At 36.7% G+C, this 71,327-nt stretch overlaps 5 protein-coding genes across 6 annotated transcripts; 4 read left to right on the top strand and 1 right to left on the bottom strand.

Moving 5' to 3' along the window:
• The first annotated feature begins 12,469 nt into the window (after window positions 1-12,469).
• Window positions 12,470-14,539, top strand: LOC134851448 (uncharacterized). Its single transcript, XM_063867546.1, has 2 exons — window positions 12,470-13,035; window positions 13,470-14,539. Exons 1-2 carry the CDS (start codon window positions 12,490-12,492, stop codon window positions 13,962-13,964), a joined length of 1,041 nt encoding a protein of 346 aa, XP_063723616.1. The 5' UTR covers window positions 12,470-12,489; the 3' UTR covers window positions 13,965-14,539.
• Window positions 14,540-18,657: 4,118 nt separating this feature from the next.
• LOC134851261 (DNA excision repair protein ERCC-8-like) lies at window positions 18,658-28,982 on the top strand. Its single transcript, XM_063867262.1, has 5 exons — window positions 18,658-18,914; window positions 21,032-21,290; window positions 21,673-21,936; window positions 22,426-22,697; window positions 28,415-28,982. Exons 1-5 carry the CDS (start codon window positions 18,707-18,709, stop codon window positions 28,741-28,743), a joined length of 1,332 nt encoding a protein of 443 aa, XP_063723332.1. The 5' UTR covers window positions 18,658-18,706; the 3' UTR covers window positions 28,744-28,982.
• Window positions 28,983-34,348: 5,366 nt separating this feature from the next.
• On the top strand, window positions 34,349-37,820 carry LOC134851612 (M-phase inducer phosphatase 3-like). Its single transcript, XM_063867768.1, has 2 exons — window positions 34,349-35,103; window positions 36,674-37,820. Exons 1-2 carry the CDS (start codon window positions 34,566-34,568, stop codon window positions 37,678-37,680), a joined length of 1,545 nt encoding a protein of 514 aa, XP_063723838.1. The 5' UTR covers window positions 34,349-34,565; the 3' UTR covers window positions 37,681-37,820.
• Window positions 37,821-43,287: 5,467 nt separating this feature from the next.
• On the top strand, window positions 43,288-43,515 carry LOC134852065 (uncharacterized). Its single transcript, XM_063868344.1, has one exon. It carries the CDS (start codon window positions 43,288-43,290, stop codon window positions 43,513-43,515), a length of 228 nt encoding a protein of 75 aa, XP_063724414.1.
• A 14,837-nt stretch (window positions 43,516-58,352) lies between these two features.
• Window positions 58,353-59,575, bottom strand: LOC134851853 (uncharacterized). Of its 2 annotated transcripts, XM_063868124.1 has the most exons (3): window positions 59,500-59,575; window positions 59,079-59,206; window positions 58,353-58,595 (listed from the first exon to the last, which is right to left on the bottom strand). In XM_063868124.1, exons 1-3 carry the CDS (start codon window positions 59,538-59,540, stop codon window positions 58,438-58,440), a joined length of 327 nt encoding a protein of 108 aa, XP_063724194.1. In that variant the 5' UTR covers window positions 59,541-59,575; the 3' UTR covers window positions 58,353-58,437. The 2 variants fall into 2 exon arrangements, 1 of the variants encoding a protein (XP_063724194.1); XR_010164263.1 differs by lacking the exons at window positions 59,079-59,206; window positions 59,500-59,575 and adding an exon at window positions 58,931-59,065.
• Window positions 59,576-71,327: the final 11,752 nt, after the last annotated feature.

Genomic DNA, 71,327 nt, shown 5'->3' with positions numbered 1-71,327 from the left:
ATGTCAAAAAGCAAATGTCGAAACACAGCAGAGTGTTCAGATTGTTCCAGATGGACATAGGATCGGAAGCTTTCAAGCGAGCAATCGTAACGCATCGACATGCAGTAACTACCGCGGTAAAAAGAAGGTCGAAAATGATCAATTGTAATGGAAGGGAAAGAGAAGAAACATTGAAGGAAGGTCCGGAAAAAGTGTGATGTTGTGTCTCCACAACAGCTTCTGCAGAAATAGGGAAACTAATGTAGGCCCTCTACTTTGTTGCAAACAAAGGGTAGAAGAGTAGAGGTGTGGGAGGACTGCCTCTAACAGCGTCAGAATGGCCACCGATGTGTTGCAAGACACGGAAACCGAGAGTGCAGATTTGATGTCACAGGAGGAGGAGATAGAGCAGTAACAATAGCCGAATGACAAGATGCAAAAAAAATTAGAAGAATTTAGAAGTTTTAGGACTTCTAAACGAAACAAATTTAAAGAAAAACATGAACAAAAGAGTAGCCAAGAAGAAGAAATTGAAACTCAGAAAAGTTATGAGTGAGAGAAACTCAAATAAGAAACCCAGTCACCGAGGCTTGAAATTGAAACTTGATGAAAAGAAAAGTTTTCACTTACTATTGTTGTTGTTGTTGTTGTTGTTTTTGTGAATTTTCAGTAGGATACTGTTGGGATGATATACCCAAAGTTCTCAAAAATTTGTCTAGTTATTTCGGCACATGTTTCAAACACAGAAGAGGAACCATGTGCACTTGTTTTGTTCTGAGAATTAATCGTCGAAAAACTTCCACATCATCTGTATCAATCTTCGCTTTTAGGCTCGCATTTCTCGAAATTCAATTTTCTGATTTAGTCGGTTTATTAGACGGCACGTCCTGAATGTATATTCTCCTCTAGTTTTTTCAGTTCTGGTCTTGTTTAGGTTGAAAAATGTTTTCGTTCTTCCTGGATTTTCAATTTTTGCCGAGAGCTTAATGTGATTGTATTCTTCATGCATGGATTTCGCCAACATCAGTAAATCGTTCAGCTGGCAAAACAACGCCAGAGGCAGGATGTTTAACAACCTCAGCTGCTCTGTATAGTCAGTATCGTTTCTCGTGATCCGTTTTAAGACTTTATTTTGAAACCTTTTTAATCTCCCTTAGTCGTTTCTTGAGATATTGCAAATAATTAGACCATACGTTAGAACAGGAAGTTATAAGGATTTGTACAGACCACGTTTTATGCGCAGTTTGACTTTGAAATCTAAGTTTCTGCGGATGCAATAGAACGTTTTATTCGCTTTCGACATTCTTGAGTGAATATGGGCTGTCCATGCTAAATGTTTGGACACATGTATTCCTAGATCCTTTATCACATTCGGGCTTTCCACTGCTGTTTCACAAATAGAGAATTCGTGTTGATTTCCTCTAAATTTGACTTTAAAACCTTTGTCCAGTGTCCATTCGACTATAAAACATTTTTCAGTGCTCATTATTTACTTTGGAAGGCTTGAGTGGAGACTATTCTTAAAATTTCCCAGCCTGCATGATTGTTTTTAATCAACTAGGATGATGTCATGAAGGACTTGATCAATCTCTTGAAGAGTGATATTAATTCATTGTTTCTTCTAATAACCGATTTTTATCATTTTAGTACTCAGGAGCAATTATAACTAAATTTCCAAAGGGAAGAAGCAGAGAAGGATTGCTTTAGTTTGTTAGTTGGCAGGAATGTCCTGCATCCCAACACTTTTTAAACCCTAGGAGAAGAAATTTTAATTTGAAACTATGACACTAAAAGTCAGAAAAGATATTTTTTATCTTTGGTCATATCCTCAAAGTGCAGAATAATGAAAACGTTAGAAGGCTATAGCAATGTAAAATAATGCCATTTGTAGCACGTAGTGAGTCGACGTGATGCGGAAGAAAGTCACATATAGATCAAAGGGGGTTGAATGCGAGAGTTGCTGAAACTGGTATCATCTAAAATGCGGAAAAATATCCGATGACGTATACCCACCAACAATCGAGATAGTCTGGTACTGTGAAAGCTGCTGCCGAGCTAAGAACAAGGAGAAGGATACCCCCCAGGTGAAATTGTTCCTCAGGTATGTGGATGACATTGTTAGAACAGTCAGAGGGGAGCCGAGTTGTCTACTCGATGCCGCCAATTCTCTTCATCCAAATTTGCAGTTCACTCAAGAGAAAACTAATTCGGAGGGGAATTTGCCGTTCCAGGATTTGAACATAAATGTATCGCAGGGTAGGCGTGTAACTTGCAGTTGGTATCAAAACCAACAGATACAGGGACTATACTGAACTATAGAAGCTGCGCCCCAATTCAGTATAAGCGTAGTGTTATCCAAGGCACTGTACACAGGGTTTTTAGGAGTACATATAGCTGGGATCAATTTGATAAGGCTATGGAAACTAATAGGGCGCAATGGCTGACAATTCAGTACCCAGAAAATTAGTCCGCAAAGGTGGCTTCAGACGCCTTGTGCAAGATCATCGAGGGTAAGGGCAAGCCCCTGGATAGTGAGAGGTGTTTGTCAGTTCAATCACCAAAAGATGTGAAGCCCCCAATGCTGATGGTGCAGTATAGAGGTAACCAGAGCCAATATTTTGCTAACAGGTCACAAAAATTAACTAACGTTCAAGTGGTTCAAGAAAACTAGAATTACGTTTACCACCACTAAAATCAGCATTTTCTAATGACCTCAAGTAAAGAGGGGTTTATAAACTGTCAAGTAGTGGATGCACTTCCACCTATGTCGAACAAACTAATCGACATTTAACCACTAGAATTGAGGAACATAAGAAAGCAGACTCACCGGTAGGCCTCCACCTTCAGCAATGCGAACTTGAGGGAAATAGCTCAGATCTTAGATGGGAAATTATAGATAGGTCAAACAACCAAACAAATTTGCTAACACTAGAGGCAATACATGTCAGGAAAGAGAAACCGGGCTTGAACACGCGCGATGAGTTTAGGAGCAGGGAGTTAACATTGAAAATTTAGTCCCAAACTTTTTTGGTTTTTTATTTAAAACGTACATGTCTAAATTGAAATTATGACTCAGAAACTTGCAGACTAATTAATTTTTTTTTAATGTTTAATTAATTTTAGAGGTTAAAAAATCTTTAATCTTATTAGTAATTTAGAGGTCAACTGTGATTGGCTAATTTTTTTATCATGATGGGTTGGAACCCAATTGTATGTGATTTATTGTAAAAAGCATTTGTAAATTGATGTTTATTTTGTTATTTAGATTAGTTTATTGTAAAAATCCTGACGATGCACATAGTTGCGAAAACGTTTGAAATTTATTTTTTAGCAAAAATTTCTTCGAAATTCTTTCCGTGCATTTTGTAAATTCTGTTCGATGACACTGCACTATTCTGATGGACATAGCGCAGGATTGCTTAATCAAAGGGTAGACAAGATTCTTTTTGCCTTGAGCAATGACAAAGCCCCCGAAGGGCGCAATCTTAATATGAAAGCAATGAAAAGGAAAAAAACTGAAAGTGCTACAGACAACAGAACCCAAAATGCATTTTGGCCTTCTTGCTACTCCATTTTTGTTGCTATTAAGCTCTGAATTTAATTATGCTCCGTTTTCTATCGATTTTCCCAATTTTTCAATTTTTTAGGCTGAATACAGGCTAAACACTGTTCAATAAACACTTAAACTCCCAAATTGAATCTGGGATGAGAGCTTTGTTTTCATGGTTTTTAAGTTTTTTTAATTTCCCCAGCAAAATTTGGTACCAATATGCATCAGAATGGATTGTGTTGATGCGGATGAAAGTCACATATAGATCAAAGGGGGTTAAATGCGAGAGTTGCCGAAACTGGTATCATCTAAAATGCGGAAAAATATCCGATGACGTATACGCATCAATAACCGAGATAGTCTGGTACTGTGAAAGCTGCTGCCGAGCTAAGAACAAGGAGAAGGATACTCCCCAGGTGAAATTGTTCCTCAGAAATGTGGATGACATTGTTAGAACAGTCAGAGGGGAGCCGAGTTGTCTTCTCGATGCCGCCAATTCTCTTCATCCAAATTTGCAGTTCACTCTAGAGAAAACTAATTCGGAGGGGAACTTGCCGTTCCAGGATTTGACTATAAATGTATCGCAGGGTAGGCGTGTAACTTGCAGTTGGTATCAAATCCAACAGATACAGGGACTATACTGAACTAAAGAAGCTGTGCCCCAATTCAATATAAGCGTAGTGTTATCCAAGGCACTGTACACAGGGTTTTTAGGAGTACATCTAGCTGGGAGCAATTTGATAAGGCTATGGAAACTAATAGGGCGCAATGGTTGACAAATCAGTACCCTGAAAATTGGTCCGCAAAGGTGGCTTCAGACGCCTTGTGCAAGATCATCGAGGGTAAGGGCAAGCCCCTGGATAGTGAGAGGTGTTTGTCAGTTCAATCACCAAAAGATGTGAAGCCCCCAATGCTGATGGTGCAATATAAAGGTAACCAGAGCCAATATTTTGCTAACAGCTTACGAAAATTAACTAACGTTCAAGTGGTTTTCACCACAAGAAAACTAGAATCATGCTTACCATCATTGAAATCAGTATTTAGTTCATCTTCAGGTTTTAAAAATTCTAAACTATCTGTACAAAGAGATCAAAGATCATAAAAAGTGTCACACACATCATTACTTCAAAATTTTAAAAATTCAACCAATCAAAACTTTACAAATATCACTGAAATTATGTAACAACTATTATGTAACATTTTAAAACATTTTGTCACAAATTTCTGAGAGTTTTCTTCATTTTTGTTTTCACATTTTCGTTTTGTGGCTAATTTTTATGCTAACATGTAAGTTGTTTCAAAATTTACATGTTAACCACTAGAATTGAGGAACATAAGAAAGCAGACTCACCGGTTGGCCTCCACCTTCAGCAATGCCAACTTGAGGGAAATAGCTCAGATCTTAGTTGGGAAATTATAGATAGGTCAAACAACCAAACAAATTTGCTAACACTAGAGGCAATACATGTCAGGAAAGAGAAAACGGGCTTGAACACGCGCGATGAGTTTAGGAGCAGGGAGTTAACATTGAAAATTTAGTCCCAAAATATTTTTGGTTTTTTATTCAAAACGTACATGTCTAAATCAAAAATATGACACAGAAACTTCCAGACAAATTAATTTTAAAATGTTTAAATAATTTTAGAGGTTAAAATAACTTTAATCTTAATAGTAATTTAGAGGTCAACTGTGATTGGCTAATTTTTTTATCATGATGGTTAAGAACCAAATTGTATGTGATTTATTGTATATAACAATTGTAAATTGATGTTTTATCGTCATTTAGATTAGTTTTTTGTAAAAATCCTGACAATGCCCATAGTTGCAAAAACGTTTGAAATTTACTTTTTAGCAAAATTTTCTTCGAAATTCTTTCCGTGCATTTTGTAAATTCTGTTCGATGACACTGTACCATTCTGATGGACATAGCGCAGGATTGCTTAATCAAAGGGTAGACAAGATTCTTTTTGCCTTGAGCATTGACAAAGCCCCCGAAGGGCACAATCTTAATATGAAAGCAATGAAAAGGAAAAAAACTGAAAGTGCTACAGACAACAGAACCCAAAATGCATTTTGGCCTTCTTGCTACTCCACTTTTGTTGCTATTAAGCTCTGAATTTAATTATGCTCCGTTTTCTATCGATTTTCCCAATTTTTCAATTTTTTAGGCTGAATACAGGCTAAACACTGTTCAATAAACACTTAAACTCCCACATTGAATCTGGGATGAGAGCTTTGTTTTCATGGTTTTTAAGTTTTTTTATTTCCCCAGCAAAATTTGGTACCAATATGCATCAGAATGGATTGTGTTGATGCGGATGAAAGTCACATATAGATCAAAGGGGGTTAAATGCGAGAGTTGCCAAAACTGGTATCATCTAAAGTGCGGAAAAATATCCGATGAGGTATACGCATCAATAACCGAGATAGTCTGGTACTGTGAAAGCTGCTGCCGAGCTAAGAACAAGGAGAAGGATACTCCCCAGGTGAAATTGTTCCTCAGAAATGTGGATGACATTGTTAGAACAGTCAGAGGGGAGCCGAGTTGTCTTCTCGATGCCGCCAATTCTTTTCATCCAAATTTGCTGTTCACTCTAGAGAAAACTAATTCGGAGGGGAACTTGCCGTTCCAGGATTTGACTATAAATGTATCGCAGGGTAGGCGTGTAACTTGCAGTTGGTATCAAATCCAACAGATACAGGGACTATACTGAACTAAAGAGGCTGCGCCCCAATTCAGTATAAGCGTAGTGTTATCCAAGGCACTATACATAGGGTTTTTAGGAGTACATCTAGCTGGGAGCAATTTGATAAGGCTATGGAAACTAATAGGCCGCAACGGCTGACAAATCAGTACCCTGAAAATTGGTCCGCAAAGGTGGCTTCAGACGCCTTGTGCAAGATCATCGAGGGTAAGGGCAAGCCCCTGGATAGTGAGAGTTGTTTGTCACTTCAATCACCAAAAGATGTGAAGCCCCCAATGCTGATGGTGCAATATAGAGGTAACCAGAGCCAATATTTTGCTAACAGCTTACGAAAATTAACTAACGTTCAAGTGGTTTTCACCACAAGAAAACTAGAATCATGTTTACCATCATTGAAATCAGTATTTTCTTATGACCTCAAGTAAAGAGGGGTTTATAAACTATCATGTAGTGCATGCACTTCTACCTATGTCGGGCAAACTGTTCGACATTTAACCACTAGAATGCGTTAAAATTGTAAATTCAAACAAACGTTTTCGCACATTTTGTGCATCTTCAGGTTTTAAAAAATCTAAACTATCTGTACAAAGAGATCAAAGATCATAAAAAGTGTCACACACATCATTACTTCAAAATTTTAAAAATTCAACCAATCAAAACTTTACAAATATCACTGAAATTATGTAACAACTATTATGTAACATTTTAAAACATTTTGTCACAAATTTCTGAGAGTTTTCTTAATTTTTATTTTCACACATCGTTTTGTGGCTAATTTTTATGCTAACATGTAAGTTGTTTCAAAATTTACATGTTAACCACTAGAATTGAGGAACATAAGAAATCAGACTCACCGGTTGGCCTCCACCTTCAGCAATGCCAACTTGAGGGAAATAGCTCAGATCTTAGTTGGGAAATTATAGATAGGTCAAACAACCAAACAAATTTCCTAACACTAGAGGCAATACATGTCAGGAAAGAGAAACCGGGCTTGAACACGCGCGATGAGTGTAGGAGCAGGTAGTTAATATTGAAAATTTAGTCCCAAAATATTTTTGGTTTTTTATTCAAAACGTACATGTCTAAATTGAAAATATGACTCAGAAACTTCCGGACAAATAAATTTAAAATGTTTAATTAATTTTAGAGGTTAAAAGTACTTGAATCTTAATAGTAATTTAGAGGTCAACTGTGATTGGCTAATTTTTTATCATGATGGTTTAGAACCAAATTGTATGTGATTTATTGTAAATAACATTTGTAAATTGATGTTTTATAGTCATTTAGATTAGTTTATTGTAAAAATCCTGAAGATGCACATTGTTGCGAAAACGTTTGAAATTTAATTTTTAGCAAAAATTTCTTCGAAATTCTTTCCGTGCATTTTGTAAATTCTGTTCGATGACACTGCACCATTCTGATGGAGATAGCGCAGGACTGCTTAATCAAAGGGTAGACAAAGTTCTTTTTGCCTTGAGCATTGACAGTGCTCCCGAAGGGCGCAATCTTAATATGAAAGCAATAAAAAGGAACAAAACTGAAAGTGCTACAGACAACAGAACCCAAAATGCATTTTGGTCTTCTTGCTACTCCATATTTGTTGCTATTAAGCTCTGAATTTAATTATGCTCGGTTTTATATCGATTTTCCCGATTTTTCAAATTTTTAGGCTGGATACAGGCTAAACACTGTTCAATGAACACTTAAACTCCCACATTGAAACTGGGATGAGAGCTTAACTTAATTTTAAACATGATTTGAACGACTTTGACATTCGTTCTCGAAAATGTCTCATTGATGAGAAAAACCGTTTCAGTCTTAGCCAAAAAATGAGAGTGAAGTGATCTTGTAAAATAACGTTCGTTATGTTGAAATTCATCATTCAGGCTATAAAAATTTGATTTAAAATAGTGCTAAGCTGCATTTGGAAGCCTCACTTAGCGTAATGACTTCATTTAGCCTAAAGTTTTTACAAAAATTCGAAAAAAAGTATGCAGAATTAGAACAAAGTTTGATTTTTTTGAAGTTTTTTTTTCTTTTTGGTTATCAATTTTTTGAAGACGAATTAAGCTTAGTTTAATTGAATATTTCATACTCGTATTCATAGTTTTTTTTCATCATACCGCCAACAAAAGCAAGATTGATTTAAAAAAAGAGAGAACTAAACTTCAAAAAAAACACGAACAAAACAAGATTGATTTAAAAAAGAGAGAACTTAACTTCAAAAAAAAATTCTTCGAACAAGTTTTACATATTTCTGTGTTTCTTTTTCCTATTCGACAAAAATTTTTGCCAAATTTTTCTGTGACTGTCGGTTATGCCCTAGCTTTTGGCTTTCGTGAGATCATTTTATCTCGCCATCCACAGAACAAAACGACACTGAATTGAAAATAAGAGGAAAAGTATTTTTTATTGCGATTAGCAATGGAATCGCATTCGTCCAAGAGAATTTCTTTCCCGCAAACATTGTGTTCACAGGATGCATCTAGACACGTCTTCTGGCGAAACCTTGGTTCATAACGAGTTCAAGTTTGTTAGTGTCTCTTGCACACTAAACCTTGAGGCAGTGCTGGAGCAACCGGCTATCCTTGTTTTTCCACAAAATTAGAAAATTCAAGTTTGTCATCCATGGCTGTCTATCCGGCCCAATAGGTTTTGTTCACAGGACTCATCTAGACACGTCTTCAGGTGGAACGCATTGGAGATTTTTTTTTCAAACGTGAATTTTTGTGTTTCAAATTAAATTGTCGGTCTAACTTATGTCTGCTTATGTGTTTTGGGTCTTGATAGTCACATCTAAGAATCGTTTATTTTCGCGGTGAACATTTTTTTGTAGTTGGTCGTAGGGCTTAAGGAATTTGTTTATCCGGCCTTATATCCAACCTAATAGATTTTGTTCACTGGACTCATCTAGACACGTCTTTAAGCACGTCTTTAGCTGGAACGCATTAGAAGATTATCAAAAAGTTTCCCTCGTCGAGAAAAACCCGTCTGAAGTTTTTGAGAGGTTAGTCTAAATTCGAGCGAGGGGATCGAACGAGTAACGTGTTCGTTATTTGCACATAAGGCCGAAAAAGCTTGATTTCAATATAAAGAGAACCGGTTTTGGAAGCTTCTTATAGCGCTTCCTCGGCAAATATAAAATAGCATGCAAAAGTAAGCTTGTTTTAATGTTCGTTTTCGATTTGATAGTTGTCATTCATTTTAAAGTAAAAAAACTAACTTGAAAAAAAAAAGAAAAACTATTTTTTCCTTTAAAAAACTATTAGCAATGGTATCGCATTCTTGTAAGAAAAATTTTTTCCCGTTAACAATTTTGTTCACAGGACTAATCTAGACACGTCCTTAGGTGGAACGTTGCTTCATAGCGAGTTCAAGTTTTGCTGGTAACTCTTGCACACTTAGCGTGGAGGCAACCAACACGCCTGGAAGCAAGGGATGGTAAAAATCCTGGTTTCGAGTCTGACCGGAGATTTTTTTCAAACATGTATTTTGTGTTTCAAATTAAATTGTCGGTCTTATTTTGGTCTGCTTATGTATTTTGTGTCTTGGTAGTCACATATAAGAATCGTTTATTTTCGCTGTGAACATTTTTTGTAGTTGGACGTATTGTTTTAGGAAATTGTATATCCGGCCTAATAGGTTTTGGCTTAATAGGTTTTGATCTGTTGTATTTCGACTTATTGGCCAATGATTTGTAGTTGCTTTAAGTAATTTAGAATTTTGTATATCCGGCGTTATTTTTTTCAGCTTAATAGGTTTGATTCTAATTTATTATGAGTTATTGGCCTCTTATTGCGTCATTTGATGACTGAAAAAGGTTTTTTTCTTGTGTTTGTGTTCAGAGGGGAAGGGGACTTAAAACTCCTTTACTTAGATTTTTTTGTCGGCAATTAAAGTTACATCTAAGGTACTTTCAGCTTTATTCCCGCTTGATAATTTTTGTTCCGATGCTAATTTTCTATTCGAATGTCTGGGCATAGTTTTTCTAAGTTACCTTTACTCTTTTCGATAGATCATGTTTTTGTTTAGTTTATAAATATCAGTATTAAATATGCGTTATTAGATATTGGTTGTCATTTAAGCTTTCGATTTAATTTCCGAATTAATTCATTAAATATTTAAGTTATTTTCGTCGTATTAAGCAACGGTTTTTTGGAGTAAAAATCTGAAAAAAAAATTCAAAAACAATTTCTTCCGAATTTAAACAGGTTTTCGTTTTCCTATCATTTTTGGCAAAAATTTGCCCAATTTTACTGTGACTGTCGGTCATGCCGAAGTTCTATGTTTTCGTCAGATCATTTTATCTCTCCACGCACAAAACAAAACGACACTAATTTGAAAAAAAAGAGAAACTTTTAATGTATTTTTTAAATGAAATTGATTGGAGCATCTGTACTGCTTGCATAGCAAGCGGCTATTTTTTAGTTTTCCTGCACAATCAGATAACACGAAAAATTATCCGAATGCTACGGGTGATGTAATATATCAAAGCCCTTTCCGCCGTGATTCGAATGACATATAAAAATTTTCAAAAAAAGTTTCCGTTAAAAATATAAACGTCTCGGTTTGAAGCTGGATTGAATGACATTCACTTTATAAAAATTGGTCATTTAGCTGAGTAAAGTTCATTTTACTACCAGGAAAACTAGTATTCAAAGCTTCATTTAGAGCCTCCTTGGCAAAAAATATTTCTATGTAGATGAAAAACTATTGTGCAAATAGTTTTTTTAGTGTCTTGGAGCTGTCTGTTAAAGGAAGGGTACACTGTGATAATCTATGGTAAGGTGTCGTGGAAAAACTTTAAATTTATTTGAGTTTTTCTCTGATATCCTTGATAATAATTTAGATTTGCTATCCATAATGTCGATTTATTGTTCTGACCATTTGAAAAATGAGGAGGAACTTTGTGTTCGATGTGTTTAAATTTTTTATTTTGGTTTTCCACGCATCGGGTGCCACAAAGAATCATCTGAAAAGTTTTAGTGATATATCATATTAAAGCATTTTCAGTTGTGAATTGAACGACATTTTCCAGTGTTGATAAAAACTGGTTTGAAAGTTTTGATTCTCGGTCTAATTTTGAGCAAAGAAAGGCGATCAAGCAGGCTTAGAATAGCTTAATTATGCTTCATTTAAGCCACAAAAAGTCAATTCAATTTGAGTCAAGTTAGTTTTTGCAGTTTATTTTAAGCTATTTTTCGGTGGGAATCAAAACTAAACTTCAAAAATATTGGTAGTTTTGAAAAAAAATTTTCTACGATTGTTTTTTCTGTTTTCTAGTAATTTTTCTAAAAAATATTTTTTTCTAATGGGCCTATTTTACTATGATTGTTTCGAATATGCTTAAGTTCTAATTTTTCGTTCAGATCTTTTCTTCAAACGACGCAGAAAACAAAACAACGAATTTGGATTTTTTCTTTCGTATTTTTAAGACTATGGTCAGAACATTCTGTGCTATTTGCACAGCAACCGGCTATCGTTGCTCCTGATTGTAAAATGTGAAAATGACCTACACTTGCTTCTTTGAATTAATTTTAAATTGCTGATATAGTGTTCCGTTTTTGTTTGTATTGGTCGGAAAACGTTCTGTGCTACTTTTCCGCAACCGGCTATGGTTTTTGTTTCTCATGATGGTTTGTGTTTCTCTGTTCTGCAAGCAATTGAAGAAAACCCAGTGGGTCGAAAAGTATAGGAAATTCTTCTTTATAGGTTGTCTATGAGCTCTCTCATTTTGTTGGGAGCTGGCCTGACAGCTGTTGGTGTGGCCGGGCGATTTCTTATACGGAAAGGAGCTGGAGGAGCTTTTGGAAGTGGCATGTCCATGGTTTACTCTTATCTTTGTGCCTTTTATGATGTCTTTCTCGCCAGCTTTTTTAATCGAAAAGTGTTTCAGGCATACAAAGGAGGTTTTGAGAAGCAAATGTCAAAATCAGAAGCATGCAAAATTTTAAGCGTTCCAATGACGAGTACTCCGAAGCAAATTAGAGAACATCATCGCCGACTAATGATTGCAAATCACCCTGATAAAGGTGGCTCGCCGTACATTGCATCCAAAATAAATGAAGCGAAAGATTTATTGGACGCGAAAAAGAGATAACACAACGTTTTTTGAAACTTGTTTTGATTTTGTATACTACATTAATTTAGAAAAAAATAATGCTGCAATCGCTCTTTTAAGTTTTCCAATCTTTGGGCAACTCGAATAAACATTTGATTGAATTGATTAAATTAATTGTTTTTCAGACAGTTTTCATGAGTGTAATGAGAATAGAGCAATGGCTGAGTTCTCTCGGGTTTAAACAGTATACGCAGCTATTCATTGATAACGGCTATGATGATTTCGAGCTGTGCAAGCAGCTAAGAGAAAATGATCTTGACTTGATGGGAATCACAATTCCCATCGTCAAAGCCGAAATTTTATCAAGTGTCAACAGTTTAAAACATGCCGAAAATGCTGCCCATGTTTATTTTTCTATGGATCCGAACTACTGGCAAACAGACGGAACCATCAACAGTGCCTCGACTTTCAAGACTTGTCTCCAGGAACAAAAAGTATCAGTTGCGATTCAAGAATCAGATGACTCAGCCGACGTTTATAACATCGTCCTAAGCGAACTGGCAAACGACGGAGTCACGCCAGCAATGTTATTCACTTTTCCAGTTACCCTGAAAGCGAAAAGTGGAGAAAGAACTCCGGATAAAACCTCAGACAGTGGAAATGACTCGGATCTGGAGGAGATCTATTGTGCTCAAGATCTGGCCAGCATCTATGAAGAGAGGTTAAAATTACCACAAGACGTAAGTTTCGTTCAATTGTGTCTTGTAGTACCAATCGTAGTGTCCATCGTAAAACCGAATAATTTTTCCAAGGTGTAGGTTTTTGTCGGTGAAAAATGTGCTGAATTTTTGAAGCCTTCAAAACTAATTTTTTTGAACTCTGGGGTCGCTGAGAAAGCCTTGCTGACCGAAATTTCTGCGTCCCAGGTACCAAAATGCGGTTTTTGGACTTAGGTTTTAACCTGAAAATATAGAAAATGTTAATGTTTGTTCAACGGGAAGCGGATGCCGCATATCATTGACACGTGTAATTAAAGCTGCCACCCTGCCTTAATATTTTTTTATAATCGCATCAAAAAAGGTCCCTGAAATGATACTAACATTGACAGGAACCTTTATTTTAAAACCAAGTTTACGTCAGTTAAGCATTTTTTGATATTATTAATTTGTTTCAGAAAATCCTCAATGTTCTTCACTGCATACAACGTGTTCACTGCAAAAGAATCGAAAGTAGAAACGTTGACTTAAAAATTGCCAATTCTGCCAGTAACCAATTTAACAGTAGACGAAGGACGCCCAAATTACAGCAAAGAATGTCCAGTTTTGATTGCAGTACAGGTGGTAGTGAGCATAATCAGTTGGAAGCCGATCCTAGGTACAGTAATGTACCATTTGCGTCAAAGACTCTAGGCCGAATGCTCTCTTATCAAAAGCCGAAAAACATAGTGAGCGGTGTAACTTCTACCCTAAGTGGAAGTCAAAACAACATCAACAGTAGAACTCAGGAAAAGAAAAAGACGAAAGGCCCTACAAGCAGTAGCAGCAGTATTGGAACTTGCGAAAGTAGAGATTGCGATTTGTCTTACAATACGAATGCTTCGTCCAATAATACGGCAGACTATTCATCGTCAAATAGTTTAGATAGCGCCGCGTACTTGTTGCCGAAGTGAAATTAACTTTTTCAAAGTGCTACTATGTTAAAAAGCTAAAAGCATGTTGTTTACAAATTGAATGGTGTCATCATGTTGCTTCCAATTTATGTTGTTAAATAATGCTTTCAATGCGCAAGCCAAAAAGACGTTTTTCTCTTGCATAGATTTCAGTGTCCTTTCAATGATTTATATATAAAAATGGGTGTTTTGATGACATAATATGGATTTTTTGCGTCTTTTCTGCCATGTTCAAACTTAAATGTTTGCTTTGCTGTTGGTTTTGTTGCAAAAAGGCCCTTTTGTTTATTTTTGTTGAATGATTTGATTCCTTCCTTGATATTGATCTCGATAACTCTCAGGTTAAATTATAAGCTTTGACCGTTGATACAACCATAAAATATGTCTATCTTCTTAAAGATATCCGAGCTATTCTATATGCTGTTTTGTTGTTTTCAAAAGGTTCTTAAACTTAGTTAGTTTAATCATTGGGACGCCCTTTATTCATTTTGCCTTAACTGTTCCGATCAATTTTTTCTCTCATAATTGATTGGTAATCTTCATTTTATGTAGTTAGATTGATATTTATTCGAATTCAGAATGCTTCAAATTTCTTTTTGATTAAGATTGATTGAGCATGCGCTTGAAAATGGCCCTGATATGAGTCAAAAATGGTTCAATTGCTAGAGCAAGTCTCTTGTAATCGGGAAATCGAATTTGTCCCCGTAAACAACTCTTACAATCTATATCTGTACTATATTTACACTAGTGAACTTTAGTGGGCGTTAGTGTTATACTACGACTATTTTTTTTCTAACCTAAGTCGCAAATATTGGTGAAACTTTTGGGGAATCTCTATAACTTTTTGATAGCATGTGCTTTGACATGGAACAGTAATAAGTTAACACAGTTGATACATTTAACTTTCACCAGGTGAACCGAATAAAGCTGTTTGTTTTTCACAACATAACAATCATAAAAACTCGATTTCAGAACTTTTCTAACTCATTATATCTCGCAATTTTTTGAAATGCATTTTTGATACATAATGTGGCTTTATGCTTTCCATTTTATTACATGCATAAATAGTGTGGATGCCTTCATTTTGTTGTATTCCAAACTATTACTAGCAAAATTGTGTCTATTTGTATTTAGTGCAACTTCTACATCGCATTGGCAATTTGTTACCATATGTAGCTGCTTTATTTGAGACTAGAGTTTGCCGATTGTTAAGCGTCCGTGTTCAAGAGGGCAGGGCGTGATACTTCATTTCTCGATGTCGCAGGTTGGAAGACCATAGGTTGCAAAGTTTTTGTCCGTAGCTAATTCTAGGGTTGGTTCTATCTTGTTTCACTTTGAAAAGTTGCTTTTTTGCCGTGTTCTAGCTGGTGTTTGCGAAGCACAGCTTCGCCTCTTGTTAAATGTGTGTGAATTGTATTTCGGCATGTTTCAGCTATATTTACCAATGATTATGGGTCATTTATGCTATATTTACATGCATGTTACTTTTATCTCGCCACGTTTAAGCTATCTTTACATGATTGATATTTCTACGTAATTCGTTATCTTTATTCGTTAAGAGTCATAGCATATGTTTGCACGTTTAAACTGTATCGTAAATTGCCATGTTTAGGAAATTTAATCAAATTTCCAATTTAATAATAGTCAAGTCAAGATTTTTATGACCATTAATAACGCCTTTTAATGATGCCTTTTATTAATAGTCCTTTTGATAATGCTAAAAACCAATTAAAAGGACCGAATGTAAGGCTGAACCTATGATTGCAGCATGGTACTGGAGCAAGGTAATGCAGTGTAGGGTAATGTAGAGGGGAGATTATTGCATCTATTATTATATAACGGGCGTTTTCCGTCTCAGGGTTTATTCCACCAAATTTGAGTTCAGCAACCTTTTGGTGGGGTGCTGTCAGGGACCTCTCAGTGGTTGTAAATATTGCCTCCAAATATGACTGCTCAAATCCTTTCAATTTTCGAGATACGACGTGTTTGTAATTTTTTCAAAAAGTTTCACAAAACTTTGGTTTGAAAAACTTCACAAAATTTAAAATTCCAAGCTCTAAAGTGTGGTGCTGTCAGGTGCTCTCAGAAGTTGCAGTTTTTTTCTCGAAATGTGGTTGCCCTACTCCTTAAAGTTTCCGAAAAATTACTTTTTAATGATTTGAATAACTCGAAATTGTAAATCCTACAATTGGATGCTGCCTGAGTATTTTCAGATATTGCAAGTCTTTCTTCCAATTGTGACTGCACAAGATCGTTGTTTCCGAGATAGACCGTTTTTTATAATTTTTATTATTATTCAAAACATATTCGTGCTGTCCTTATACTGTCAAGAATTTCAATGTCGCCTGCGAATCTGACTGTTCAGCGCCTTTTAGTATCGAAATTGCCTTCCATTTTGATCTTTCAAAACTGTCAAAAAAATTTTCAGTCTTCTCAGATCTAACCAAGCAATCATTTCATCGAGCCGTCCATTCATCTAGCTATGAACCCATCTAGCAATCCATCCAATGATACATCCAGCCATCCATCCATCCATCATTACACCAAACAATCATTCAACCAGCCATCAAGTATACATGCCTTCATCTGTCGAAACATCTAGCCATTCACCCATTTAGGATCCATCCAGCCATTCATCCACCAAGCGATCCATCCTTCTGGGCATCCATCCATCCATTCATCACTTTCACCCTCTATACATCAATACAACCATCAAGCCATTCACCGATCTAGTCATCCTTTATAGGATACTTTAAGCCATCCATCCATCCATGAAGCCGTGCATTCATCAAGCGATCCATTCAAACAGCCATCAATTCAATATTTTCTTTACTAATTGGCTTATCCATTCAGCAATCCATCTATCAAGCCATCCATCGATCTTGCCATACCTCATCTAGCCATTCATCAAACCAGCCATCTATCCATAGAGCTGTTCATATATCAAGGTATCCATCTAGCCATGTATCCATTTTGCCTTCTAGTCATCAATACACCAAGCAAGGATCCGGCCATCCAAGCAGACATCTAGGCATCTATTCAGTCACTAAGCGATCCATCCTTTTAGCAATCATTCTTCAAGTTATCAATCTATCCATTCAACCAGCCATCCATCTATCTATTCAATCATCAGTCAATGGAATCAGCCAGCAATCCTTTCTCACATCCAACCGCCCTTTCACACATCCGCCTGCTCTTTCGTATTGCAGTCCATTCAAATAGCCATCCATCTATCTGGCCATCCAACCAACATTCATTTCTCAACCAAGCATCCATCTCACCAGCCATCTATCAATTCAGGATCACATGAACGATCTATTACTCCAACGATCTATTCATCACACGAGCTGTCTAGCCATCCATTCCTTCATCTGTCCTACTATCCATGTATCCGTCGATCCATCTCCTGTGTAGACTCTCTCCGTACTCATGCACCCACTCAACCTTCAATCATCCCTCCATCAAACCACCATCTATCTAGCCGTCGATTGATCCATCCATCCAGCCATCCATAGATCGAGCCTTTCAACCATCAATCAATCCATCCTGCCTTTCATCCCTTCTGTCAACCAGTCATCCATCTTTCAATTTAGCCGTATCCTGCCATCTATCCAACGATCTAACCATCTTAGCCGGTCATCTTTCATCCGGTGGTTTATCCGGCAGTATCCACACATTCAGCCAGCGATTCATCAGCGATCTAGCCATCCAGCTATCTAGATGTCCAGTAGTACGGCTATCCATCCCTCCGTATAGATATTTTTCCAGTCAGCTGTCTGTCCATCGCACCATCCATCTATCCTGACATCAATGCATCCATCTATCCCTCCGGCCTTCAATTCATCCAGCCATCTTCTCAACCAGCTAATTAGCCATCCATTCATGCAACCTACCTATTTTTCTGTTAATGATGAAACTTTTAGTCTGTTTGAAATTGAAATTGCGTTTTTCCTTTAGTTTGTAAACTTTCCAGGCTCTTTTCGGGAAAAATTGAATTTCTTTAGTTTTCAGCTCATTCGTCGGCTTGGTTACCCATCACAGATTTTTCATGTGCTGTAAGCAATTTTCATTGCATTTTTTTTACTAGCTCTGACTTGTTATGCTTTCTTTTTTCCTGTAGAAGTTTTTTTCTGCCTGCATGATATCGGCATGTTATTTTTATCCCCGGTCCGACTCAATGCAAGGCCATCGGCGGGGGAGGGAGGATGTCATCCATTTCGCCGTAGCCGTCTAACTTTGAGGGGGCGGATGACTCTCTGACCCCGCCAACCGTGACCGAAGCCGGCTTCCAACCCACGACCTTTGAGTTAAAAGCCGAGCGTCTCACGGATGCTTATATTTTTTTGTCTTATTCAACTCTTTTTGTCATTTGAAGAGCAAAAATTGTTAATAATTATGATAGATAGTCACCTTAAACGTATGTCACCGTAAACATGTATGAAATCTTTTATGGAAAGTCTTAGAACTAGAACGGACAACCCGTCCACCCGTAATGGCCTTAGTTTGTCTTTTTTTTTCACTTGACTACATTGTACTTGAGAATTATAAAGCAATTGATAAAACATTTCTCCTCGGAGTCAGAAAATTCTGCCAAAATAGCGGTAGAATTAGTTATTTGAAATGTCTCAATGGAAAATGTTTGAAACAAAATGACCTGTTCCTAGCATGCTTTCAAAGTCTGCTTTTCAGGTTAATTTTGAACAAAATAATCGTCTGATGTTAAGAGTAGATCATGATGTACTATGATTACAACATATTTGTTCCGTCGTCAACTTGGATCACCTCGTCTTAAGTTTGGCAGCAAATCTAGTCGAGGACTACGACCGGAGTTGACTGATGACGTCACAGCGAAGAGATGTCTGGTGGATAGGCAGTTCGAGTGGCTGAGGCCGACAGTAGAAAATGAGCTGAGCCCATTGAGTAGCTCTGCGATCACCTGGATTCAAATTGGTAAATCATTTTTAAACCTTGCGCTTTTTTTTGCTCCGACTGGTACCTGGATTCAAATTGGTAAATCATTTTTAAACCTTGCGCTTTTTTTGCTCCGACTGGTGTGTTTCCTTTTCTCCCGGTTTTGACTACCTCAAAGAAAACTCGTCGGGAGGCAAGTGAGGTAAAATTTTAGTCGCCCTATTGGTCTCCATTTGGATTCAAAAAAAATCACGAAAGACACGCGATGAGATTTATTATTCTATTAACGTAACTACAATATGAACGATATTGTAACTATTATTACCATTCATTCTTGTTTTTTTTACCTGAATTCAGTTGTCATTTCTAGTAAAAAAGCAAAAGGTAGTTTAGACAGAAAAGAAAAAATACAACTCTAAAAAATGAAAAAAAAAATACTAGTTTGTTTACTTCAATCAGTGTGTCGGACCGAGCCTTGATACGTTGAATTTAAAGCATTGTCTGTTTTATAACTATAGATTCTAAAGAATGACCTCGTTTTTTCAATTGATCTTTACATTCAAGTTTCTTAGAGTCACTGAACGTAGTGAAGACTCTTTAATAGGTCGTGGTTACTTATTTCGTTTTTTTGGAGAATTTCTTGAAAAGCTCTAATAACCACAGATATGCATTCATACATATTAGTGCATTTATGAATGCACTAAGGTATATATGCGTTTTTTGAGTTCATTTGAAATGCATCTGCTGAGAGTGACGTAAACAGCACTCTCCGAATACGAACGTGGAAATGATGCGAAAAACGTGAACGACCTCGAAAGTGGATGTTAATTATCAGATTTTCCAACGGATTCAAAGCTTAACTTATTGATCCAGTTTTCTCTAACTGAGTTGATTTTTTTTATAAAAGTGTCAATCATACGTTCGTTTTGAAATTTAAAGAGCGTTAAGGCCATGCATTTTTTTATTTTGAAGCAACTGGTAACTCTTGGTAACTCTTTCCAATAAATAATTTTGTTTACATCTTATTTGTTACAGTTTCAGTTCTTTCATAAAAAGTGTTGATCAAATGACAGTGAGTTTTGAGCTTGTATAGAGTTTGAGTTTTCCCCTCAATCGAAAAATAGGTTCGGTCCCGGCCGGAGTCACTTTTTGTTCCGATTATTGAAAATAGGGAGGAAATTTGTATTCAGGTGTGTTGTAGTTTTTTTCTGTTTTGTTTTCGTCGCAAAACAAGTACCACAAATAATCATCGGAATTTCAATCGTGATTCTTACAACAGCCTGTTTATGCTTAATTTGTATCGTGAAATTCTAGTTTACATCGATTGGAATTAGTTTTTACAGTTTGTTAAGCTTCGTTTTTTTTTAACTTTTTTTTCAGTTATATTTTTACAAAAACTGTTTTCCAATTTGCCTATTTTACTGTGACAGTCGAATATTCCCAAGTTTTAGTTTTTTTGCTCAGATCCTCTTATCACATCACGAAGAAAGAAAAACGAAACTAATCACAAAAGCTAGTTTTTGTATTTTTGACTGTTCGGAACACTCTGTGCTATATGCACTATTACCCGCTCTTCTTGTTTAAAAATTCACAATTGTTTCATGAAAACAATTAATCAGTGGTTCATTTTCTGTATGCTTATTTTTGTTGACTAGTGTTTCAAAGTGTGAACTTTTCTCTGTTTTTTAGCAATTATTACTATAAATGAAATTCATTCAGATTTATTTCAATTTGTAAATTTAGATAGTGTTTCTTCTGTTTTTTTTTGGTTGGAAATCTCTCAGGTTTATGTTATATCGGTTCAGTTGCCTCATTTATATGTCTTTTGGAGGAAGTAAATTCGTTTAGATTGGTTTAAGACATCTCTTCATCGGCTCAGCCGTCGTCTGTCCAATTAATGAATGCTTAGATAGCGCTTGATAAAAATTTGTTCAATATTGTTCTAACACTGGCAATGTTATTCCTTGATATGATTTCCTTAAAATGAACTAATCGAAACTAACGAGTTTTTGGCGACATTTTTTCATATTTTTCAACTCAGTGACTATCATCTTATTTTCTTTCCGATAGCTGCCGTGCTATTTTTGCTATATTATGTAGCGAAGCTTCGCATCCATCTTTGTTTTGATTATGCATACAAACATCATTCGTTTTAGATCAGAGTGAGCATCGCTATCTGTTAGAAGGAAACGCAGACAGTTCTATCTCTCTGTACGACTTGGAAAAAGTGAACCAACAAAAAGAACATATCAACCCTTTAGTTGTACTTTGCAATGAAGTGCAGTACAGAAAAAGTATTGTTACTCGTTCTAGTAGAGAGGAAAAAGGACTGTTTAAGTTGACTCATGGGGCCCAAACGAGGAGTGTTTCTAGAGTTCAATGGTGGCCCCTGGATAATGGAATATTCACATCGAGGTAAAATCTTCTGAAGTTGTTTGTTTGAAGTGTTAGAGCTTGATAGCCATCTGCTGTTTTGGTACCTTACAACGAATATCCCATCCTATAACTAACGGATCAAACGTTAAGGGGCTACTCAGCTTATTAACGATTTTAACTATGCGTAATTTTTGTAAAATCACTCGGTACACCGCAAAATTGATGCTCATTTGAAATGGGGAGTTCATCCTCTTTAAATCAATGGGAAGAGAAAAACATTTATGAAATCTTTGTTTTGAAGTTAAATCGGAAATTGTATTGCTATTTTTGAAAAAAATTTGCTTTTTTATAATCTACCTTTCAACGTACTTAAGAGGTTTGAATTTTACAGCTCAAAAGCTCGAACAATTTTTTTGTGTAGTTCGCACGATGGATCACTTAACATATGGGACACGAATGAACTCAGTGTTGTATGCGACCATACATCGCCCAGTAGTGGCCTAATGTATGGCCATGAAACGAACCCATCGGGCACTGGGTTGATCGCGCTGGCGACTGAAAAAGCGGGAATAGTGTTGTTCGATATGCGAAGTGGCTCCTCGTTTCACAAGATTGTGAGTAGAAATTCGACCGGGGATAGGAATTGTCCCATCATGGATGTGCATTGGAGTCCAGGCAACGAAAGGTTTGTTAACTTTTCACTGCAAAAAGGGAGAATGGAGAAATAGTTCCAATAATGGGCTGTTTTCGTGTTTCTCTCGCAGTTCAATTTTTTTTTCTCCCACATTTCAAAATTGTCTTAGTGGTCTTTTACTTTATTTTACGAGAATAACACAAATGCGAGACGCTACGATAAAAACATTGGAGTTCCAATATAGCGCCACATCTTTGTGATTTGACTTGTGGAATGGGCACCTATAGTTTGCATGTTTTTTGGTCGAAATCTGAAAAAGAGCTCTGAAAGCACACGAAGACTCGGCTGTGATTGATAATTCTGCTGGTGATCGCGAAGTTAGCCTGTGTTAAATGTGCTATCGGAGCCAGTATATGACTATATCTTTTTTAACTAGCTTAGTCCGTCAAGGCGGTAAAATCGATTCAAAAGTCAGTTCAGATACTACATTGATGTTGATTGATGTAACTTAAATCGAGCTTGAACTCGTTTTGTGTTTAGACATCTGCTGAGCTGTAGTCATGAAGACGGCCTCAAACTGTACGACATTCGTAAAGGCAAAGTTATTGTTAACTACATCAAACCACCGCACCAAAATAAAGATTCAGCCAAAGATAAACTTGCGCAGAGAAAGAAAGGCAAGAAGCAATGGGAAGACAGAATTGGAACAAACAATTGTGAACCTGTTTCATCTTTGTTTACCTCGGACGGAGGCGCTTCTGTTATTTGTTTGTGTTCAGACAGCCGATTGTTCCAGTTTGATACGCCGACAGGTAACATCTGTTTGTAAATCTTTGATAAGAGTTGGTGTTAGGGTTTTAATAGAGAGCGACAAGCCGGAAACGAATTGTTACCATGCTTTAAACTCATATGAGGATGATTTAGAATGGGTACTGTTCATTGGCTGTTACCAAATTGATGCTAGACAAATAACATCATTTCATGCTAACTAAATAAAATCGCTGTGGTTACGGAAAATGAGTATGTGCGTTTGCAAATAAGGGAGTTGGGAGCGTTTTTACACTAACGAGGATAGTATCATAGTAGTATCGATCATTTGAGTTTTAGAAGAAGAAGAAGAAGAATTTATTTATCCAAAATCATGTAGATACAAACAACAATCATCAATTTATTTCCAACTAGTGACAAACAATTGATATCGAACCATTCAAATCAGTACATGAAATCGGAAAGGATAGACGAAAGGATACGAAAGAATATGGTCGTAATGTTCTGTGCTGCTTGCACAGCAATCGGCTATCAATGTTCGCATTTTTTGAGAGTTCAGTGTTTTATTCAAACTTTGTATTATTCGGGATGAGTGGGCAAATAGTTGATAACTTAAGCTTTATTACCTAGTTTTTATCATTAAAGGTAAAAGCAATACATTAGAAGATTAGAAGTTGCAATGGTTTTTGGCCGGGATATTTTTATAGAACATTCTTAGCTACTTAAGAAGTAGTAGTAGTAGTAGAATAGGCTTCAGAGCATTAGCTCTAGGGAATTTCACCCCTTTTACAGTCCATGTTTTATCTCAGTTTGTTGTAAACATTGCAGTTTCCACATCTGCATAAGAGTTTCCATGTACATTTGTTGACTTCACTGTACATTTTTTTGAAGTATTTCTGGTATATGTAGGTCAGAGTCAATTTGCTTGGTCTAAGGCTAAAAGTTAGGCAGGCTCGGATAAGACAGTTGTATAGATGTTTCACTCGTCTGAAAAAATAGTCGTCCGTTCTTTGCAAGCGGCTTTTTGGGATTTGAAATTCGCCTCTTGATGACTGTCGGGTGATTTCGCATGATTCAGATGGTTTTCGTTCTATTTCTACATCGTAACGATTTTCAAGCAGGGCTATTAGTATTAAAATGTCGTGCATTTCCATGTATAGGTTCAAAGGAAGAAGGTGCAGGTCCTTCAGTCTTTCAGTATAAGTTTTGCTTGTTCCCAAAATCCATTTTGTTGCTAACTTTTGAACTCGTTCGAGTTGTTCCATGTTCGATCTGCTAGGAGTCCATGCTTGGGATGCGTATGTTACAATGGGTACTACATACCCAGTATATGCGTTAAGCCTCGTGGTCACACTGCTTTTCATAGTCAGACTTCGTTTAATCTGGAAGAGAGCACTAATTGCTTTGGATGTCCGACGAGAGCAGTTTTCGTTCCATGTGAGCTTGTTGGACACAATCAGTCCTAGGTCACGCTGTGAGTTTACTAAGGAAAGATTTTTGTTCAGGAGACTAGCTTTTAAATCACCTTTGATGCCGAGGAGCGTTGATTTTTTGATGTTGGGTTGCATTTTGTTTTCATGTAGCCATTTCTCTATTTTCAGAGTTGCAGTGTCAAGGGAAGTTTGATTTAGTAGAATGGCCTTAAAGTCATCTGCGTACCCAAAACTGTCTGTGTCATTCATGGTTTCAGGTAGATCGTTTATGAAAAGTAAGAACAGCAGCGGTCCCAGAATTGAACCTTGCGGAACTCCACTGGTGACTTCTTTTAGGGTTGAGCTACAGTCTTCAATCTTAACGCATTGCTTTCTGTTGTTGAGGTATGAATATATCAGTGACAGCAATTTCCAGCCAATTCCAAAAATTTTGATCTTCGTAAGCAGAATATCATGAGGTACAGTGTCGAATGCCTTGGCAAAATCCAAGTATAGAACTGCAAGTTCTTGTACACCCTGTTGATCATTCAATTCGTATATTCGGTCAAGAAATAGAAGAAGTTGAATTGTGGCGGATCTACGCTTTCGAAATCCATGTTGACTTTCATGTAATCTGAATTTCACTTTAGTATAGAGTTTGTCAAATATTTTTTTTTCAAGCAATTTTGAGCAGCAGCAGAGTAGCCTGATTGGTCTATAGCAACTGACATCGGTTTTACTTCCTTCCTTGAAAACAGGGGTTACTTCAATAATTTTCCATATTTCAGGAAAAATTCCTTTGTTAAGGCATGTTTGAAATATAAGGGTAACTGATTTGCTTAGAGTTTTGTGACATGATTTCAAAACGAGATTGCCAATGTTGTCGTGTCCCATTGATTTATTGACATTAAGTTGCCTCATTATTTCGCTAACTTGACTTTGGTCAACAATAAATCTATTCAGCTCACTTTTTGGAAAGAGGATACCGGTTTGATGTTCTTTTGTGCCAAACACGCTGACGAAATAGTCATTGAATAATTCACATTTTTCTCTTTCATTTGATGATTCAGTGTTTCCGTCTTTGACCGTCGAAGGAATTGTTGGGGTCTTGCGTATGCGTTTAAGGTATTTTTGAATTTTGCTGAAAGTTCTTCCTTCTAGGACGGTTTTTTCATATTCCGCTAGGTCATCTTCGGAAAACCTTTGAATATCTTTTTCAAGTTTTTTGATTCTTTTCATTGTTTGAAGTTTTTTGATGAGGTGGGAGGTGGCTGGCGTGATCCAGGGTTGTAACCTTGATCGATGCTCAGTTATTCTAGGTACAAACTTTTCGATTTTTTTTCCCACAGCCATTCGTACCATTGTCGGATAATTTCGTTCACGTTACTGTAGCAGTATGGGATAAACGGTTCAGTTTCTATTGAAGAATTTAAGCTGTCCCAGTCTGCTCGTTTGAAAGCATATCGATGATTTGTTATTTTTGGAAGGTTAATGCAGCTAAAGGCGGCAATTGTGGTGTAGAGTGGTTTGTGGTCAGAGAACTGACTAGTTAGTTTATCTCGAATATTCCTGTCGATTTGACATTGTGAAAATAATTCTGGATTGTCGCAAAGCAGCACGTCTAGTTGATTTGGTGCATGTTGTGAAAGATTTAGTTCAACTATTTTGTCCAGTAGTTGACTCTCGTATATGTCAGATGAGGAGAGTGCTTCCCAGTATGTTTGTGGGAAGTTGCTGTCACCGGTGAGTATTAAGTCACAGAGGTCATTTTTGTTGTCTAGTTTGAGATTTGCCATTTCATTCATCAAAGTTAAGAAACTTTCAGTGGACCATTGGTAGGTGCTAGGAGTGGGTGCATTATAAACACAGCTTAAGATAATTGATCTTTTATTGGAATGTATTTCTATGATGAGATAATCAGACTTGAGACTCTCAATGGAATGTAAGTCATGTGAGATTTCATTTTTGATGGCAATGAGTACACCAGGGTGCTTTGTTTTTCTGTTATCTGATGTTTCTTGGTCATTGCGATATACTTGATAGTTCTCTAGGAAGAGCGAGGCAGTTGTTACGTCTTTTGTGAGCCAGGTTTCACAGAGACAGATAATATCGTATTCTTGAGTTTGCTATTGCGTTTGTATTTCATTCTCCTGTTTATATCCAGGATACTTCTGGTGTTGAATGTCAACATTTTCATCGGTCTTAGTCATCCGGTAATGGCAACATCACCAGCTTGGTCTGCATTATTATCGGTTTCCTGGGAAGTTTTACTTTCTTCATAAACAATCCATTTTTCGTTTTCTTTCAATTCTAGTTTAAGATTTCTGATTTTTATCTTGCTCGGGTCGTGATTTTTGCTATCAGTTTCCTCCTTTTCTTGAGACAATTGTTTTCCTTTTCGGCATCCGCCTTGGATAACTCGGGACTGATGAAGACCCGAAGTTCCGAGAAGTCTTTTAGTTTGGAAGTCGATTTTAGGATCAAATTTTTACTTATGCTACTCTCGGCGTTGAACAGCAGGGTACGAGGCCCCTTATCGGGATTGAATTTTCCAATCCGAGTTGCCTTGGATAATTTTCTGTCGTCAATTTGGAGGAATGCAAGTATTCTGTCGATTGTCCCCAGATCTTCTTGCATTCGTTCAATGTCGCTTTTTTCTTTGCTTTCGGGAACACCTCGTATTCGGATACCAAGTTGAGCTTTTGGTACAGTTGGCGAATTAACCACTCTTCCTGGGTTTACGTTTCCCACGGCTGCTCGGAAATTGTTGCGTTTTTCTTTAAGTGTTTTCATATCGGCTTGTACTTGAGTGATGACAGTGCTGGATTGCTCCATTTTTTCGGTGAGAACCTTCATTTGTAGTTGCAGGTTATCAAGTTGTTCGTCAAGTTTGTTACTTGTTGTAGTTTTGTTTTTGACAAGATCGTCACGTTTGGGTTTGCAGTCATTGCAGATGTGGAGGAGGTTATCATTCAGTTTGATGAGGACTTTGACTTCATCGTAAGTGAGCATAGTGCATTCAGGGGATAGATGTAGGACCTTGTCACATGTATAACATGAGAACTTAGGTCCCATTTTGAGTTTTCTGTTACAGCTGTTGCAGTTTTCTCGCATTTTGATTAATGTTCGCTTGTAGTTTTTAAGGGTGTTTTCTTGAGATGATATGATATACTTATAGAACAAATACTAGATCGAAGTAGTAATAGAGATAGAGCTAGAGTCTAAGACCTGGACAACAAAGTCCAGTTCTTAGTCAGGGGATATAAGACCGGGACAACAAAGTCCAGTTCTTAAATTGGGGAGAAAAGACCGGGACAATGAAGTCCAGTTCTTAAGAGGATATATTAAAGTACCAACGTAAAGACCGGGACAACGTAAACACCACGGTCGCTGATTACGTATTTTCGCAATTGGTCAGCTAGTTGGATGAGTTCCTGATCGTCACTGTTCTTCGGGTGAAGGGCGTGATATAGAGAACTTGCACCAATAATGTGGATCATTGAAATATGAGGCAACCCCGGCTACCTCGTAGAAACATATGACCTGAAACTATTTGAATAACGATTGAGTTTTTGTTCTGAGGGGAAAGGAATTTAGTATTAGGTAGTTTTTTTCACACAAAGTCATTAACACAATCAGTGAATTGTATCGTTCCGAAATCACTCCTATCGATGTAGGACTGCATAAAAAAATGAAAAGTTTTTGCTGTGTTATGAAATAATAGCCTGGGTTTTGTAATTTTCAAACCAATTAAAAAGCGTTGAGTTCATGAATTTACTCTGCACGGACGCCCGTGAAGAGATTACATATTTTAAAATGTCAATGAACATAGTTATAAAGGTCGTTGTGATTTTTTCGCTTTGATAATGCTCGAAAAATGTGAATGGTTTTTAGTTTCAAAAATGGACGCTTGTTTTTACAATTTCCCCGGAGATCCAGTTTTCTCTTACTTATTGATCCATTTTTCTCTATTTGGTTTATTTTTTGAATAATTTTTCAGTCTTAAAATAATTTTGAAATTCGAAGAGCTGTGATGTGATATGTTTTTATTGACGAAATTTAAATCACAATAAAAAAAGTCCGTCCTTTTTCGGTTTCCCTGTGTTCATTGACATTTTCTCTAGTAAGTATTACCTATGTTGTTTCTTTAACTATGTGATTCCGGAACAAGAAGTTTTGTGGTTTTTTGCCTTTTCTTTCTTTCACTTGTTTGCGATGTGCAGCGTCGATTCTGTGTCAATTTTTTGTAAGCTTTAGCTGCTTATATCAACATTAACACATTCAAACTCTTTCAAGCTGTCTGTTTTTTCTATCAATAGTAACCTTTAGGCTGTTTGTTTTTGTTTCAGGAAAATTGCGTGACGTCGCCGTTCTTCCGGCACCAACGGTACCTAGTCACTTTGCTTACAAATTGTCAACCTCTCGGATCTTTCCATCGAGTTCTGTTTTCATCCCGAATGGATCCAGTTCTCTATTCAAATACAACATCCGGACAAGTTCTGTGGAAAAACTGGTGAATGCCCATTTCAAAGGGGTTTTGTGCTCTGAAGTTGACGATTCGTCAATGAGGTTGTTTAGCGGGTCGGCGAAAGGTGCCCAGCTTATTACTTGGAAGAGTGTTCAAAAGGAGAGTCTAATTTTGAACGAAAATGAAGATCTTAGTGATTGGGATACTTAGTGCTTAGAACACTTGTCTGGTTATTCTTCGTCGATTATGTTAGAATATGTCAAAACCTATTTAAAGATTGAAGTTTTTTTCATAGTCATCGACAGAGTGAGCAAATTTGGCGAATGCGTAAAATATAATAATTATTTGCCATATAAAGCTTTGAAAAATAGAAGAGCTTGGTATAATCTTGAATTGTGTAGGGATAAATTTTTTGAAAGTAATGAACGCAGTGAATACTCTTAATATAGGTCTTGGTGATTTTTACTTAGTGATACTTATTGAAAAATTTACTTATTGATCCAGTTTCTCAAATCGGGTTAATTTTATCAAACAAGCAAATTGTTCGTATAATACAAATGGCTTCAAGGGCATATATTTTTTCTTTAAAATTCAAAAGTTGAAGTTTTTTTTCAAAAAAACAAGTCATTTTGTCTATTTCCTTGGGTTCATTACTTTTCCGACTGTCAGTTGGCTAAATTTTCTCGGTACACCAGCTTAAAAAATCACTAAAATTGCATGTACTGAATTTTCATATTGAACACTTATTTCATAAAGCGCTAATGATTACTTAATTTTTGAGCCTTTAGCTAGAATGTGTGGGTTAGCAGAAGTTTTTTTCCTTTGTATGGGATGTGGAATTGGTTACTAAAACACCGGTAAACGCTAAATCGTTTTTTGCTAATCTGAACTTCGCTTCGCGACCGCTACATACTGTCGCTAACCGATATAGCTAGTGCTAATGACATCTATCTTGAAAAAATCATGAACTAGACCCGCTGAAAAATTTAATTTGTGATCTAACTTTTGAATTAACTGGAGTGCTATTTTTTTCAACCAACTCATCAAATTTTACTAAAAAGTGAACGGAACGGGCTCAATTTTCAAAAAATTTTCCTTGCATTTGTTACACTGATTAGTTTTCATTAGAGTGTAACTTTTCTTTCTTTATCTTATTTAGAATACTGAACGTAGTGAAGACTATATAGGTCTCGCTGATTTTTTTTCAGATAAAGTCTTAAAAGTCTCTAATAACTAAAGATGTGCTTTCATACATATTGATGATTTATGAATGCATTTAGGTTTATATACCCTTTTTGAGTTCAATTGAAATTAATCTGCTGATAGTGACGTAAACAGCACTCTCCGAATACGAACGTGGAAATGACTCGAAAAAAAAACGTGGACGTTTTCTAGTTTCGAAAGTGGAATTTAATTTTTAAATATCCAGCGGAATAATAGTTTTAACTATTGATCCAGTTTTCTCTAGTTGAGTTCTTGTTATCGAAAAAGCGCCAATCATAAATTGTTCTAGAAATTCGAAGAGCTTAAAAGGCGTCTAATTTTTTCTTTGAAATTCGAAAGTTGAGATTTTTTCAAGAAAGTCAGTTTTTTTTTGCGTTCATTACTCTTTTCCAAGCTTCGATTGGCTATGGTTCAGATCATGTTCAATTACATCAAATGAAAAATTTAATTAGCATATTCAGAGAAGTAAATTTGAAAAGCAAATGGTAACAAGGAAACCAGTGTGCTGTGCAAAGAGATTCGCTTCGCACAGAACATGGGTTACCTTGTTACCATTTGCGCTTCAAATTTATTTATTCTTAATATAAAAGTTGAATTTGTTTTTTGATGTAATTAAATATCATCGGAATAAGATGAAGAAAGAAAAGTTACATGCTACAGGCAAAGATGCTAAAACGATAGCAAAAATTTTTTGGAAACTAAATAGTTCAACTAATGCACGGGAACTGTTTATAAATTTTCGCCCGTTTCGTGTATGCTGTAAGTGAAATTTGACCACCACAGTTTCCGAAGAAGCTTTGTATTCGTCAAGAAAGCAATTTAAGAACATCATAAAGTTTTTTTGTTAGTTTTCACGTTCGACATTATTTTTTAAGTAAATTGCGACTGATTTAGATGACAAACTGCAAAAAAAAAGAAGCATTGTAGCTAAATTACCATTAAGACTGTTGTAGTAAAATTTAAATGGTAGTGGGGATGTAAGACGCTCAATTTTTAGCCACTTAGTTTCAATCTGAAAATCGGAAATATGCAGACAAGTTTCGGAGCTTTCTTTGAGCTAGTCAATCGGGCATTTTGTGCTGCCGTTGTCGCATCTCTGAGTGTATTTTTTCTAATTTGTAACTTGATCAGAGCATATTTAATCTAATTGCAAAAAAAATGCAGTTGTCATATTTAGAACAAATAAATTTGGAAAACAAATGGTTATAGGGAGCGCCAGTAGCTGTGCAAGTAGTACAGAATGTTCTGATCTCCATGGTTTGAGGAAAAAATTCAAACATCAAGAATACGATATAAGTTTTTTCTTTTCCGGAATTTTTTGATCAATAAAATTTTCTTGGAAATTTTCTCAGGTAAATGTTTATGAGTTTGAAAGATTCATAATCTAAAAAAATATCTTGTGAAGATGTACAACTGTCAATGAACGTAGGGAAGGCACTTATACAGGTAGTGATGTTTTTTTTTTTTTCGTTTTTAGAAATTGTTCACGCTCAGTTGATTTTTTTCGCTGTTTGGTTGTTTTTCTCAGTTCAATTGAAGTTTATTTGCTATAAGGAAGTCAAATTACGCTTTCCAATTATTTATGTGTAAAGGGCGCAAAACGTCAATGACCTAAGTTTCGAAAGTAGATTTTAAACCTTGTCATGAATAACCTAATCATCCAGTTTTCTCCAATTGGGTTAATATTAAAGGTCTATCAATCATAAAAGGTTCTTGAAATTCAGAGAGCTTTCACGTGATCTAATTTTTTTGCCGAAAGTTTCCTAGATTTTCCTCAGTTTATTCCCACTTTTCAAATGGCTGTTTCTAGAACCAATTGAGAGATTTTTCAGGCACGTGAAAGAATTGCTTCCTCTAGCTCGAGGTTCAAATTTCAATGCTTGTTGAAAGCTCAATTTATGAGGAACATTCCAAAAACAGCAATTTGCAACCCTATAAGTATAGTTTTTCAGAATATACAGTTTTTTCATAAATATCTTGAGTAAAAGGATAGGTTACTTTGGTTATTTAAGGTTTCGGTAACCCAAAGCTAATCTGAAAATTGATAGAAATTTATACGGAGCTAACTTTGCTTTAAAAATTAGACAGACAAAGAAAGAATTAGGGAGGGATCAAACAAGAAGCGGGATCAAAAGAAGCTCAGTTTAGTTTTCAAAATAATGATTTGTTGAAAATATGATTAGTTGGACAAAGGAAATTTTTTTTTTGAAAAATTAACAGATATTTGTGCAAAGAGTTTGTAAAGTATTTGCTAATAGAGCAGCGGATGAAATCAAAAAAAGAAATAGAAACATCAGAATTAGGATTTTCATGAGGGGTCTGCGGATTTTCAAAAAAACGTTCCGAATTTTTGTCGCCTTTTTAGATCGAGCAAATTGATTTTCCGAGCTCTCACATCACTAAAACTACCCCCTTTTGTCCAAGAAATTGCCTTTTTTGGCGCGTGCTCCCTATTTTACGGTCAGTCAGTCAAAAGTGGGAATCTTAAAATAGTCTCCCTGCTAAAAGGCCTCCGCCCCAAGGCATCAGTTAATGTACTTTACTGAAATTTCTAAAATTTGTTTTACCTAGTTACACTTTCAATTAGCTAGCACAGTAGCGGATTTAGGGGGAAGGCGAATCCAACCCAATTTTTACCCCTAAGTTTGGGGGGGGGTATTAACGCGTTTTAAAGTTCGAATTCAGTTCGTTTTGTCTGGCTGATTTATACAGTGCTGATTTAAATTATCCGGACAAAACGAACAAAACTTGAATTTTCAAACGCGTTTTTCTCAAATTGGGTTAAGATTAGACAAAAAAATGAGTAGAACAAAAGTTGCTTAGAATTTCATTAGAATTAATATGGTATATTTTTTTCTCCAAAATTCTCAACCAAAATTTTACCCCAAAAGTGGTTAATTTTGGCTTTTTTCAATTGATCAAAAATTACGCTGAAACTACTTTGTTAATTGATAAGAAAACTATATTTCCAAGAAACCCCTTAAGCAGCCCAAAAAATTTTAAGAAAAATTTAATCTCCAAAAACCAGTATAAGAGAAAAATTTTTTACTTGATAGTCAATAAATGTGATTTTTACTTTATAACCCAGAATTTCTGTTTAAAAACAAATTTTAAACACTTTGCGCAAATTTTTGGAGATTTAACCCTGCTTAAATTTTGTTAGACTGTGTAAGGGGCTTCTTGGAATATAGTTTTCTTATCAATTAACAAAGTAGTTTCAGCGTAATTTTTGATCAATTGAAAGAAGCCAAAAGACCCATTTTTGGGTTAAAATTTTGGTTGAGAATTTTGGAGAAAAAAATATACCATATTAATTCTAATGAAATTCTAAGCAATTTTTGTTCTCCTCATTTTTTTGTCTAATCTTAACCCAATTTGAGAAAAACGCGTTTGAAAATTCATGTTTTGTTCGTTTTGTCGGGATAATTTAAATCAGCACTGTAGTATTGGAAATTGTTGGTAATAATTTTTAGCGAACGATCTGAAACTGCTCATTTTGACGTGAGATTTTGCTGTTCACTGATATTCCGCTTTCAAGTTAAACCCGCTTTAAAAAAACCTACCGGAAATGCTGTAGTGTTTGACCTATTAAAATTGCTAAAGTTCACTGATATTGCCAAAAATTTGGCGTTGACTATATAATTAGCAGCAAAAAGTTCGGACAGACAGAATTAATTAAAATGAGCAATCAGTGCTTTTTGACGCTTCTTTGCATGCCAAATCTGACGCCGGACAATCTTGGACTTTTTGTCAGACCAAATTCGAAGAGCAAGCTCGTCGATTATCCGATGATTATGCTAGCCTAATTTTTACATGCTGCGATCAACATCCAGATTTACTATAAAATAGTTAGCAAAAGTAGTTAAAAAAACTAAAAACTAGAGTTATTTTCAACAAAAAAAAACAGATTAGGCCGTTCAAAAAAAACAAACGGAAATAAGAAGATGCTCAAATCATTCAAAATTTAGAAATTAATCGTAGAAACATTTTAGCCACCCTGTTTCTGTTTCAAGTTTTACTATTCGCCGCTTCGGATGCAATTGCCCGCCGTGGTTATAAATTTTGAGCGATAATCTGCGTTATGAACTTTCGACGTTATGTTTATTTCAGTTTTAATTGCCTTTGATGTCTAGACAGTTGCTCTTTTTAATTATTTCTGTCTGTCCGAACTTTTTGCAACTCTCTGTATAACGAGAGTAACAAAAAGTTGGAACAGACAAAATTAATTAAAAAGAGCAATCTCTGCATTTTGACTGATTTACGTGCAATTGGTTCAAAATTGGTCTTAAAGATTTACTTTTTCAAAAAAGTCATTCAATTAATTTAGTCTGTCCGAACTTTTAACAAGTAAGTATAAGTTCGGCAGTTACAAAATTTTGAAGGTCACCTAATTTAATCAGGGAGGTGACTGGTATTTGATTGAAATTGGACTTCGAATAAGAAATTGCATTGCGAGTTGAGAATTGGCATAACCTAAATCTGCGAGAGCTGTCTTGGTTAATAAATATGTCAAATTGATGCTTGAGTTCCGGTGATTGGTTTGTTTCATCAACTCATTTCCTTGGCTAAACAATTGTTTGTTTTCAGATCCGAATGAGAGTTTGACTGCCGATTTTAACGTTACACGAAACCAAGTTCAAAGTAAAACCAAGTTCCAAGTAAACTTAAGTTCCAGTCTAACGGCCAACAAAGTGCATTTTGTTTCACAACAGTTAATTTCATAATTGAATTTTAATAGCAAGTGTTGCGTTTCTTTTGTTACGGAATTTGTAACTAATTCAAGAAAGTTTATAGCACTACAACTAATAATGTCGGATAACGGATCTAGCTTGACCAGAAAGATGAACAACGACTTCGCTTATCAAGAATCGCCTGAAGGTACTGTCTATCGACCTTTTTCCATTTCGACAATGAACAGAATTCTGAACGCTTATGAAGGCTATCAAGAGTCGCCAGACTTCGATTTTCAATCATATTCATCCAGTTCTTCTGGCGGGACTCCTGGTGCTGGACTCTCTTCTGAACTCCAGGGAACCTTGAAGGTATCTGGAGTCTCAGAGAGCCCTGGATCACCTCCCATTAGTATGACTAGGAAGAGATCACTGTTCAATGACAACTTTAAGGATGATTCAGAGAACAAGGTTTCGAGTTTGTTCGGACCAGAAGATGACTCGGAAAACCAGATTCCGAGCTCGCTCGGTCAGACGCCGGTAAAGGCGGAGAGTAATGTCACAAAAGAAGGTGGCGACGTTGGTGGGACTCGAAAGCGAAGTATTCAACGGAATCCGAGAAGCGTTTTGGCGGAAATAACAAATAATTGTTTCGAGCCAGTTCTCAATGTGTCTGGTGAGCTGAAACCAAATTTTAATCCTAGCTTCATTTTTGTTAATCACCTGTGGTTTTTCTGTAACGTAAAAAGTTCTGAAACGAAAAATTTGGATTTCTTAACCAGGACCTCTGGTTTTCTCGTGGGGTGGCGGGGCGTTTTTTGGTCGACCAAATTGATTTTCCGAATCACTATAAATACCCCATTTCGTCCAAGAAATCGCCTTTTTCGGCGCGTGCTCCCATTTCAAGGTCAGTCTTCCAAAATGAATCTCAAAATAGTCAGCAGGGTATCGAATTCCTGTTAAAAGACCTCCGCCCCCCTAAATCCGCTTATGTCAACTAAATAACACATTAAGTTATCAGTTAATTGTGAGGTATCAGTTAATTGTGAGGTATCAGTTAATTGTGAGGTATCAGTTAATTGTGAGGTATCAGTTAATTGTGAGGTATCAGTTAATTGTAAGGTATTGTAGTTGTAAGGAATGATAGTGAACTGAATTTTCTTAAGTTTTGTCTAAATTAGTTACGATTGCGATCGATAGACTTTGCATGGTGGTATCGGAAATGGTGCTAAGACCAGGCTGAATTGCTTGTGTTTTGTCATTTCGAAACTTCACATTTAAGCTCAGTGAAACTCGAATAATTTTTGTGACCCTAAATAGATTGTTTATTCAGTTTCCATATCAATAGCGACTGTGCGATTAAGATTTTAGAATTACTGATAAGATAGCAATTACAAACGTTGTACACTATTTAAGTAACTACCAAGAGCAACAATTTGAGTCGCGTCATTTTTGACTCCTGAACGCTTAGTAATATTGCATGACTGGCTGTAGAGCCAAGATTGCCGTTACCAAGCGATGCCAAAGTGCTGCAGTGCGGAAAAAGAAGACAAAGCGTCTAAGAAGTTGACGATTAAAGGCGGACTCACTGGTGGAAAGTCCAGAACGACTCAGCTAGCCAAAAAGCGGAAAAAACCTACAGTAGAACAGTATAAAAGCGAAAGTTTAGTAACACATGCATTTATAAACCACTCGACTATGGACAATTCGAAAATGAGTATCAAAGTAAGAAGGAAAAAACCAGGAGACATCTCGGATCCGGAGTCCATGAACGACATCTTGACGAACTCGGAGTCTTCGATAACGAGTGTTCCGGAAGACATTCCAGTTGCGAAAGTCGTTCGGCCTCGAAGCAAGCAACCACCGGATGAGAAAAAGGGGAAGAAATTGAAAAAGAAGAGAGGAAGGATTAGTCAAGTTAACACAGCGTCGGCAGAAATTCTAGATGACTCATCCGGGAGGTCTTCGGTGGTGTCCCAACTAACGTATGTCGAAGGAATGGACTATGCGACCGGACTAGGACTGGGTTACAGGATATCAACCACAGTTACCGATAAAACTAGCAAACACTCGAAACGTGACAAGCATGAAAAATCAACTTTAGTGATATAAATAGTTGGAACATAGTATATAACATGAACAAAAAACTAATTGCTGAATTTAATAATAGTCAGTTTTAATATGAAATATTTCGGCTGCAAAAAGTGCCGGCTATGATTGTTTGTCTAACTTGATATTTGTTTAAGGCGGCCAACCCAGAGAAAATCTGAATGGATCGAAGAAGCCAGTATCGAAGTTTCGGCGCTTCGATACGACACGGGCAACTGTCTCGATCCAAATTGAAGTGGATAATATCTGCGAAGATGGCAGAGGGAACACATCACCTGAAGGCGGTCGAGATCTAGTTGTATCACCTCTTGGGAGTGACGACGTTAACTCTTCATTCGATACCAGCTTACAATCACTGGAAGAATCACCACTCGAAGTTTCGACCAAAAAAAGTGGATCTATCTTCGATACCCTGATCAGTGGAAAGATCCCGGATGTTGCGGAAGAAAACAAAGCAGACGAAACTGACCCTAGCCACAAGCGCAGAGCCTCGCCTAACATCGGAGTTGTTCAACGTCCTAATTTAGACTTATATAGTCCGATAGTTGCAATGCCTTACAAGATAGCTGATGTGCAGAGCTTCATAGGGGACAATAGTAGAGTGCATATACTGCCTGAGGTATCGGGACGCCCAGAGGTTGCGACTCCTGCGAGTGGCGTTGCCGATCTTCTCAATGGGATGTACACTCACAAGATTGAAAAGTTTGTTATCATAGACTGTCGATACCCATTCGAGTACAAAGGTGGTCACATTAAAGGGGCGGTCAATTTTTATCTTCAAGATCAAGTTAAGAATTACTTATTTCATGGCCAAGATAATAAGCAAACTGTTTTGATTTTCCACTGCGAGTTTTCCCAAGAGCGTGGTCCAAGAATGTTCAAATTTGTTCGCAACCATGATAGATCTGTGTTCCAGAACTCTTACCCTAAACTACGTTATCCAGAGATGTATGTTCTTTTTGGAGGTTATAAACAGTTTTTTCACCAGTTTCGACATCTATGCGAACCACAAGAATATTGCCCAATGTTACACCCTGCGTACTCTCTGGAAATGGTGCGAAATAGAAATGAAGAGAAAAAGAGTCGCGAAGCTCAAGCTGCTGCCAGAAATAAATTGGCAAGATTCCGAACAACTCGGCTGTAAACCAAAACTGCTTTTTTCTGTTTTTAATTAGCTTAAGTAAGGTCTATTCAATAGATACTGTTGATTTTAATGTTAACTTAAGACCTAATGATTACACTAATTCCCGATTATTCCTTAGATAATAAAAATTATCGCTTAAAGGTTAGTTTTCCAAGCATTCAGGCGATATTGCAAGCGTTAGATGTAAAAAACGGGGCAGTATAAATTCTCAATGAAAATGTTGGTTTTTACAGAAATAAGATAAAATTGAAATCATACTGAAGCGCAAGAGGTTTCCAGGGCAAACAATTTATCGTTGAACTTTGCATGCAATATTTCCTGTTTTTGGTGAGGTAGTATCAGTGTTCATAAGTCTCTTGTTTTTGGACATTGAAAACATCAAATGTTGAATATCGTTACTCTTCCATAGTTACCTTCATTTTTTCGAGGGAGACCCTTATTTAGGAAAAAGTGCATTTAAAATGCGTGTTATTTTGAACTAAACGCTGCAAATTTTTTAACAATAGGAGGAATTCATTTAATTTAAGAAAGATTCATTCTGAAAAAATTATATCAACAAATGTAAAAAATATTCAGCTTTCGCAATTAAAGAGGTTATTAAGGTTGTAAGAGATGTCAATTGATATTTTACCAGGTACATAACCCTTCCTTGTTTTAAGACGTATCTGGTAAAATGTATCTGGTAAAATATCAGTTGGTATCTCTTTCAACCTCAAAAACCTCATTAATTGCGAAACTATTCAGGCCAGTATGTATGGTCACTACTTACACTTGGTTTTTATTGACGGGCCCTAAAATTTTTCAAAGGCGCCATTGGCGCCAATATATACTAATATTGAGGGGGGAGCGCGCGCCGAAAAAACGCAATTTTAAAAAATTTTCAAAAAGTGCCTAAAGCTGATTTTTTTTCAGCCTGTTAATTCGAAATTATTGGCCAAAACGGACTTTTTAGTGCTTTGGCAGAACTTGAAAAATTAATTTGGCCGACCTAAAAAAAATGGCTACAAAAAATTCGAAAATTGTCATAGTCACTATTTTTCTCTCAAAAAAGTAGTCACCTGATTCAGGTTACTTGTAACTGTTCAGGTGGTGTAAAGGTTGCGGTGAAAGCGTTAACTGGATCTCAACTAAACAATCGAACCACAAATGAAACTCAACTAAACAATCGAACCACATCTCTTCAGACTAGAAGTGTTAATGCTAGAGCAATTTAATATAAATTTTTTTGGCCATTCATTTGCAAGTTCCTTATGCATTCCTAAATCGATCATTGGGTTATAATAAACAAATGTTACGATATAGAAATACCCTTCGTAGTTAAAGTACTAGCCCTAATTCTTCTCAAAAAATGTGCTAAGAAATCGGCAATTACACGTTCTGTATGATGCATGTGCTGTAGAACTATAGCATCAAAAAAGAAACATTGCGCAGACAATAAAGTTTCATGTTTCACTTGTGGGCAATGCAAACAACTCATGTCGATAATCGGTAAATAATCCCAAAAACTCACCTAAATCATGTTCATGAAGTCACCAATTCTCAGCTTCGATTATGAAAATATCTCGGCACAAGATAGCCACAAGAACTGCCAATGTCCTTGAGACAAATTGCTTTTTTGTCGGTCAGTCATAATTATTGCCGAACCGATAGTCTATAGCCGCTAGGGCTTACATATGCTAAGGGCTGAGTATGGATGACAGGAACTGGGTTCACCGGCGTGAGAGACAAGTCTCTCGGCCGAACGGACATCAGTTCTTCAGCGTACAAATTCATTGCCTGAAAAGTTACTGCATATGAGAACCAATGGCCGTGCGGCCGAGAGACTTGTCTCTCACGCCGGTCAACCCAGCTCCTGTCCCCCAATACTCAGACCTGAACACAAGTAAACACGAGCGGCTATAGCCCCATTTGACTGTTTGTATGAATGAAATAGTACGCTTGTACGAATAAAATTGTACGCTTTGCCTTTTTTACATTTGCGTTGAAGCAGTGTTTTTTTTTTCGTTTTTTTTGCAACGGGTTTTTTCCTCACAGCATCATGTTTTTGGTGCAACGAGTGGTTTTATAATGATTACTAACATGTTTTGAACTAAATATCCTGTATTCAAATTTCAGATTTTTTGAGCCATAGTGCAACCAGTGAAAAAATTCTAGGTGGAAAGTTTCCTCTGCGAATTTACAACTGTAAAATTTTGGATAGTAGGCCAACGTGCGATATGTCAAGCACCCACAAAGTGTAAAGTTGGGGCAAAATTTATAAACAGCCTTATTAATGCAAGTATCCGAGAGTTTACTGAAAGTAGGTTACATACCAATTTTTACCGTTCCGAAAAATTTTAGTGGTCCGAAAACCCGTGTAACAGATTCTTCTGAAGGTTGTATGGAGTGGGGAAATGTGAAAAGGCTTGAGGCATACAAAAGACAGAGAAGAAAAGGCGATTTTTTCTTTGGTATCATTTTCGTGAAAATCGGCACGATAATGTTCAAACAGTAATTTTTTTCAAAGTCGTAAAATAAATTAAAAATCTAGTCCCATGCTTCTGTTTCTTAAAAAAATCAACTTATTTGTCAGCATGCATAAGCATATTTAGGTAGTTTCTCTTCACCTTGCCGCTTTCTTTAGGGCGTTTTCCATTTAACCTTCACAATTTTTCTTATTTTTAACTCCCCCCTTTTAAACCCTATCCCTTTCTCCAAAACAGCTTCGCCATTTCTGAGATAAATAGAAACAAGTGATCTCCATAAACTGTTCTTTTGATTGAGCTCGTCTAATCAGATTTGACCGGAAGTTTTGAGAAACTGGAGGTAAGTCCGACTGAAAGTCGAGATGTCAAAAGTAGCTCTTCATATGTCCATAGTGGCTCTCCCTACCACTTGAAAGTACTCTTGATGCAGGAAGGTCCATATGCTTATTTTCTCTATGTATCTTACGTCACTCCCTATAGCCTTGGGAGCGTTCAATTCCAGGTAATTTTGACCCTCTTTTAGATTTTGTCCGTTTTCTCCAAAGATCCTCCCATTTCTGAGTCTAAAGACACACAGGGTCGCTTTTGAGAAAACGGAAAAAAAAATCTAGAGCAGGGCCAAAGCAACTTTCTCAAGGCCGCAGGATGCGGTGTTAGATGCAAAGAGAAAACCCAATGGAGAAATCAGTGTCTATGTTTGCCGAAAAATTGAAAAAATCAAGAGAAAAGAACATTTTTCAAAAGCGTCTCAAAAAGCCAATTCTCGTACGTTTTCATAATACGTGTTTTTTCAAACAAGAAAAAGATTCAATTTCTTCAAAAACTTCAATTTTTTCAAATTTGAAAAAGTTTGTTAGCACTATCTTGTTGATTTTCTAGCGTTTTTTTTTCCAACCACCCTTTAAACATGTGAAGAAACTATCGATTAGCCTGAGTTTCTTTCCGCCCAATTTTGATTCACTAAAAAATATTTTGGAGGCAAGACTGGAATGGTATTAAACCTCATTCTGTCGGAACTTGATTGACAAAAAATTTCAATAAGAATATCGCAGTGTTGATAAAAATTGGCGGAGTTGAGAGAAATCGAGGAAAATTGGTTAAGAACTACATGCGTTGTTACTTGCATCGCAACCAGCTATCATTTTTTGTAATTCGACAACTATTTATTGAAGATTTTGGACCGATTTTGTACTAGAGTCAGAATTTTTGTTTAAATTGATCGATTGCTATTAGAGTTATAAGCTCTTTTTCACTTCCCGAACACTTCAAAAAATTTCTGAATTCATAACAGTCTATGAGAACTGTCTGTTTTTTTTTGCGTTTTTTTTCCAACCACCCTAAAAACGTGAGAAGGAACTATGGATTAACCTGAAATTTTTCTTCCCAATTTCGAATGCCTAAATTTTTTCTTGCGTTGTTACTTGTATTGCCCAACAACTTTTTGTTTTGGATGTTAGACCGACTTTGCACTAGTCCCAGAACTTTTCAAATTGATCGGTTGCTATAAAAGTTTGAGGCTCTCTTTAACTTCCCGCTTATTTCATTTTTTTCAGTTTTTTTTGTATAATACTATGGCTAAATACGGATTTTTTTTCCTGTTTTGCAAGATGAAAAGGCTCTTTTCCACTCCCCTATTTGAATTTCAGTTTTGGAAAACTAATTTTACGTTGTTGTAATGAAATGAAATTTTGCATGATGATGAAATTAACTATTGTGAACATATTTGTTCTTCATACTTTTCATCGTAAAACCACGCATTCAGCAATAATAACAAGCCAGACAACTGAAAAAATGGCTATTTCTCCTTTCTCAACCTCACATAAGCATCAATTTTATGATGTGACGAGGGGTTTTACTAGGTTAAACATGAAGCCCAAATATATGGACAAGGTGAACAAAATTTCACTAGTCAAAATTTGCAGGTGGGGAAGGAAAAAGCCGAAACAGTTAAGGAAAGTGGAAAAGAGCCGATGAAAAATGTGTTCGAAATGTGATTTTTTTACCATGCAAATTTTCATTGCATTTTTTACAAAGATTAGTGGCTCTTTTCCAGTTCTCTCCTTTCAAAGTACCGAGTTTAATGTTTGTTTTACGAGTTATTACGGCTAAAAGCGCTATGTTACGCTGGCAAGTATGAAGAACAAATCTGTTCACAGTTGTCGTTTCGTTTCACTGTTCACCACGCCAAATTTCATTGCATTATGACAAGGTTAAATAAGCTTTTCAAATTTGAGTTTGAAAGGGGGAACTGTAAAAGAGCCAGATTAGTCGTTTTATCGTTCCTTCTTTAGATTTCTTCCAAATTTCGATTACCGAAAGCCTATTTTAAACGATTTTCAATATTTTAGTAAGTAATAAAATCATTGCAGCTTGAAACAGTGATCGAAGTATTACAAAATTTTTCATGTGTTTAGTAGCTTATGAATAATTGGCTCTTTTCCTTTTTCCTCGCCTGCAAATTTTTACAAGTAAATTTGTTGATCAAAATGTGTGCGTTTTTTTTAAAAACAAAAATTGGCATGTGGTTGATTAGCGGCATTGACAAACATATTTGGTCTCAATAACCAATCTTAACTAACCAACCATTTTTATGATTTAACGAGTGGAACACTTTTCAAGGAAATGTATGAAGATCAAAAAAAAGTTTGGGCTCTCTTTCCTTCCCTCCCCCCACCTAAAAAAAATACAAATAAAAAATTTGTTCACATTATTCGATTGTTATGAAAAATTCGCATACGGACTAATAAGGCCATGGGGGGGGGGGGGGGGGTTTCAGGAAAAGAGCCAAAGTTTGGAATAGCATATTTACTCCACATGCTGTATTCTATATCAATGTAAAAAACAGCATAACAAAAGTTTTACAAGACAAGGTCCAGGTGGGGAGAGGAAAAAGCTTCGAGCTTTGGAAAAAAATGAACTAAAATCTGATCACTTGTTCGTGAGAATTCACGTCAAGTTCCGGCGGGAATTTGTCTGGACTGATCAAAGAAAACCATCCAGAGTAACATCATTGACTTTTGACTTCTTGGCAACGACTACTTCAACTCAACTTGACAATTTGATACTTTTTTATTCATTAAAAACCCGCAAAAGTAAAGAAAATCCTTTAAAAAATTATTAAAAAATTTAAAAAAGTGAAAAAATGGTGTACTATCATGGACATGGGGGTTGGGGCCATCACGGAGGATACCATGGAGGGTGGGGACATGGTGGACACCATGGTTACCACGGAGAGAGGCACCATCTGCCTACGGGGGGATACTACTCCAGTTATCCCAATCTAGCCCACGCTGGCCATTACGGAGGGGGACATTTGGGACATTATGGGGGAAGTACGCATCACTTGCATGGAGGATGGGGACACCACTAGACTTCAGAGGTGACTTCAAGTAGACAACACAGACAATTTTGGACTGGCTCGTTTTGTTTTACTGACTGATGACTTTTTTGCCATTTGATGATTGAGACCAAGCTGTATATACTTAACCAAGAAATAAATATTGGTGTTATGACGAAAAATGGCTTTCTGCTATTTTAAGCATACTGTACTCATAAAGATCCTTTCACGTGACAGCTTCCATCAAACTATATGACGATCGAAATAGCAAAATCATTGATCCTAGCGATGCTTTCTGTTGTTCTTGTGTATAAAGAGCTATAAGGGGGCATCGCTCCATTAATTAAGATTTTTTTTAATTTGGAGGTCTGTAGCTTTCCGTTGGGTCAAGGGAGAGGATGTGTAGGCATGTGAATGACGAAGGGAGGGTTTTGTCATTAACGAAGAATCAAACACCTAAAAAAACGCTAATTTCTGGTCGAAAGCGAAATGGCTGGCCTAAACACCTCAAAAAAGTGTAAGAATGTTTCAAAAACTAGCCTTTTGTCCAAAAAAAAATCGCGAGCATGCCAGTGTTGGGGGAGGGGGGTCAAATTGAGACCCAGTACAAAGGCCACCATTCAAAAAAGCATGGTCATTAGTAAAGGTATAGGAATGTCGATAATGCCTAAAACTTAATTTTGATGTTTGCGCCTGTTTTGATGTTTGTGACTGTTTGTCGAGCGCCCTTGGAGGAATTTTAGAGATAGTTCTGTCAAGTGGCTTTCTGGGGGGAAGGGGGACTAACTGGAACTGGCTTTAAAAGTCTGGTGGTTCACCGCTGGACCTACTGAGCTCGGGTGGGATTGTTCCTTGTTTCTGATTTTTTAAGTTCGATTTCAAATTTTGAATCAATTAATTTGTCTTTCATTTGCTGATTTATTAAACTTCTACTAACCGCTTATCATGGGTTTGTTCAGTCCCTAAAGTCGAGTCAAAATTCTTTTTTTACCTTTACGTTGCGTCTAGATGAGGAAAAACAACTAAGACTGTACAAGCAAAGCTTGCTTAAAACCTTCAGGATTGATAAATTGGATTGGATGTGATTGTTGTTCTAGTTGGTATCATATCAGTTGTGTAAATATTTCTCTCAGCGATTTTTAAGAAAAATCAATGGTTTCAGTGTCCTTTATGCGTTGATGTAAAATCTGTTAATAAAGCAACAATAGGTAATGATTTAATTCTTTGACAATTATACAGCCATCTCAAATGTCCGAGTACTCAAGAGAGTACCAAAAGACTCACGTGTTCCCATGGTGGAAAGTATGTCGGACAAAACAAATGGCATCTTCTACAATGTAGAAGATGATACAAAATGCCTAATTCCTTAACGTCTTTCTTGTTTTTTTTGGAGCTACAAAAAGAAGTGGATGCAACTAGATCACAAGCATGAACTCTTTGATAAATAATAAAGTTCGAGCAAGAGACGTGTCACTTCCAAAACCCCATCCTAAAATTTCAAGCGCGCTTCTGAGTGACCTCAAGCAGAGAATAAAGCTAACAAGTAGAAAGCTCGATTAAGAAAAAATAAGGGGAAGGATAAGCCTTGCTGCTTCGGATGACAAAATTGCTCCTTTTTCAACTGATAACTATCAACAATTGTTGTCTGTGCACCCTCAGCAAGCCAAACTTGCACGGATAAGCAGCAGATCTGGATGACGAAGTTCCTCAAAATTTTAAAGATCTTGTTAGTAAGTCGAATGGCAGTGCAGGACCTTATTTTCTGAAATCGCTTACTAAACTGATAAACCTCATTGGAGATGGCAAAGTACCCGAACCCCTAAGACCTTTTATTGGCGCAAAGCTTATTACCCTCATGAAGATAGACTGAGGGTTGAGACCGATTGCCATAGGCAACACGCTGAGACGTATCGCGTCTAAATGCGCTGGAAGCAAGGCCCTCTCCCAGCGACAAAATTTTTGCGGAAACGTACAGGTAGGATGCGGTATTAAATGAGGAGCAGAAATAGCTGCACACTTGTTTCGAAACCTAATTGAGCGCAACGACATTCCACAAAGCACTGTTCCTTTAAAACTAGATTTTAAGAATGCCTTTCATTCTCAAAATAGGGAGACGAGGCTCAAGGCTGAATCATGTTTTTTTTTTCAAATCGTCCCGAATTGTACAAATACAACCATTGCGCGTATAGTAAACCTGCTTACCTTTTTTACGGAAGGTCTATCATAATGCCAGAAGACAGAATTCAGCAAGACGATCCTGAAGCCCACTTTTTTTGCTGAAACAATTCAGACACTAGTCAAACAGTTGGAGTCGAAAATTAACATCTGATATTTAGATGATTGAAATATAGCTGACGACTATAAGGTAGTACCCCGGGACCTTAAAAAGAATCTGATATCGGAACAAACTTACGGCCTGAGCTTGAACACTGAAAAGTGCGAACCTTGTTTTTGGGACCGACCAAGAGTACACAGTATAGTTCAATTTTAACACAATTTCGAAAAACATGCCCTAAAATGAAATAAAAAACAAAAGAAGAACTCCTCATATTAGGATCTCCAATCTTTGCACTTTTTCGGAAAAAAAATTTCCTGACAAAAAAATTCAGTTGCTTGAAAGAACCTCGGATGTCATTATGGTTTTATTATGACGCCCATTATGGTGTTTTTCTCCTGAAAAATTGCTTTGGCATGCCAAAACTCCTATATTTTTTGCGTACGAGACCTTGTTTTTGCAAAATGATCCTTTGGAACGCTACGACAGATTAATAAGAAATTCGTTATGCAAGGTAACTAATGGGAAAATGGATAAAAACCAGTTTTTTCAAGCAGAACTTCCGGCAGCCAAAAGTGGCTTGGGTAATTCTTCCGCTAGTCTGCTAGCTTTACCCGCTTTCTTAGCCTCAGCAGTTGGAGCGAAAAACGCCTTAAGCGAAATTTTCGATTTGGAGCTTGTGGATCGAACAAATGATGATGCGCTTAAACGGTGGTTTGAACTTGAAAAAATTGAAATGGCTCCAGAAAATGAAATCCACAAAAACTGTACAGAGCCAATTTTTGACAGTGGAGTTGGAAATTTGATTTTACGACTCGTACCAACGAACTTACAAAAAATACAACGCGCTGCAAGATAGATTTGGCTCCCAATGGTTAAACATCATCCCGTGCAAACATTTAGGGTTAAAACTGCTGAATCAACAACTCAGAGTTTCAATAGGACTTCGATTAAGCTCAAAAATTTGCGAGCGACCTAAATGTGTTTGCAGAAAAGACGTTACCGAAGATGGTTGGCATGGCCTTTCTTGCCTCAAAAGTGCAGGGATATTCTCTAGGCATTGAAACATGAACGCCCGTATAAAGCAGAGTTTATCTTCAACTCACAATCCGTCTGATTTAGAGCTACGACACTTCTACAGGACCGATCAGAAGCGACCAGGCGGTTTTACTTTCGTTCCATGGGCTTTTGGTAAGCAGCTCTTGTGTGATGTAACGATAGTAGATCCTTTGACCCTAATAGCAGTAATGACGGGTCTGTTTGCAACCCTTGTACGGCTGCCGCTGAAGCGGAAGAGCGAAAAAATGACAAGTAAAAAAACTTAATAGATGATGGGTATCTTTTTCAATCGCTAGTTTTTGAGATTCAGGGTGCGGCCGGCCGCAGCAAGCAATCTTTGTAAGGACCTAAGCGTATACACTGAGGAACCCAGAGCAGACAACTTTTTAAAACAGAGAACAATCCTGGCAATACAGATTGGGAACGCCGCTTGCGTATTCGGAACAATAATTAACACAACAATTTTTGATGAAATTTTTTTTGTAACACATTTATATTTGTATATTAATTTTTTTCGTGTCGAGTTGCGTGTTTTTTTGAAGAAACGTAACACGTATCGAGTTTAATTGTAAGGACATCAACACTTATCATCTCCTTTTTATCATTATCACTTCCATATCTAGACAGTTCCTCAGTTATTTTGATACTTTTGACCTTCTGATTACTTTTAAAAAGTTTTCGAGGCAGGATCAGCGTAACAAAAATCCTAATATAGCCTCACAGTGATTTATTGAATTATTGGGCTCTTTCTAATATCCCTCCCTACATTCAGAATTCAGTTTTGAAAAACCATTTTAACGTGTTCAAAATGCTGAGAAATTTGGCATGGTAATCAAACTAACTATTGTGACCAGGGTTATTGAATATAATTTTACATCGTGACATCACGCATTTAGCCATAATAACACCTAAAATAACTATGAAGACAGAATTTTTGAAAAGTGGGGCAAAAAAAGATAAGAGCCAATTATAGCCCCCAATATAGGTTTTTCCCATTATAGCTTTACAGTAAACTTTAAATACCCCCAAGCTTATAGATTTCCCCCAGGAGAATATACTAACAGACAAATTTCGCGTAAGTCTGAGTTTAAAATTCCCCTATTTCAAAATTTGCTTGCATGACCAGAAGAAACGCAGACTCAAAGAAAGATCAAAGAGAGCGGTCTTATAGCGGGATCCGCTTACAATTCACAAATTGACCTCGTAATGATGTAGTAAAATTTTGTTGCTTTGTTCCGCGCACTGACGAAAATAGTTTCGGATCATTTTAAATTGATTTTAAATCGATTTCCAACCGATCCAACAACGTGCATTTTACGTACTCAGATCCATCAGAATTTCGGAAGATTCATCAGAATCTCACTTAAAGCCATTTTAAATCGATTTAAATCGATCCTTCTTCAAAACTTTAAATCGATTTAAGTGTCTAAAAAATCGATTTAAATCGATTTCGATGGAATTTCCGACTCACTAAAATCCATCCGAATTTCACTGAAATCATTTAGAATCTCACTTAAAGCCATTTTAATTCGAATTAAATCGATTTTTCTTCAAAATTTTAGATCGATTTGAGTGTCTAAAACTCGATTTAAATCAATTTCGATGGAATTTCCGACACACTAAAATCGACTTTTTGCTAACAAGACACAAAAAATAAGCTATTTAGAAAACTAAATGAAATTTTTTATCCTTGATATTTTAAATAAAAAGACACGTACCAGATGTTTTAGAAGTCTAGAAATGAATAAAAAATGATCAATATGAATCAGATTTCGAGCTCAAAAATATGCAATGAAAATAATAAAAACTATCAATCTAAATCAAATATTGGGCAAAAACCAATGTTTTAAATAGAGGAAAAGATCGCCAAAAATCAAAATTTGAGCTCAAAAATATGCAACGAAAATCTAGAAATGGTCATTATAAATCAGATTTCGTTAATTAACATATGTAAAAAATCAAGAAAATTGTCAAAATAAACCAGATTTTGAGCTTGAAAATATGCAACGTAATCATAGAAAATGAACATTGTAAATCGAATCATAGGCAAAAACCTGTGTAACGAATGAAGAAATTGGCCAATATAAATCAGATTTTGAGCTCAAAAATATGCAATAAAATTATTTGAAAACTATCAATGTAAATCAGATATTGCGGGAAAACCAATGTATTAAATAGAGAAAAAGTCGCTGAAAATTAAAATGTCAGCTCAAAAATATGCAACTAAAATCTAGAAAATCATCATTATAAATCAGATTTCGTGCAAAAACATATGTAGCAAATCCAGAAAAATGTCAAAACAAACCAGATTTTGAGCTCAAAAATATGCAATGAAATCATAGAAAATCAACATTGTAAATCAGATCTTGGGCAAAATTCTGAATTTAAATCAGCTTTAGTGAATCAAAAATCGGCTCTTTTTCCAGTAAAATTTGAAAAAAGCCCTTTTCCCCTACACCTCGCATTTGAATTTCAGTTTCCAAATGCAAATTTTATGATGTCAAAATGTAATGAAACTTTGCATGGTAAAAATTTTGACTATTAAGAACACATTTGGTCTTCTGATTCACGTATATTAAATTTTTTCGTGTCGAGTTGCGTGTTTTGTTTTTTGAAGAAACGTTACACGTATCGAGTTTAATTGTAAGGTTATCAACACTTATCATCTCCTTTTTATCATTATCACTTCCATATCTAAACAATTCCTCGGTTATTTTGATACTTTTGACCTTCTGATTACTTTTAAAAAGTTTTCGAAGCAGGCTCAGCGTAACAAAAATCCTATTATAGCTTCAAAGGGAATTGATGGGTTCTTTCTAATCCCCCACCCTACATTCAGAAGTCAGTTTTGAAAAACCATTTCAACGTGTTCATAATGCTGAGGATTTTGGCATGGTAATCACACTTGTGACCAGCTTTATTGAATATAATAACATCGTGACATCACGCATTTAGCCATAATACCACCTAAAATAACTATAAAAACAGAATTTTTGAAAAGTGGGGCAAAAAAGGATAAGAGCCAATTATAGCCCCCAATATAGGTCTTTCCCATTATAGTTCTGTCAAGTGGCTTTCTGGGGGGAAGGGGGACTAACTGGAACTGGCTTTAAAAGTCTGGTGGTTCACCGCTGGACCTATTGAGCTCGGGTGGGATTGTTCCTTGTTTCTGATTTTTTAAGTTCGATTTCAAATTTTGAATCACTTAATTTGTCTTTCATTTGCTGATTTATTAAACTTCTACTAACCGCTTATCATGGGTTTGTTCAGTCCCTAAAGTCGAGTCAAAATTCTTTTTTTACCTTTACGTTGCGTCTAGATGAGGAAAAACAACTAAGACTGTACAAGCAAAGCTTGCTTAAAACCTTCAGGATTGATAAATTGGATTGGATGTGATTGTTGTTCTAGTTGGTATCATATCAGTTGTGTAAATATTTCTCTCAGCGATTTTTAAGAAAAATCAATGGTTTCAGTGTCCTTTATGCGTTGATGTAAAATCTGTTAATAAAGCAACAATAGGTAATGATTTAATCCTAGACAATTATACAGCCATCTCAAATGTCCGAGTACTCAAGAGAGTACCAAAAGACTCACGTGTTCCCATGGTGGAAAGTATGTCGGACAAAACAAATGGCATCTTCTACAATGTAGAAGATGATACAAAATGCCTAATTCCTTAACGTCTTTCTTGTTTTTTTTGGAGCTACAAAAAGAAGTGGATGCAACTAGATCACAAGCATGAACTCTTTGATAAATAATAAAGTTCGAGCAAGAGACGTGTCACTTCCAAAACCCCATCCTAAAATTTCAAGCGCGCTTCTGAGTGACCTCAAGCAGAGAATAAAGCTAACAAGTAGAAAGCTCGGTTAAGAAAAAATAAGGGGAAGGATAAGCCTTGCTGCTTCGGATGACAAAATTGCTCATTTTTCAACTGATAACTATCAACAATTGTTGTCTGTGCACCCTCAGCAAGCCAAACTTGCACGGATAAGCAGCAGATCTGGATGACGAAGTTCCTCAAAATTTTAAAGATCTTGTTAGTAAGTCGAATGGCAGTGCAGGACCTTATTTTCTGAAATCGCTTACTAAACTGATAAACCTCATTGGAGATGGCAAAGTACCCGAACCCCTAAGACCTTTTATTGGCGCAAAGCTTATTACCCTCATGAAGATAGACTGAGGGTTGAGACCGATTGCCATAGACAACACGCTGAGACGTATCGCGTCTAAATGCGCTGGAAGCAAGGCCCTCTCCCAGCGACAAAATTTTTGCGGAAACGTACAGGTAGGATGCGGTATTAAATGAGGAGCAGAAATAGCTGCACACTTGTTTCGAAACCTAATTGAGCGCAACGACATTCCACAAAGCACTGTTCCTTTAAAACTAGATTTTAAGAATGCCTTTCATTCTCAAAATAGGGAGACGAGGCTCAAGGCTGAATCATGTTTTTTTTTTCAAATCGTCCCGAATTGTACAAATACAACCATTGCGCGTATAGTAAACCTGCTTACCTTTTTTACGGAAGGTCTATCATAATGCCAGAAGACAGAATTCAGCAAGACGATCCTGAAGCCCACTTTTTTTGCTGAAACAATTCAGACACTAGTCAAACAGTTGGAGTCGAAAATTAACATCTGATATTTAGATGATTGAAATATAGCTGACGACTATAAGGTAGTACCCCGGGACCTTAAAAAGAATCTGATATCGGAACAAACTTACGGCCTGAGCTTGAACACTGAAAAGTGCGAACCTTGTTTTTGGGACCGACCAAGAGTACACAGTATAGTTCAATTTTAACACAATTTCGAAAAACATGCCCTAAAATGAAATAAAAAACAAAAGAAGAACTCCTCATATTAGGATCTCCAATCTTTGCACTTTTTCGGAAAAAAAATTTCCTGACAAAAAAATTCAGTTGCTTGAAAGAACCTCGGATGTCATTATGGTTTTATTATGACGCCCATTATGGTGTTTTTCTCCTGAAAAATTGCTTTGGCATGCCAAAACTCCTATATTTTTTGCGTACGAGACCTTGTTTTTGCAAAATGATCCTTTGGAACGCTACGACAGATTAATAAGAAATTCGTTATGCAAGGTAACTAATGGGAAAATGGATAAAAACCAGTTTTTTCAAGCAGAACTTCCGGCAGCCAAAAGTGGCTTGGATAATTCTTCCGCTAGTCTACTAGCTTTACCCGCTTTCTTAGCCTCAGCAGTTGGAGCGAAAAACGCCTTAAGCGAAATTTTCGATTTGGAGCTTGTGGATCGAACAAATGATGATGCGCTTAAACGGTGGTTTGAACTTGAAAAAATTGAAATGGCTCCAGAAAATGAAATCCACAAAAACTGTACAGAGCCAATTTTTGACAGTGGAGTTGGAAATTTGATTTTACGACTCGTACCAACGAACTTACAAAAAATACAACGCGCTGCAAGATAGATTTGGCTCCCAATGGTTAAACATCATCCCGTGCAAACATTTAGGGTTAAAACTGCTGAATCAACAACTCAGAGTTTCAATAGGACTTCGATTAAGCTCAAAAATTTGCGAGCGACCTAAATGTGTTTGCAGAAAAGACGTTACCGAAGATGGTTGGCATGGCCTTTCTTGCCTCAAAAGTGCAGGGATATTCTCTAGGCATTGAAACATGAACGCCCGTATAAAGCAGAGTTTATCTTCAACTCACAATCCGTCTGATTTAGAGCTACGACACCTCTACAGGACCGATCAGAAGCGACCAGGCGGTTTTACTTTCGTTCCATGGGCTTTTGGTAAGCAGCTCTTGTGTGATGTAACGATAGTAGATCCTTTGACCCTAATAGCAGTAATGACGGGTCTGTTTGCAACCCTTGTACGGCTGCCGCTGAAGCGGAAGAGCGAAAAAATGACAAGTAAAAAAACTTAATAGATGATGGGTATCTTTTTCAATCGCTAGTTTTTGAGATTCAGGGTGCGGCCGGCCGCAGCAAGCAATCTTTGTAAGGACCTAAGCGTATACACTGAGGAACCCAGAGCAGACAACTTTTTAAAACAGAGAACAATCCTGGCAATACAGATTGGGAACGCCGCTTGCGTATTCGGAACAATAATTAACACAACAATTTTTGATGAAATTTTTTTTGTAACACATTTATATTTGTATATTAAATTTTTTCGTGTCGAGTTGCGTGTTTTTTTGAAGAAACGTAACACGTATCGAGTTTAATTGTAAGGACATCAACACTTATCATCTCCTTTTTATCATTATCACTTCCATATCTAGACAGTTCCTCAGTTATTTTGATACTTTTGACCTTCTGATTACTTTTAAAAAGTTTTCGAGGCAGGCTCAGCGTAACAAAAATCCTAATATAGCCTCACAGTGATTTATTGAATTATTGGGCTCTTTCTAATATCCCTCCCTACATTCAGAATTCAGTTTTGAAAAACCATTTTAACGTGTTCAAAATGCTGAGAAATTTGGCATGGTAATCAAACTAACTATTGTGACCAGGGTTATTGAATATAATTTTACATCGTGACATCACGCATTTAGCCATAATAACACCTAAAATAACTATGAAGACAGAATTTTTGAAAAGTGGGGCAAAAAAAGATAAGAGCCAATTATAGCCCCCAATATAGGTTTTTCCCATTATAGCTTTACAGTAAACTTTAAATACCCCCAAGCTTATAGATTTCCCCCAGGAGAATATACTAACAGACAAATTTCGCGTAAGTCTGAGTTTAAAATTCCCCTATTTCAAAATTTGCTTGCATGACCAGAAGAAACGCAGACTCAAAGAAAGATCAAAGAGAGCGGTCTTATAGCGGGATCCGCTTACAATTCACAAATTGACCTCGTAATGATGTAGTAAAATTTTGTTGCTTTGTTCCGCGCACTGACGAAAATAGTTTCGGATCATTTTAAATTGATTTTAAATCGATTTCCAACCGATCCAACAACGTGCATTTTACGTACTCAGATCCATCAGAATTTCGGAAGATTCATCAGAATCTCACTTAAAGCCATTTTAAATCGATTTAAATCGATCCTTCTTCAAAACTTTAAATCGATTTAAGTGTCTAAAAAATCGATTTAAATCGATTTCGATGGAATTTCTGACTCACTAAAATCCATCCGAATTTCACTGAAATCATTTAGAATCTCACTTAAAGCCATTTTAATTCGAATTAAATCGATTTTTCTTCAAAATTTTAGATCGATTTGAGTGTCTAAAACTCGATTTAAATCAATTTCGATGGAATTTCCGACACACTAAAATCGACTTTTTGCTAACAAGACAAAAAAATAAGCTATTTAGAAAACTAAATGAAATTTTTTATCCTTGATATTTTAAATAAAAAGACACGTACCAGATGTTTTAGAAGTCAAGAAATGAATAAAAAATGATCAATATGAATCAGATTTCGAGCTCAAAAATATGCAATGAAAATAATAAAAACTATCAATCTAAATCAAATATTGGGCAAAAACCAATGTTTTAAATAGAGGAAAAGATCGCCAAAAATCAAAATTTGAGCTCAAAAATATGCAACGAAAATCTAGAAATGGTCATTATAAATCAGATTTCGTTAATTAACATATGTAAAAAATCAAGAAAATTGTCAAAATAAACCAGATTTTGAACTTAAAAATATGCAACGTAATCATAGAAAATGAACATTGTAAATCGAATCATAGGCAAAAACCTGTGTAACGAATGAAGAAATTGGCCAATATAAATCAGATTTTGAGCTCAAAAATATGCAATAAAATTATTTGAAAACTATCAATGTAAATCAGATATTGCGGGAAAACCAATGTATTAAATAGAGAAAAAGTCGCTGAAAATTAAAATGTCAGCTCAAAAATATGCAACTAAAATCTAGAAAATTATCATTATAAATCAGATTTCGTGCAAAAACATATGTAGCAAATCCAGAAAAATGTCAAAACAAACCAGATTTTGAGCTCAAAAATATGCAATGAAATCATAGAAAATCAACATTGTAAATCAGATCTTGGGCAAAATTCTGAATTTAAATCAGCTTTAGTGAATCAAAAATCGGCTCTTTTTCCGGTAAAATTTGAAAAAAGCCCTTTTCCCCTACACCTCGCATTTGAATTTCAGTTTCCAAATGCAAATTTTATGATGTCAAAATGTAATGAAACTTTGCATGGTAAAAATTTTGACTATTAAGAACACATTTGGTCTTCTGATTCACGTATATTAAATTTTTTCGTGTCGAGTTGCGTGTTTTGTTTTTTGAAGAAACGTTACACGTATCGAGTTTAATTGTAAGGTTATCAACACTTATCATCTCCTTTTTATCATTATCACTTCCATATCTAGACAATTCCTCGGTTATTTTGATACTTTTGACCTTCTGATTACTTTTAAAAAGTTTTCGAAGCAGGCTCAGCGTAACAAAAATCCTATTATAGCTTCAAAGGGAATTGATGGGTTCTTTCTAATCCCCCACCCTACATTCAGAAGTCAGTTTTGAAAAACCATTTCAACGTGTTCATAATGCTGAGGATTTTGGCATGGTAATCACACTTGTGACCAGGTTTATTGAATATAATAACATCGTGACATCACGCATTTAGCCATAATACCACCTAAAATAACTATAAAAACAGAATTTTTGAAAAGTGGGGCAAAAAAGGATAAGAGCCAATTATAGCCCCCAATATAGGTCTTTCCCATTATAGCTTTACAGTAAACTTTAGATACCCCCAAGCATATAGATTTCCCCCAGGAGAGTCAACTAACAGACAAATTTCGCGCAAGTCTGAGTTTAAAATGCCCCTATTTCGAAATTTGCTTGCATGACCAGAAGAAACACAGACTCAAAGAAAGATCACAGAGAGCGGTCTTATAGCGGGATCCGCTTACAATTCACAAATTGACCTCGTAATGATGTAGTAAAATTTTGTTGCTTTGTTCCCCGCACTGACAAAAATTGTTTCGAATCATCTTAAATTGATTTTGAATCGATTTCAAAACGATCCAACAATGTGCATTTTACGTACTCAGATCCATCAGAATTTCGGAAGATTCATCAGAATCTCACTTAAAGCCATTTTAAATTGATTTAAATTGATCTTTCTTCAAAACTTTGGATCGATTTAAGTGTCTAAAAAATCGATTTAAATCGATTTCGATGGATTTTCCGACTCACTAAAATCCATCCGAATCTCACTGAAATCATTTAGAATCTCACTTAAAGACATTTTAATTCGATTTAAATCGATTTTTCTTCAAAATTTTAGTGCGATTTGAGTGTCTAAAACTCGATTTAAATCAATTTCGATGGAATTTCCGACACACTAAAATCGATTTTTTGCTAACATGACAAAAAAAAAGCTATATAGAAAACCAATTGAAATTTTTTATCCTTGATATTTTAAATAAAAAGACACGTACCAGGTGTTCTAGAAGTCAAGAAATGAATAAAAAATGATCAATATGAATCAGATTTCGAGCTCAAAAATATGCAATAAAATTATTAAATCTATGTAAATCAAAGATTGGGCAAAAACCAATGTTTTAAATAGAGGAAAAGATCACCAAAAATCAAAATTTGAGCTCAAAAATATGCAACAAAAATCTAGAAAATCGTCATTATAAATCAGATTTCGTTAATTACATATGTAAAAAATCAAGAAAATTGTCAAAATATACCAGATTTTGAGCTTAAAGATATGCAACGAAATCATAGAAATTGAACATTGTAAATCGAATCTTGTGCAAAAACCTGTTTAAGGAAGGAAGAAATTGGCCAATATAAATCAGATTTTGTGCTCAAAAATATGCAACTAAAATCTAGAAAATCATTATTATAAATCAGATTTCGTGCAAAAACATATGTAACAAATCAAGAAAAATTGTAAAAACAAACCAGATTTTGAGCTCAAAAATATGCAATTGTGAGTTTAAGTGAGGGGGGTTGGAGTGGGTAAAAGCGGATGGGGGCAAAGTGAGGTGGGTTAATTTGAGTAAGTTCAGATTGCGAGTAGGCCGTGAGTAACACAGAAAGGTTGCAAGTTTTGCAAATGATTTTGCAAATTTTTTTAAAGATTATAATGCGTCATAATCAAGTATAATCGATTTTAAATGGATTATAATCCATTATAGTGGAAATAATGGATTTTTTTTTTACGAAAAAAAATCAATTATAATGACAAAATAATCGATTTTGTGGTCTGAATTTGTAACTATAATGGATTATAATGACATTATTTCAGACTTAATTTGCACATTTAAAATTACAAATTAGGGGGGAAGGGTTGAAAAGAGCCGAAAAAACACGTATTCGTGTGTTTTCAGATGAAGAGGGAATCAAAGACGTTCAATTATTTTTTGTATTTTTGAATTTTTTTTTTTAGCTTAAAGGGCTTCTGTTCTGGTCTGGTGTTGTCAACTTTTTTTACCCATTGGCTAAGGTTCTTCCCTTAAAAATATCACATTTTAATGACATTCCATGTTTTATTAAGTTTAATAGATTGTTTGTTTGGCTATTTCGGCTTGAATTTTTCAGACATAGTTTTGCCTGATATTAGCAGACTTAGTGTTTTTTTTTCTTCTATAAAATCATCCGTTTTTTTGAAGATTTTCATCAACGCTAAAGAGTAGTTAGTACCCTCCGTATCGTAAGTTAATCACTGATAATTGTCTGAAATGGAATGTTTTTTTTTTCGATTGGAATTTTATTCAAGTCAAAAATTTTTTGTTTCGAAGCCAATTTATTTTCAAGCATATTAGTTCATACTAAAGGTCAGCGGCTGTGTTTAATCGATCTTTTTCCCCAATTGACTTTTCCCCTTTGTCGGATTGTTATGAAAATTTACATACCGACTAATAAGGCCACGACAAACTTATTTGGTCTTCATACTCAACCTCGTAAAACCACTCGTTACACTAAAAAAACGAAGCTCGTGTCAGGTGGGGGAAAAAGGAAAAAGAGTCAATTTTTCTAAAGGCGCCTTTGGCACTAAAATATACTAATTTTGAGGGGGAGCGCGAGCCAAAAAAAATCGCATTTTTGTCAAAATTTGCCAAAAAGTGCCTAAAAGTGCCTTTTTGGCCAGTTTTTTCAAAAATTTTGCCTGCGGTGTAAAAAGTTTGCTCAAAACGGGGTCTTTATTTTGATTTAGGAAAGCTTATAGTAATTTAGGAAAATCAATTTGGTCGATTTAAAAAAAAGGTCGTCAAATATTTCCAACATTTTTTGAAAATCCGTTCCCCCCTCGAGAAAATCCTAGATCCGCACCTACTTTCGATAATGATCAAGTTGCAGAAAAAATGTTATAAACTTATTTGGGATCCAAGGCTCTTCATAGTTTTTCTCATTAGCTTATCAATGATTTTCACCGGCAAACCTATTTTCGGTGTTTTCTGAGACGATTTCTTGAAACTGTATGAATAATTTTACCACTGCTTGGGTTTTTCTTGATTTTTTTGGCGAACTTTTGATTCGTAGTTAACTTGACTTGATGGACCAGGAGAAAACGTCTTAAATTTTTGCAAAAATTAGTTGGAATGTTTAAATATTTTTATTACAGGTTTCGGATACCAAGATACAAATTCAAGTGAAATCATTTATAAAAAGAAGAGTTTCTTTAGACATCTAGCAGCCACACCTGGATAGGAGACTTCCAAACTCGGCGTGGATGTTCTGGAGAATGCCGATGAGGAAGGTGTAGTTCCTCGGACGCCTCCTGCAGACGGCCTTCATGTGATGTGAGTCACCACAATAGGAACTGTGGCAGATTTCTTCTGGGCAGCCTAGAACTCACACAGAAATTAACGGCTCTTCTACCGCCCCTCCTCCCCCATATGTTATCCGAATATATTTTATATATTAATACAATTCACAAGTTCAGTAATATATAATATATATTATTACAATTCACAAATTGACCTCGTAACGATGTAGTAAAACTTTGTTGCTTTGTTCGAACAATATGTATAAACAATTTTACAATGCAACCATTGATTTCTGATGAATATGAGGACACCATGTCTTTTGTAAATGTGAAATATAGCCACATGCAATTTTTCATGAAAAAGTCACAAAGAAAATGTTCAAAAATTGCAAAATGCTTTACCTTATTGCTTACTTCTCAATTTTGAAACATCTTCAGACACTTCATTACAATCAAAGATCGAGCCCTACACAAATTGCTACTAACTTTGAACAATGAACTTTATTATGTTGTTCTAATCAATCACTTTAAGTTGATTATTATTTTGTATTCTCAGTTTAACCTAGTGAGTTGTGATGGTGCAGTAATCCGTGGTGTGAGTGTCCGTGCGAGTAACCCACTCCATGACATGAAGTGTTGTGATTGTGTTGCATCAGAGTAGATCCAGTGTAGTAGTAATCCGGGCAATATCTGTTGGGAAAACAAAAAAACTATAAATAGAAAACTCTGATACAGTTAAAGCTTTAATTGAAAGTAATTGAAAATAATTGAAATTAACATTTCTCAAAACTTTCGTAATGTCTCGTTTAGAAACTTTTTAAACTTAAAAAAGTCGTAAAAAATAAACATGATATACAAAGTTGAAGACTCAAACAATTCTCGTTTAGAAACCTCAAAGCATGCAATTTTTTCATTCTGTATGTAAAAAAAAACATGTTTTGTCTGATGCAAAAATGAAAACTCTGAAATTACTTATTTATTACCTATCAAAGTGACCTCCAGCATAGTGTCTGTACCCGTCCATAGCGTCACTCCCGTAGGGGGGCACATTGCACACGCGGGGAGAGAAGTGACATCCGTGAGCCGAGAGGCCACACCCTGTTGTGCTCCCGTGCCATTCGTTGTAACAACTCATCTTTTCACGAACCAAAAAGAAAATTTTTCAAAAACTGAATAGTGAAAATTTTTCGGGGACAAATTAACAAATTTTTCGACGAGAAAACAAAATTTTAGATCCAAAAAGTGTTCAAAATCCGGTAAGTTTTAGTCGGTGAAAATTCCTTATACTTGAAGTCAAGCTTGTATCACGCAGGCAGCGGAATGATATTAGTTGGTTGATTTAGTTTCTGCAGAATTAGGTTTTTGATTCCGTTCTTGGTTCCCGTTGGTTCTTTGAGCTAGCAAACACTCCGATAGATGACAATTGGTTTCGCAGTATGGTTTTTGACGTTTGACTTTCCGCAATGCGTTTTAACATGGAAGATCAGAGAATTTCAATCGTTTTCTAGCGACGTATAACATATCGATGCTCTAGTTTTTTTAGCCTTCTAGCTCGACCAGATTTGAACTTTGAGCTGGCAGAACACCAATAGGTCACTCTACTCTATCATGATGAGCAGAACTGTTCACTTGATAGAGTAAAAAACTAGACAGGCCTTATAAGATCTTGCATATCAGTTCTTAAACTACGAGTACTATGCAGTTTGTCGACTAATGTGCTTTTTGGTACACTATGATTTACTTTAGTTAAGCAAAAAAATTTTCTGTAAAACAATGATTTCTATATTCTGGTGGCTGTAAGTAACAAGGGTTTGTAAAAAGATGGCTGTTAAATAGTTAATTGACTGAATTCTAGTTCGCATAAATAAGAGAGTGAACTTAGAGGTCAACACTTAACAGCTAGACAGCTTTTAGTTGATTGACAGGCAGGTACCAGTCTCACACTTGATTAAGGTCTGGGAACTAATAATAGCAACTCGAATGATTGACACTAAGATGATGATTGACAACTGAACATATTGTAGCCCCTGACATTTCCGTATGGATGTAAAATTTAAATACATAGTAATTTAAATTTAAGTATAATAACCACATCTTCAACCTGCCGCCTCAACTATCATATAACAAACAACTATCAGTTTTTAACAATTTGAGTTTTAGGCTTTATGGCCATCCCTCTCCCTGGGTTAACGAGTTTTCGAATAATGTGAAATAAGTTCATTTCCCTTCTCCCCCTGGATGTGTTCCTGGTTGTTCCGCCCCCTGGATGGTTTCGATCATAACTCCTCCCATTTTGTCTACTGGCTTTCTCGTTCTAGTACTCCTCCTGGTTCCCGAGCTTTCACTTTGGCTTCCTGATTCAACTTCCTCCTCCTGACTGCTATTTACAAGACACTCCCGCGCCGCTAACGCTGGACGTTCCTGGCTTTCCTTCAATTGTTTACTTTGGCCCCCTTTTCCTCGCTTAGCTCTTGTCACTCTGGATTTAGCTTTAGCTCCCGTTCCTCCTCCCACTCCTGTCGTACTGCCGCTTGGGCCTTGTCCCGCTGCAATTGCCTCGCGCCTCGCTAGCAATTCTACCGGTAGTCGTACCGGAATGTTTAATGGCAGATTGTCTTCCGTATCCGAACTGTCGGACTCGAAGGTGGCTAATTGGACTGTCTGCGTGGTCTTAGCTCGTTTTGATTTCGGGCTCACTACTGCCCCTCTTTTTGCGCTCGCTAGCATATCCTTGAGCGTGGCCGGCTTCCGTTTCTTGGGAAGGTCATGTTTCGGTTTTGATGCCACTGCACTTTTCCTAAGAACGGATCCGTTTTTAAGTTTAAAAGTATGTTCGGATTCAGAGATTACATTTGACTTTAGTAATTTATACCGATTTAGGGTCTTGCTGGTAGTACGCTGGTATAGATTTCGTCCTTTTCCACTCCCCTGGATGTTAGGTCCAGTGTCTCCACTCCCTTGGGTGTGTGGGGCAACTTCCGATTCCCCCCTTGGACATGCGTCCATTTGTTGGTCACTATCCAGCGTGATAGGGGCCCTTCGCAAGGTTGGAGCGTATGTTAGATCCGACCTCTCCTCCCAATTTGAATGCTGAGGGAATGCAACTTTGCTCAACTCAGGATCATTTTCGTCTAAACACAAACATTTTTGTTTTCGGACGTTGTTCCAATTCAAATTCTTCAAACTTGGTTTTTTCGTTAGATTTCGTAAAACAGTATTGGCCTCCCTGCCGTGGTGAGCTTCAAAAGGCGTTAATTTAGTAGTTGCATTTTTGGAGAATCGTAGAGCGCCTAGTGCTTTATCGACCATAGATTCTAGAGATTTATGTTCTTTTTCTGTCGCATATGTTAAGACAAAATTTTTCAAACTTCCTATCGTCCGTTCAACGGACCCCGTGCCTCGATGGTCATTTACTGGGGAGTACATTAGCTCGATGCCTTCCTCGTTACAGAAGCTTTTAAATTTATTAGAGGTAAAACATGATCCCTGATCAACGTGGATCTTCCGAGGTACTCCATGATGCGATATGTACTTAACAAGGAACTTTAAGACCTTATCTGACGTATTAGTAGTAGTAACCATTGCTGACGGCCACCTTGAGAATCGGTCCGTAGCAACCAAAACATATTTCTTAGTTTCATTCAAATAATTTATCGGCCCCCAGAAATCCAACTGTAAACATTCATTGGGTTCCCTTGGTTCTGGGACCTTTCCCATGTCTCCCTTGGGTAATAACGGTTTCAGGTTCTTACCCGCTTCCGTGCATTGCTGACAGTACGTGGCCTTTGCTGCCAAACTTCGGTACATATAAGGGTACCAGACGTCCCGAGCTGCTTCGAACATGTTTCTTTTACCATGATGGTAATAGTGTATCCGTGATTCAACTGGGACTTGTAAGGGTAAAGAAATGACCAATCGTCCGTCCAACCACACACAATCGTCCCGTAACGACAGATCGTTAGCATATTGAGCCCAGTATTTCCCAATCTTCAGGAGTTCTTCCTTCAAGTTAGTCTTCTTCTCCAATGCTTCTTTCACTCGTAACAAGTTTACATCCGCTGGTATGTTCGAGGCAACAAATTCTAAATTAAAAAGTTCTGGTAACGATTGAGACTTCTTAATAACCTTGCAATCACGGGGAATGATGGACATAATTTGCTGATTCGGATTAACAGTAGGAAAAAGCTCGCCTGGAAATTTCGAAGGTATGGAAAGTACTGTTTTAACTTTTGAATCCCGTGTGTTTTTAGTAATTGCAATAATTTCAGGGTTAATGATAGTTATTTCATCGCTACTCAATAAGTTTTCGTCTAGTCTAAGTGGAGAGTTGATCTGAGGTTGTAGTATATTCGGATTGTTAGTTTGGGAATCGATTGTAACATTTTCAACATTTTCAATTTCAAATACTGGGAAAGAACAATTAGAGTCGCTATCCATTTTGTTTGAGTGTTTTGATTTAGGCAAATTTAACCGTCTTCCAAGGGAACAATATATAGAGCACACTGAATGTCCCTTGGATTTCTTTGATTTACGCAATATGCAAATTGATCGTTTCCTATTGGTCGCTGTCTTCACGCATGACTTTCCGCCCTCAACCGTCGCTGGTTGTATGCATGTTATTCGTTCTCGCTTGTGATTGGATGAAAATCGTTTAGACTGTTTAGAACCAGTTTCTTCAGTATTTTGATAATTTCGTTTACCAAGGGGTTTTAATTCCTTTGAAAAACCAAGGGATTTTCTGATCGAAGCGATTTTTGCCACGGTGAACAAATTATCATATTGACTTATCGGTTTAGGGGGTTCGCTAGGATGCCTTGACAAATAATCTGCCAATCCTATCTTGGCGCCCGGTTTGTGTTCTATTACAAAGTCAAAAGGAATCAGCCTGTCCAGCCAACGTGTTAGTCTTGAAAAAAGTGTTTTGTTTTTCTTGTTATTTCCGTTAAGTAATGAAATTAAAGCCTTATGATCGGTAATGACTGTAAATGATCTTCCTAGGATGTAATTTCTGAAATACTCGGCCCCCCATACCACCGCCAGCATTTCCAGCTCGTTGGTGGAATATTTTTTCTCGGCTGCGTTTAAGAATCGTGATGCAAAAGATATAGGGCGCCACCCTTCTGTACCCAATTGCTCTTACACCGCTCCAAGGCCGTTGTGACTTGCATCGCAAACAACTCTAATGTCCTTATGAATATCAAAGTGTTTTAATTCAACGATGTTCGCTACCCCCACTTTATTATTTTGGAAAGCATTTTCACATTCCGCGGTCCAGTTATACTCGTTTTTCTTGCTGAGGAGTGGCCTTAATGGAGCTGACATCTCCGCTATCGCCGGTAAATATTTATGCAAGCTGTGGATTGAGCCCATAAATGACTTTAGTTGCGTTACTGTTTTAGGAGCTTTTAGTGCGTCTATCGGCGATGTTTTTCGTTTAAGAGGCGTGACCCCCGTTTCGGTTATACGATGGCCAAGCCACTCGCATTCGCGTTTCGCAAACTCGCATTTAGGTAACTTCAAGGATATATTTTCGTGGTTTAGTTTCCGGAGGATCTTTTCAACCAAGGAGATATGTTCTACTTCCGTTCCCTTGGTTGTAACCAAAATGTCATCAATGAACGCGTTCGCTTGTGGGAATTCGTTCAAGATTGAGTCCATTACTCGCTGGAACTCTGCCGGCATTGACGTTAGCCCGTAAAACCCTGTTCGGAAACGGTAAGTTCCTGTCGACCGTCCGCCCACCAAAGAAAAATTACAGTGCACGCTTGTCTCTTCACTAAGCGGTAGTTGCCCATACGCGTACGTTAGGTCCATCGTAGTAAAGTACACCTCCCCTTGTTTTTTCTCGGATATAAGTTGTCCTATTGTATCTACAAGTTCTTCTATATTTGGCATCTGATATTTGTTTTTATGCACTTGTTTGTTAAGTTCTCGTGATTCCAATGCTAATTTTACGGACCCGTCTTTTTTCACGGTGATGACGATCGGAGAAACAAAATATCGATCCGAACACTCTTTCAATTTTTCTATGTGTCCCTGAGTTAATAGCTTATCAATTTCTTTGTCCACTTTTTCTTGGAGCGTTACCGGCACTCTCCGTCCCTTCTGCTGCACTGGTACAAGATTTTTGAAAAATTCCGCTTGAACTTTGTAGTTCCTAATTTTTCCAACTCTAGTAAAAAGTTTTGGGAATAGCTTACTGAAGTATGACTGCCATTGATCCATCTGCTCCTCCTCTGGTTCATCGTGTCCCTCCTTGCATGAAATGTCCTCCGCCCCCTGGATGTTCATGACCTCCCCCCTTGGATCTGCTTGCATCAACTGTAGTCCAAGTTTACCCATCAAATCACGTCCCACGATGGACGGTCTGGTCCCCCCAATGACTCGGACTTCTGCTGTCGTCTTCCAGCCGTTTGATGCTAACTCGAGTTCCATTCTGCCTAACATCTTGATCCGATTGTTACTGTAATCTCGAAATTCGTCATCGTCAGTGTTATCCTGCTTCAAGTTGATTCCCGCTCTTCCCACTGTTCTTCTCAAATCTTATAGTGTTAGAATGGATATCGGCGATCCACTGTCGATCCAAATGTTCATCGGGTGCCCATTAATGAATACTTTGAGTTTAGGCCCGGCAACTTTCAACATCGTTTCCTTCTTCCGTCGAATTGCCATAACCATGTAATCGTCCGAACTTTCTGACGACCAGCTGTGATGTTCTCGTTTGACGAAACCAACTGAACTTGCCGCAGCTTGGGGCTCCACGTCATCCGAGGGTGTATCTTCCTCGTCGAGAAACTCATCCCCTTGGATCAATCCAACCGGTTGTCCCCCCCCTGGATTGTCGTTTTCCTCGGCAAGTCCTCTCAAAGTGCCCAATCTTCTTGCAGAAGTTGCATGTGACGGCTCTTGCTGGGCATCGTTGTCGGTGTTCTGGGGTGAAATTCGGTTGATCGCAGTTGTAACATCTGCGCTCTTGCACTCGATCTTGTGTTCGACCTCCTCCACGATTTGGATACTGACCCCGTCCCCTTGGCATTCCTCGTCCCCTGGATCCGCGAATATTGCTGACTGGTTCCGTTTTAATCTGTAGAGAACCCCCTGGCGATGGATGCGCCATTCCCGTGGAACCGGATACGGCCCCCTTGTAGCTCCTTGCGTATTTGTCTCCTCTTTCGTATGACATTGCGATTCGCAATGCTTCTTCCGGGGTTTTGGTTTCCCTACACAGCTCGTTCTGCGCGTCCCTGTTCCTCATGTTGAAAATAAAAATGTCTCTCACCATTTTCCGCTCCTGGGTGCCCAAGTTGCATCTTGCCGCCATTCCGCTAAGTTCTGCATAGAACGATTCTAGACTCTCACCCTCCTTTTGTTTCCTCGACAACATTTGGTACATCTCGTACGTCTCGTTCCGCTCTTTCTGAAAGAGAGCTACACAGATATCCAAAAAACGTGGGTATCGTATTGTTTCCATATCTAAATGTGGATGCTGGTTATGCAATGCTCTCTGTCCCTCATGTCCCAGGCATAAATACAGATTTGATATTAGTGTACGTTCACCTTCTGCCCGTGGTTTTCCCCCAATGTCCCCCAGGTCTGTAATCTGTGCTTCAGTTAATGTCGATGCAAAGTAGTATTCTGACGAGACTATTCCATGTTTCGCCACCATCGCCCCATGGAATCGTTGTTTCCAGTGTTCCCATAACAGTTGTGGTTCCGCCTGATTTGGAGGCCAGAAAGCCACAATTCCAAGGGGGTTTTTCCCCCCACCATCCGCTGGCTGCGCCATAACAAGGGTTTGTAAAAAGATGGCTGTTAAATAGTTAATTGACTGAATTCTAGTTCGCATAAATAAGAGAGTGAACTTAGAGGTCAACACTTAACAGCTAGACAGCTTTTAGTTGATTGACAGGCAGGTACCAGTCTCACACTTGATTAAGGTCTGGGAACTAATAATAGCAACTCGAATGATTGACACTAAGATGATGATTGACAACTGAACATATTGTAGCCCCTGACATAAGTTTTGACATTTTTTACACCGCGTGAATAAATGTAGCTTATTGCACTTGCGAGAGCAAATGTCTTGCAATTGGTACTAGACTTTTTACCGCAAACAGTTTTACCGCTTTTTACCGCAAACTTTTTACCGCAAACTTTTTGTACCGATTTGTAAGAGATTGTCGACTTGTTTTGTTGGTGAACCTTAGCAACCTCGGTGACTCCCAGTTGGCCTAGAGTAAAAGCTGTTGCCTTTATACACTGTTGTTTTTTTGTTTTGTTTTTCGCTTTAAAATCTTATTCTGCCTAAATGGTTTCAGGTTATGTTTTATTGGATTAGGCACCTTGTTTTGTGACGCTTTCGGGGCAAAAACAATAAAAATAGTTTATTTTTCTATAAAAGTTCAGATAGTTTTGTGCTGAAATATTTTGAACATTTATAAGTTAAGAACAATTTTTTATGGCTTGGATTTTGTGATAGGCTCTATGGGCGTCTAGCCACTTGTTGTCAGCTTACTGACCACTCGCTTACTGACCACTCTTTCAGCAAATCAGTTTAGGTTGAAGCATAACTACTTGAAACTGGAAAGAAAAGCCGTTCAAAAGTAATCACTCGTGTACTAAAAACAGGAGCAGAAAATGTTTCCGAATTTCTGATTTCGTGTGTAATAAAAAAAGCAAATGAGCAAGCATGTTCTCCTGAAGCATTTTCTTACCTAGAAAAATAAACTGATTATGGGGAAACTGTCTGACTGAATGAACCAATATGTATTCAATGGGTCGCTTGTATAAAAACTGATTTTGCAAGAACTACTTAGTGTGATGCATGATTGATACCTGGCCATCATCTTTTTCGAGCTTGTATCAATGATGTTCCTGAAAACATGGAGAATTGCAATCAGCTCTGTTTGCTCATTATTCAATGTTTGGGATAAATGGTATAAATGCAGAAAAAATCAAATTAGCAAAATTGTTATTTTTTTGAGTTTAAAGGAGCAAGTGACTTGCATTTCAGGTGTGTTTCTGTAGGTCAAGTTTTGAGACCTAGCTTTTGTTTCTTCTAAGAATAATTTCCAAGAATCTTTTGCAGAACTAAATAATTATTGTGGTGCTTTGCCGACTATTTGAAACACGTGGAGGAAGATTTTTTTGGGTGTAATTTAGTTTTTTCTTTTTTTTTCCGCTCAAAATCAGGTACCACAAAAATTATGAAATTGACCCGAGAGTTATATCACATTAAATACTTTCAAGCGTGATTCAAACGACTTTTAAAAATTTTGAAGTTTTTTTCTCAGTTTCGAGAAAAACCGGTTTGAATTTGATGATTTTTGGTATAACTTCGAGCTGATAATTGAGCGTGCCGGCTTATAATAGCTTAATTAAGCATAAAACATCCATAAAATAAAGCATACGTGAAAACTTAGTTTTACTCAGAGAAAAATTGTTTTGGAAGATTTTCAGCGCCATTTTGGGAATCAAAGATTCTTTATCAATTGGCCTAAATTACTATGATTGTCGTATATGTTTAGATCTATGACCGTAATATTCTGTGCTACTTGCACAGTGGTAACCGGCTATCCTTGTTGATTTGACCATTTGAAATAGGCAGAGGAATTTTGTATTCGGATGTGTTTTACTTTTTTCCCTCGAAAAATGAGGTACCACAAATAATCATCGGAATGGGTTGAGCTCTATATCATGATGAAAAATTTTCAGTTGTCATTCAAACAACATTGAAACTTGGAAAAAACTTTCTCAGTTTCGAGAAAAACCCGTTTTAAACTTTGATTTCTGGTCTTTTTATGGCAAAAAAGTTAAGAGAGCAGTCTTATTCCGAGGATCTAGGATTTTCTCGAGGGGGGGGGGGCGGATTTTCAGATAATGTTCGGTATGTTTGACGACCATTTTTTTTAGGTTGATCAGATTGATTTTCCGAGCTCTCCCAAAGCAGTAAAAAGACCCTGTTTTGGCCAAATCTTCTGCGCCGCAAGCAATTTTTTTGAAAAAACAGGTCAAAAAAGCCGTTTTTGGGCACTTTTTGGAAACTTTTGACAAAAGAAACGCGTTTTTTTGGCGCGCGCTCCCTCTCAAAATTAGTATATTTTGGGTATATATACTAAAATAAAAATTTTAGGGTCGGTCGGCCAAAAATGGATTTCTTAAAAAGTACCAAAGGGGGGAAACTTTGGGTTGGCAGGGGTTCGAATCCCTGAGGGGGCGGCCTCAGCAAAACCCCCGCCCCCCCCCCAAATCCACCCCACGATCTTTGGTACCACATAAAAAAGGAATTCTGGAACCACTTATAGCATCATTTAAGCAAAACGACTGTCACTTGAAATACTTCTAAGTAAAAACTTCCATCTGAGTAGGAAGTTTGAAACATGTATCTAAGTCTAATCGAATCTTTACTACAGTGCTGATTTAAATTAACCGGACAAAACGCGTTAAACTTGAAATTTAAAACCCGTTTTTCTCAAATTGGGTTGAGTTTAGGTGAAAATTTATGAAGACAAAAATTGCTTAAAACTTTAGCATAATTTTTATAGTGTAATTTGTTTTGCCAATTTCGGGCCCAAAATTTTACCCCAAATTTGGGGTCATTTTGGCTGTTCTTATTTAATCAAAAATTACGCCAAAAATACCCAATCGATCACAGACATAATTTTATAAAGTGAGCCGCTTACGTAGCCCAAAAAACTTTAGGAAAAGTATTTTCTCCAAAAAAATTGTAAATTGTTTAAAAATTGTTTTTAAACGAAAAAATTCTGTGCTACTTGCACAGTGGTAACCGGCTATCCTTGTTGATTTGACCATTTGAAATAGGCAGAGGAGTTTTGTATTCGGATGTGTTTTACTTTTTTCCCTCGAAAAATGAGGTACCACAAATAATCATCGGAATGGGTTGAGTTCTATATCATGATGAAAAATTTTCAGTTGTCATTCAAACAACATTGAAACTTGGAAAAAACTTTCTCAGTTTCGAGAAAAACCCGTTTTAAACTTTGATTTCTGGTCTTTTTATGGCAAAAAAGTTAAGAGAGCAGTCTTATTTTGTTCTTCAACTAAAAAAAGTTAAACGCAAATAGATACTCTAAGATCAAAAATGCTATCAAATCAAAGCCTTGATTTGGACAGGATTTAAAAAAATTAGAAATGTTGACCCAAGTCGAATAAAACCGGTTTGAAATTTTCTAATTTCCACCTTATAAGGTCAGTGTGCAGGCTTACAATAGCTTTTTTAAGTTTAATTTGAGCCGTGAAAATTTAGATTCACTTTGGTTTTTGGGATTTAGTCCCAGAAAGTTTAATTTTTGGGATTTTTAAAGCATTTTGTTAACCAAAGTGTTCAAAAAATTTTGAAAAAGTTCGTGAAACTTTTTCTTACGATTTGTTTACGATTTTTTCCTCAAGATTTTTTCTACAAAGAATAGTTTCCAATTGGCCTACTTGGCTATCGATTATGCTTAATTTACATTTTTTTGTTTATATTTTTGCGACACTGTTTGAATAGATAAAAGTTGTAGTTTTGTTAAGACTATGGCCGAACGTTCTGTGTTACTCGCACAGTAGCCGGCTATCCTGACTGTTTATGGCATTGTTTCTGGATCAACTCTAAAGCTGGTGAATGGAGCTATTGGTAGAATATTCAGCACAAGTTTCCTTAAACGAAGGTACGGCTACCTATCAGATGTCCCCTTGTATAACAATTAATTGTGAAAAACACAACTTTTCTCCACCAACATGGAGATAACTAAATTTCCGCCGTGTAAAATTTATATATACATGCGGGGCGGATCTAGGATTTTCTCGAGGGGGGGGCGGATTTTCAGATAATGTTCGGAATGTTTGACGACCATTTTTTTTAGGTTGATCAGATTGATTTTCCGAGCTCTCCCAAAGCAGTAAAAAGACCCTGTTTTGGCCAAATCTTCTGCGCCGCAAGCAATTTTTTTGAAAAAACAGGTCAAAAAAGCCGTTTTTGGGCACTTTTTGGAAAATTTTGACAAAAGAAACGCGTTTTTTTGGCGCGCGCTCCCTCTCAAAATTAGTATATTTTGGGTATATATACTAAAATAAAAATTTTAGGGTCGGTCGGCCAAAAATGGATTTCTTAAAAAGTACCAAAGGGGGGAAACTTTGGGTTGGCAGGGGTTCGAATCCCTGAGGGGGCGGCCTCAGCAAAACCCCCGCCCCCCCCCCCCCCCAAATCCACCCCACGATCTTTGGTACCACATAAAAAAGGAATTCTGGAACCACTTATAGCATCATTTAAGCAAAACGACTGTCACTTGAAATACTTCTAAGTAAAAACTTCCATCTGAGTAGGAAGTTTGAAACATGTATCTAAGTCTAATCGAATCTTTACTACAGTGCTGATTTAAATTAACCGGACAAAACGCGTTAAACTTGAAATTTAAAACCCGTTTTTCTCAAATTGGGTTGAGTTTAGGTGAAAATTTATGAAGACAAAAATTGCTTAAAACTTTAGCATAATTTTTATAGTGTAATTTGTTTTGCCAATTTCGGGCCCAAAATTTTACCCCAAATTTGGGGTCATTTTGGCTGTTCTTATTTAATCAAAAATTACGCCAAAAATACCCAATCGATCACAGACATAATTTTATAAAGTGAGCCGCTTACGTAGCCCAAAAAACTTTAGGAAAAGTATTTTCTCCAAAAAAATTGTAAATTGTTTAAAAATTGTTTTTAAACGAAAAAATTCTGTGCTACTTGCACAGTGGTAACCGGCTATCCTTGTTGATTTGACCATTTGAAATAGGCAAATAATCATCGGAATGGGTTGAGTTCTATA

This window comes from Symsagittifera roscoffensis, chromosome 7 (genome assembly GCF_963678635.1).
Source record: "Symsagittifera roscoffensis chromosome 7, txSymRosc1.1, whole genome shotgun sequence".
Classification (NCBI taxonomy): Eukaryota; Metazoa; Xenacoelomorpha; order Acoela; family Convolutidae; genus Symsagittifera; species Symsagittifera roscoffensis.
Note: the sequence above shows the minus strand (reverse complement) of the source record. Positions and strands in the feature narration are given on the sequence as shown.

Coding starts and splice junctions, on each gene's coding strand:
- LOC134851261 (XM_063867262.1), top strand. CDS start 18,707: ATGATTACAACATATTTGTTCCGTCGTCAACTTGGATCACCTCGTCTT. Junction 18,915..21,031: donor GATCACCTGGATTCAAATTG/GTAAATCATTTT, acceptor CATTCGTTTTAG/ATCAGAGTGAGCATCGCTAT. Junction 22,698..28,414: donor CCAGTTTGATACGCCGACAG/GTAACATCTGTT, acceptor TTTTTGTTTCAG/GAAAATTGCGTGACGTCGCC.
- LOC134851448 (XM_063867546.1), top strand. CDS start 12,490: ATGAGTGTAATGAGAATAGAGCAATGGCTGAGTTCTCTCGGGTTTAAA. Junction 13,036..13,469: donor GGTTAAAATTACCACAAGAC/GTAAGTTTCGTT, acceptor AATTTGTTTCAG/AAAATCCTCAATGTTCTTCA.
- LOC134851853 (XM_063868124.1), bottom strand. CDS start 59,540: ATGGACGGGTACAGACACTATGCTGGAGGTCACTTTGATAG. Junction 59,207..59,499: donor GCTGGAGGTCACTTTGATAG/GTAATAAATAAG, acceptor TTTTCCCAACAG/ATATTGCCCGGATTACTACT. Junction 58,596..59,078: donor GCACCATCACAACTCACTAG/GTTAAACTGAGA, acceptor TGTGAGTTCTAG/GCTGCCCAGAAGAAATCTGC.
- LOC134852065 (XM_063868344.1), top strand. CDS start 43,288: ATGGTGTACTATCATGGACATGGGGGTTGGGGCCATCACGGAGGATAC.
- LOC134851612 (XM_063867768.1), top strand. CDS start 34,566: ATGTCGGATAACGGATCTAGCTTGACCAGAAAGATGAACAACGACTTC. Junction 35,104..36,673: donor GCCAGTTCTCAATGTGTCTG/GTGAGCTGAAAC, acceptor TATTTGTTTAAG/GCGGCCAACCCAGAGAAAAT.